The 72,089-nt window shown below is 37.7% G+C and overlaps 2 protein-coding genes across 2 annotated transcripts; one reads left to right on the forward strand and one right to left on the reverse strand.

Annotated features, from left to right (window-relative positions):
• Nucleotides 1–8,436: 8,436 nt before the first annotated feature.
• Nucleotides 8,437–23,074, forward strand: XKR3 (XK related 3). Its single transcript, XM_066358044.1, is given in 3 exon segments — nucleotides 8,437–8,789; nucleotides 17,360–17,613; nucleotides 22,383–23,074. Coding segments are annotated over 3 exon segments (1,299 nt in total).
• A 44,897-nt stretch (nucleotides 23,075–67,971) lies between these two features.
• LOC136386922 (sex-determining region Y protein-like) lies at nucleotides 67,972–68,550 on the reverse strand. The gene has a single exon (XM_066358039.1). It carries the CDS (start codon nucleotides 68,548–68,550, stop codon nucleotides 67,972–67,974), a length of 579 nt encoding a protein of 192 aa, XP_066214136.1.
• Nucleotides 68,551–72,089: the final 3,539 nt, after the last annotated feature.

The raw sequence follows: 72,089 nt of genomic DNA on the forward strand, positions 1-72,089 counted from the left end.
GAGTTTTTCCTTTAGGGAAGTTTTCAGCTATAACTTTTTCAAACAGGTTCTCTATTTCTTGTTCTCTTTCTTCTCTTTCAGGAACCTCTATGATGCAGATGTTGTTTCTCAATGTTGTCACAGAGCTCTCCTAGAGTTTCCTCTGACTTTTTGAGCCTCCTTTCTTTTTGCTGCTCTGCTTCTGTGCTTTTATTTATCTTGTCCCCTAATTCGCTAATTGAGTCCTCAGCTTCATGCAGCCTACTGTTAATTCCTTCTAGTGTGTGGTCTTCAGTTCTGATATTGTATTTGTCATTTCTGACTGACTCTTTTTTATGGGTAGTGGGTGTGGCTTTCCCCTTACCCTCAGTTGTCATTGTGTCCAGACTTTTTTTCAGCCCTCAGATGGGTGTGGCCACAAAAGTCCAGTGTGTGTGGCCTCTAGATTCAGTGGTTTGGTCCTCTGGCTGGCGCCTGCTGCAGCTCTTGCCACCTCAGGTGCACTTCTGCGACCACCATGGGTGCACCTCTTCTGCCACTGCGGGTGCTCGGGCACAGCCACCTCTGCTGCCGCTGCAGGGACATGAACTCTGCCACCACAGGCACGCAGACACAGCCACTGCTTCTGTGGCCGGTACCAGGCCTGCCCGCCCTCTGACAAGTACTCAAGCAGGGGCAGTGTAGCCCAGACCTCAGCATCAAAACCTGTGTCCCTGATGTGCCCTCTGCTTCAGAATGACTCTTTCCTCTGACTGAAACAGGAGAGCCTCCGGTGTGCATGGTAATTGCTTCCCTTTGTTGGTTTTGTTTTTCCCAGGAAAATCACCACTTTAGTACTGAGAAATGACTCAGAACCAGGGTGGCCTTTCCCCACAGTGTCTCTCCCTTGGCTTTCGAGTTTAAACTCTCGTTTCCCAACTCCAGTCCTCACAGCTCTCCCCACACCATAGCCTCAAGTAAATGTCTGTAAATAAGGTGTTCTTTACGGTCCTTTAAGATGGCACCTGGGTCCGAGGGTTCAGTCTGTTTCTTAAAAACAGTAATCTGGCTCTTTTCTCAGCTAAATACTGTCCTTATGCCTCTTCTAGTCTCTGGGGCTCTAGGCTGAGGCCTTGAACCTGGCGCTGAAGATCCACACTTATCAGGGCAACCCACCCATTCATTGTAAGAGTCCCACTGGGTGGCTGCTCGCTCCTGAGTGTGGCAGCATTTCTGCATCTCCACCCTTTCTACCAGTCCCTGTGTGGCTTCATTGGTGATCCTTGGTTATAGATTCCTCCTAGTTTAGTCCAAAGTTAGTTTCTCAAGATCATTGTTCTTAAGTTGTATTCCAATTTGGTTCTGGGTGATGGCAGTTGGAACATCTTCCTACTCCATCACCATCGTTTTCTACAGTGAGAGCTTTTCAGATTTAGTTTTCTACTTACAAGTATCTAGAAATGGTGATCTCTAGCATCTGGGAACTGCTTACCATGTCCCAAAAGACCAGGGGACCAGATTCAGAGGACCACTGTCCTTCAGTGAATGTATTTTATCTTTCCACCTTCCCTGTTTTTAACCTACTCCTCTTTTAATCCATTCAGAGCACTGATTTTTTAGGTGTGCATGTGAGCCTTGCTGGGGTCCCTTGACTGCTTCATAGTTATTCAATTTCTTAAAATTTTAAGGGAGAAATCAGTATTACTCACACTAATATATCACTGACATCATTCACTTTTAAATATTTTTAATTTGCATGGAATATTGTTTTCATCCCTTCACTTTTAGTTCATATGTATCTTTTGTTTTAAATAGTTCTCTTGTAGACATTATTCATGTGTTATTTTGTCGGTGTTGTTGTTCAGATCTCCTCTGTATTTTGGTTGGAGCACTTGCTTTATTTAAATAATGGGTATTATTGATATGTTCTTATTTATTGCCATTTTATTCTTTAAACATATAATTCTATTTGTATAGATGTGTTTTATTTTATTATAGCACACCTTTAACTTTTTTTGCTTCTAAAATTGTGTGACAGTTTTTTCACATGGTTAAGGATGTTTGCAGGTATAAATCCTTCAAATAGATTCTTTATGCTTTATTTCTTGCATTCTTCAAGTTCCTCTCTTATGCAGATGTTATTTTGCTTGATGTGGTCACAGAAGTCTTTTTGACTTTTGTCTGCCTCCTGTAATAATTTTGTGTGTTTTTTTGTTTTGCTTTGTTTAGTTTTGTTTGTTTTTTTGCTTCTTGTTTTATGCTTATCTTTATAGTGTTTTATAAATCACAGTTATAATCTTGCAACTGATGATTCCTTCTGGTGTACCATTTTTCATGAAATATGTTGGCCGTGTGTGTATGTGTGTGTGTGTGTGTGTGTGTGTGTATGGTTTCAATGTCTTTTTAATTTTTTAAAAGTGAGAGGAAGTAAGATAGTGAAGCAGTTTCCTTCATATGTCTCATCTGAGATATACCTGGCAAACATGTCTGGGGTCAATGCATGAATTAACTGAGTTTTTTTTACAGCCTGAGGCTGAGTAAACAAGAAAGCTATTCCCCGCACCCATAGCCATGACTCAAATCAAACCTGTCACCAGCTGTGAGAGGGAAGGTAGGAGTGGGAGGGAAGCAGATGATCATTTTTCTTATGTGCCCTGACTGGAAAAAAAAAAAACACCCAGGATTTTATGCAGTAGGCCATGATCTATCCACGGAACAAACTAATCAGGACCACAATGTTTTTGATTATCATGACTAGTCTAGCCTACAAGGTATCTTCCCCCAAATCTCCAAAACATTGGTATATAAAAACACAAGCACTTCGGCCCTGGCCGGTAGGCTCAGTGGTGGAGCGTCGGCCTGGCGTGAAGAATTCCCAGGTTCGATTCCTGGCCAGGGCACACAGGAGAGGCGCCCACCTGCTTCTCCACCCCTCCCCTCTCTTCCTCTCTGTCTCTCTCTTCCCCTCCCACAGGCAGCCAGGCTCCATTGGAGCAAAGATGGCCCGGGTGCTGGGAATGGCTCCTTGGCCTCTGCCTCAGGCGCTGGAGTGGCTCTGGTTGCGACAGAGCGACGCCCCGGAGGGGCAGAGCATCGCCCCTTGGTGGGTAGAGCGTCGCCCCCTGGTGGGTGCCTGCAGGAGTCTGTCTTACTGTCTCTCCCTGTTTCCAGCTTCAGAAAAAAACAAAACAAAACAAAAAACCCCAAACAAAACGCAAGCACTTCTATATTCACCACATACAGCATACTCAAAGAGGCCAACATCTGGAGACAACCAAAGTATTCTTTGCTAGATAATTGGAGAAAAAATATTTTTGTGTACAAAATAGAATACTATATATACACAATAGAATATATACACAATAGAATACTACTCAGCATTTAGAAATAGTGCCATATTGCCATTTTCGACAACATAGATGGACCTTGAGAACATTACACTAAGTGAAATAAGTAAAACAGAAAAATGATAAGAATTATATAATTTCACATAGGTGAGATATTGAACTGAAACTAATGAACATAGATAAAAGTAAAGTAGTAACTGGGAGCCGTTGTTGTGGTTAAGGGTTGGTGACAGGGAAGTAAAAAGGAATAAATATACAGTGATGGAAAATTATTTGATATGACTGATGAATACACACAAAATCAACAGATTAAATGCTGTATAAACGTTTACCTAAAACTTATGTACTGTTATTGATTAATGTCACCTAGCTAACTAATCTTAAAAACAAAATAAAAAATAAAATGGTGAAAGTTTATATGTAATCAAATTTAACAATCTAGAATAAATAAGTATGTTTCTGGAATTATCCAAGCTTTTTAGAATGAATCACAAAAAAGTGGAAAACTTAAATAGACAAATAAGCAGAGAGGAAAGAGAAACAGCTATGAAAAATTTACCCAAAAATAAAAGTCCAAGGCATGAAGGCTACACTAGTGATTTCCACCAAACAGAAAAGATTTGGTTCCTATCCTTCTGAAAGTCTTTCAAAAATTACAAGATGAAGAAATACTCCCTAATAAATTGTGTAAGCCCAAAATAACTTGACACCCAAACCTGGCAAAGGCAACACACAGAAAAGCTTTCATAGACTAAGACTCTCTCTAATGAATACAGATTCAAAAATCCTAAACAAAATACTAGAAAATAAAATACAACAATACATTTAAAAAATAACACACCACTATTAATTAAGATTTAATCCAGAAGCACAAGGATGGTTTAACATATGTGTATCAATCAACAAAACACACTGCCTGAACAAAACAAAAAAAGTCACAAGAGCCTATCAATAGATGCATAAAAGACAATTTTATAAGTCATAACATCCATTATTATTTGCACCACTCGATAAAATGAGTACCGAAAAAAGTACCTCAACATAATAAAGGCCTTATGTGAAAAAACACCACCTAATATCATACAAAATGATGAGTAAAATGAAGGCATTTCCTCTAAAATCAGGAATGAGACAAGGTTGCACACTCTAAACTCTCTTTTTCAGCATAGTTTTGAAAGTTTTAGCCAAAGCAATCGGGAAAGAGAAAGAAATAAAAGGTTTTCATATCAGAAAAAAAGAGTATAAGTATCACTTTTTGGAGATGACATGATTCGGTATATATTAAATCCAAAAGATTCTACCACAACATTATTACAAACAATAAATCAATACTCTGAAGTCAGAGTAATAAAGTCAATACACAAATGCTTACTGTTTTTCTAAACACCAATAACAAAATTTCAAAGAAATAACCTAAAAATATTTTTTACAATTGCAGCAACATAAACATAAAACATTTAGGATTAAACTTAACAAAGCAGGTGAAGGACCTTAATAGTGAAAACAATAAAGCATTATTAAAATATGTCATTTGTTTCCCATTCCTCACACCGTACATGCCTTGTTGTAAAGAAAATAACTAGTTGGACACCACATGGAGTGCACCAAGTGGCCTAGAAGAGACTGCCACACAGTCCTCCATACAGGTTCCATGACATGGCCACAACCCCAGTCTTTATGAGTATTTATTGATGCACACAAATAGAAGTAGAGATGAGAATGAGGAAATCAGGAAGCAAAGATAAGAATAAGGAAATCAGGAAGGGAAACATTTTTAGAGCAGACAAAAGAGCAAGTTAGTAGCTCAAAAGTTTGCACCTAGTGCTTCATCAAAATTGCTAATTCTCACCCTATTGTGCTGCTTTGAGCACAGTGTTGCCTTCAGTACTTCTGTCAATAAGGCCATGGTGGCATTTGCCTCATGGATCTGAACTCTGTCCCTTTTCTATGTTCTTACTTATGGCCTCTATAAAAGAAATAAAAAAGAGACAATGATATAAAAACTATATCATGTTCCTAAGTTAAAAAAATCAACAGTTGTAAATTGGCCATATTACCTAAGGAATATACAAGTTTAATGCAACCCCCATTAAAATTCCAATCTCATTTTTTTTAAAAAGAATTAGAATAAATAATATCCAGATTGGTTTAAAACCATAAAATTAATTAAAATAGCCCAAGCAATGCTGAAAAATAAGAATAGAGCTGGAAGTATTACACTCCCTGACTTCAAATTATACAAGAACCACAATAATCAAAATAGCATGATATTGTCAGAAAAACAGACACAATGACCAATAAAGCACAATCAAGAGCACAGAAATAAGATCACACACATGAACACACACAAGTGCGCATGCACACACACACACACACACACACACACACACACACACACAGAGAGAGAAAAATAACATTACACAAAGGACCCATGCTCTTTTTGGTGACTGTAACTCTATAGTACAATTTGAACTCAGGTCATGTTATACCTCAGGCTTCATTCTTCATTCTCAGTTAAAAAATGACATTGGCATTCTTTTGCTTTTAAGAAAAAGGGGAGGAGATAGCGAAGCAGACTCGCGTATGCACCCTGATTAAAATCCACCCGCAAATACACACTGGGGCTGATGCTTGAGTGCTGAGCAATTTTTAGTGTCTGAGGTTAATGCACTTTAATTGAAGTATAACATCTCCAAGCTTACACCAACTGAGCCACTGCCTGTGGGAAAAGAAGAGGGAAAAAAGGGGGAGAGAGAGGAAGGAGTGAATCAAATGGTCAATTTTCCTGTGTGCCCTGACCAAAAATCAAACCAGAGGTGTCCATAAACGAGGCCAACAGACTATCTGCCATGTCACTGCCAGGGCCTACCATGAAATTTCCTTGGAGATTGCATTAAATTTGTATATCGCTTTGGGTAATATGGCTATTTTAATTATGTTGATTCTTCCAATCCATGAGGATGGAATATGTTTCTAATTTATTGTGTCTTTTCAATTTTTTTCTTTTTAGTTTATTGTTTGAAGTTTCATTGTTGACATATAGAAAAACAATAAACCCTTGTATATTGATGGTGTATAGTGAACCTTTACTGTCTTGGTTTATTGTTTCTAGTAGGTTTTTGGTGGACTGTCTGGGATTTTTTATATATGGACCATGTCACCTTCCAAACCTAATATCTTTACTCCTTGGTACGGTACCTTATGTTTCTTTCTCGTGCCTGATTGCTCTGGCTAAAACTCCTAAAACTATGTTGAGTAAGAGTGGAGAAACAAGTAGTTTTGTCTTGCTCCTAATTTTATGATATTAGCTGATAATTTTTCATATCTAGCTTTTATTATGTGAGGTATCTTATTTCTATTCCCACTTTATTCAGTGTTTTAAACATAAATGGATGTTATATCTTATCAAATATCTTTTCTGTATGTACTGATAGAATTATGAGTTTTCTTCTTTTCTCTGTTGTTGTGGTATACTATGTTTATCAGTTTATGTATTTTGAACCATTCTGGTGTGCTGGAAGAAATCCAACTTGATCAGGGTGTATTTTTTTAATGTATTGTTTTATTAGATTTTCTAGTATTTTATTTAGGATATTTGTATCTGTATTCATTAGAAATATTGGTATGTAGTTTTCTTTTTAGTTATCTTTCCCATGTTTTGGCATCAGGATTAATCTTGCAAAATATGATAGGGAGTACTGTGTTCTCTTTGAAGTGTTTTGAAAAATTTTGAGAAGGATATGTACAAAACCTCTCTGTAATGTTTGGTAGAACTTACTAGTTTAGCCATGTGTCCATGGTGGGTATTTTTGTTTGTTTGTTTGTTTGTTTGTTATGAGCGGGTTGGTTTTGGATGGTTCTTTTATTTCCTTTCCTCTTATAAGTTTTGTTTTAGCTTTTCACATTTTTATGACTCATCTTAGAAGAATATAGAGTTCTAGGAACTATCCAGTTTTTTCTATATTATTAAATTTGGTGATATAACATGCACTCTACACAGGGGCCTGTCTATAATCCAAAGCACTCTTTTGGCACTATAAACTGTTATCTTGACTTTTTTTCTCTATTCTTTATTATGCTGTCTGAACTTCTGTGGATATTCTACAACTACTAATTTGTAGTGCTTAATATCTTCACCTTCTTCACCTAGCTGTACCACCCTTTTGCCTTCTGACAATTATCTGTCTTTTTTTGGTAGTTAATTTGTTTTTATATTTTTCTTGCCTATTCATTTCAATCACCATATTCCAAGTACAAGTAAGGTAATATATTACTTGTCTTACTTTTATTGTCTTAGTGTACTTAGTATAATACTCTTCAGGTTCATCCATTTTTAAATTTTACATCCCTTTAGTATTCCATTGTGTAAATGTATCACAGCATTTTTATCTACTTATCTTTTAATGGACATTTGGGTTACTTCCTAATGTTGGCTACATTGAATTATGCTGCAGGTAAACCTAGGGAGCACATATTTTATAAAATAGTGTTTTAGATATTTTAGTATAGATTCCCAAATTAAATCACAAGGTCACAAAGCATTTTCATTTTTAATTTTAGAAAAACGGCCATACTGTTTTCTATAGTAAGAACATCAATCCAGATCTCAACAAGCTGTGCACAAGAATTCCCTTCTCTCCACATTCTCATTGACACTCATTTGTTTATTTATTTATTTATTAACTGGCATAACTTTAATTGACAAAATTATACAGGACTCAAGTATACAACTCAACAAATCATCAAATCATCGGCACGCTGCCTTGTGCATTCACTACTACTATGTATATATGTGTGTGTGTATATATATATTTTTTTCTGGCCAATCTCTTTTCCTTTTTAAATCCAACTTCTAAGAACCCTCTGCTATGATGACTGACAGTCTACTTTTTGTACTTAGGCTTCTGATACTATCTTGCCTACTTTGACTTTTAAATTGTTCTAAAATAACAATTGCTTATAAAAAGAATTTCTACAGAACACAATCAATTAAATACTGTATTTTAATATCCCCTAAACCAGAGGTAGAATTTTATTATACTTAATGGACTATATTTACCTGGATAGCATTTCTGTGAATATTCAATTGCATAATGGAATAATAACCTTTGCTGTATTCCTTTAGGGAAAAATGGTTTTGATGACTGAAACTTCAAAATTGAAGACAGTGTTTGGAGAGCTTGATGAAGAAAGCAGAGGTGAAACGCCATCTTTAAAAAAAGAAACAGTTGTTAACAAAATAAAATTTTCCTTTACCATTCTCTTTTCAACTATTCTCTACTGTGGTGAGGCTGCCTCTGCTTTGTATATGTTTGATATTTATCGAAAGAATAATGATATATTCTGGATGTCATTTACCATTGGCTTTATTATTGTGGGATCAGTTTTGGATCAAGTTACCCTTATGTTTTTCCACCAAGACTTACCTAGAAATGAGGCTGTTCTACTTTTGGGGCATTTTTTGTTATTAGGACCTATAGTGAGGTAAGTGCTATTAAATGTATTTTATTTATTCACTGTTTCATTAGCTACGAAACAAAATATAAACAAACATCAATTTTAAAACTATAGTAGTTGATAGTTTTAAAAATACAAAGAGAAGCTGAAAATATTGCTTTTAAAAATATATATCATATACCAGTTTTGTTTTGTTTTTAATGAGAGGTGGGGAGGCAGAGAGACAAATGCTCAAATGTGCCCAGACCGGGGTCGTTCCAGCAAGCTCCCTGCGGGGTGATTCTCTGCCCATCTGCAGCGGTTGCACTGTTGCTCAGCAACTGAGCTATCTTAGTACCCATGGTGAGGCCATGAAGCCATCCTCAGTGCATTGGTTCAACTTGCTTCAAGTGAGCCATGGGTGTGACAGGGGAAAAGAGATCTAGAGAAAGAGAAGTGAGAGAGGGAGGGGTACAGAAGCAGATGTTTGCTTCCTCTATGTGCCCCAATGAGGAATCAAACCTCAGAAATCTATGCACCTCCAAATACTCTCCCCCACGAACAACTTCAATTATAACATAAGCCTCAGTTTTATTTACCACCTATGTGTGAAATCATATAGTTCTTATCTCTCTGTGATTTACTTATTTCATAGTATATTGCTTTCAAGTTTCAACTATGTTGTTCTAATGCCATTATTTTTTATGGATGAGTAGTATTCCAATGCGCATATATATATGTTATTAATGTATTTTATTTATTCACTGTTTCATATATATATATATATATATATATATATATATTACAACTTGCATATTTAATCTTCTATTGAGGGGCACTTTGGTTGTTTTCATGTCTGTCCACAGTGAATAATGCTGTGATGAACACAAAGATACACGTGTCTTTAAATACAGACATTTTCAAATTTGGATGGTAGATTCTTAAAATAGGAGTTGCTGGGTCATATGGCAATTTTATTTTTAATTTTTAGAGAAAACACTACAGAGGTAAGGCAGGGACAGACTCCTCATTGTACCCAGCAGGAATCCACCCAGCAAGCCCAATAGGTGATGATTCCTTTCCCATCTGGGCATTGCTGTGTTGCTCAGCACCCAAGACCTTCTTAGCAGTTGAGCCATGGGACCATCCTTTGAGCCAACATGCTCCAATTGAGACATGACTGCAGGAGCAGAAGAGAAAGAGAGAGAAAGGTAGAGAAAATGAGGAGAATGGAAAAGGGCACTTCTCCTGTATGCCCTGACCAGGACTTGAACCCAGGACATCCACATACCGGGCTGACATTCTAATACTGAGCCAGCCAGCCAGGATCCATACTTTCTTCAATAATGGTTGTACTAATTTGCATTTCCACCCTCTGTGAATTAGGTTTATCTTTTATCCACATCCTCTCCAACAGTTGTTATTATCTGTCTTGAAAATATCCAATCTAAGTGTGAAGTGGTGTTTTATTATAATTTTGATTTGCATTTCTCAAATAGCTAGTAAATATGAGCATCTTTTTACATACCCATTGACCATTTTTTGTCCTCTTTGGAGAAGTATCACTTCAAGTTCCCTCCCCATTTTATAATTGGATGGTTTGCTTGATGTTGCTGAGCTTTGTGAGCTTTTCTTTATATACTTTGGAAATTAATTTCTTGTCAGAGCTGTGGTTTGCAAATATCTCCTATGTAGTTGGCTGCGTTATTTGTCTTGTGTCAGTTTCTTTAGCTGTGCAGAAGGTATTTAGTTTAATATCACACCATTTATTTATTTTTGCCATTACTTCCCTTGCCTCTAGGGTCAAAATCATAAATTGTTCTCTATAATCAAGGTCCATGAGTTTAGTTCCAAAGTTTTCTTCTCTGTGATTTATTGTTTCAAGTCTTACCTTTAGGTCTTTGATCGATTTTAAATTAATTTTGCGTAGGGGGACTAACCTATATTTGAGTTTCCTTCTTTACTATATCGCTTTCCAATTTTCCCAGTACAAATTGTTAAAGAGGCTTTCTTTTCTCCATTGGATGTTTTGGCTCCTTTGACAAAAATGATTTGTCTATATACATATGTGGGTTTTTTTTCTAAGCTCTCGAGTCTGTTTCTCCTCCACGACTATGCTATTTTTATTACTGTGGCTCTAAATATAATTTGAGGTCAGATAAAAAATATCTCTGGCTTAAATCTTTTTCCTTAGGATTACTTTAGCTATACAGATATTTATGGATCCATATAAACCTGGTGAGTTTTTGTCAATTTCTTTAAAAATGACATTGGGATTTAAAGGTCATTGCATTACATTTATATACTGCTTTGAGTAATATGTCCATTTTTACTGTGTTGATTCTTTTAATCCAGGAACATGTAATATATTTTTATTTCATTGTGTCTGAATCATTCATTGTCTTTTAATAATGTTCTTTAGTTTTCAATATATAGGACTTTCCATTCTTTGTTAAGTTTACTCCTAGGTAAGTTTCTCAAATGTATAAGCAATAACATTTTTTGACTTTGTTTTCTGAAAGTTCACCATTAACATATAAAAGAGCAATAGAATTTTGTGTAAGGATTTCTATTTTGTTAATATGTTGTGGAGGGTTATTGTTTCTATTTTTTTTTTTTGGTGGGGTTTTTGGGGTTTTCTATATAAAGAATACTGTCTTTAGCAATAAATGATAGTTTTACTTATTATTTTCTGATATAGATGTTTTATATATATTTTTCTGGCCTGATGGCTGAGACTAAACTTTTCAGAACAATGTTGAATAAGAGTGGAGAAGGCAGTCTTGTCTTTTTCTTTTTCTTTTAGAGGAAAAGACCTAATTTGTTCACCATTTAATATATTAGGTGATGGCTAGTCATCTATGGTCTTTATCATTTTGCGGTGCTTTTCTTCCATTCTGATTTTGTTGAGTATTTTTATCACAAAGGGATGCTTTACTTTATCAAATGCCTTTTATGCATCTATTGATAAGATTATATGATATTTTCTTTGTTTTGTTGACATGGTGTATTACATTGATAGATTTACATATGTTGACTTATCCTTGTGCCTCTGGCACAAATCCTACTAGATCATATTGTGTTATTTTTTAACGTGTTGTTTTATTTGATTTGCTAGTTTTTGTTTAGGATTTTTGCATCTGTATTTATTAAAGATATTGGTCTATAGTTTTCTCTTTCCGCATTATCCTTGTCAGGTTTAGGTATGATGGTTATGTTAGCCTTATAAAATTGGTAAGAAGTATTAGCTCTTCTTTGATTCTTTGGAAGAGTTTAAAAAGTTAAAAAGTACCAATAAGTTTTTAAATATTATGTAGAATTCATTAGTAAAGCTATCTGGTCCTGAACTTTCAACTTTGGTGAGGTTTTTGTAGTTCTTTCTACTTCCTCCTTGCTTATAGCTCAATGTATGTTTTCCACTTGTTTGTGAATCAGTCTAGATAGATTGTATAGTTCTAAGAATATATTTATTTCCTCCAGGCTGTTTAATGTGGTGGCATATCACCTTTTATAGATAGTATTCTAATATAATTCTTTGCATAACTATGATGTCCATGGTATTGTCTCCTCTAACATTTTCAATGTTTTTATGAGTTCTTTTTCTTTGTTTATTGAGTGGTTTGTCAATTTTATTGATTCTTTATATTGTTATATTAATTATATTGGTATATTAAGTTTTTTGATGCATTTTTCTTTTTCATTTTATTTCTGCTCTCACTTTTACTATTTTCTTTCTTGTGAGTTTTGATTGCCTTTGTTCTTTTTTTTCTAGTTTTTAAAGTTGTAATGTTAGTTGTCTCTTCTGTTGTTTCTTGAGATAAGCCTGTAATGACATAAACTTTTCTCTTACGACTGCTTCCTCTGTGCCTAGAAATTATGATATATTGTGTTGTCCTTTTTTTTTGTTTGTATATATGTTTTGATCCCACTTTTATTTCTTTTTAGACCTCATCATTTTTTGAAGTATATTCTTTAATTTCTACTATTTTATAGGTTTCTTTACTTATTTTTACAGCTAAGTTCTAATTTCAAAACCTTGTGATTAATCTTCCTGAATTTGTTAATGTTAATTTTATGGTCTAACATATATCCTATTTTTGAGAATGTTTTATGCACACTAAAGAAGAATGTATAAATTGATGTTTTGAGATAAAATATTTTATAAATGTCTATTATGTCCATTTGGTCCAGAATATCATTTTAGGCCAATATTTCTTTATTGATATCCTTTTTAGATGTTCTATCTAAAGCAGACTTTTTGTGTTGAAATCTCCTAGTATAATTGTATTTGTCTGCTTGTATTTTTTGATTGGTTAGTAAATGTCATATATCTAGGTGCTCCCTGATTCTGTGCTTATATATATATATTAAGAACTGTTATGTCTTCCTGATATATCAATAATTTCTCCTTTATAATTATGCAATCTCCAATTTTTGGTTCTAGTTACCTTTGTGTTCTTGAAGTCAGCATGGTCAGATATAAATATCTCTACACCTACTTTTCTTTGAATATTGTTTGTTTGAAGAATCAGTCTTCAAACTTTCTCATTGAAACTGCTTTGCCCTAGAACCTTAAATGTGCCTCTTGAAGGCAGCAAATGTTTGTGTTTGGCATTTTTATTCAATCTGCTACTCATTGACTCTTTATTGGTGAGTTTAGTCCATTTACATTTAGAAATTATTGACACTGAAGTATTTACTATAGCTATTTTCTGTTTGTATTCTGGTAGCTCTGTGTTTTGTTTTATTCTTTACTTTTTGGTTTCTGTATTTTGTTTTTGTTTGGTTTTATTCCATACTTTTTAAAATTTTTTTTATTTTTATTTTTTACAGAGACAGAGTGAGAGTCAGAGGGATAGACAGGGACAGACAGACAGGAATGGAGACAGATGAGAAGCATTAATCATTAGTTTTTCATTGTGCATTGTGACTTCTTAGTTATTCATTGATTGCTTTCTCATATGTGCCTTGACTGTGGGCCTTCAGCAGACTGAGTAACCCCTTGCTGGAGCCAGTGACCCTGGGTTCAAGCTGGTGAGCTTTTTGCTCAAACCAGATTAGCCCTCGCTCAAGCTGGCGACCGCGGGGTCTCGAACCTGGGTCCTTCCACATCCCAGTCCAACGCTCTATCTACTGCACCACTGCCTGGTCAGGCTCTACATGTTTTTAAATTAAATTTTTATTTATTTGTTTCTAGACAGATAGCAGAAAGGAGAGAGAAGGCAAAGGAGCATAAAGCATCAACTTGCATATGTACCTTGACTAAGGAAACCCAGGCTATTTTTTTTTTTTTTTTTTTTTGGTATTTTATCAAAGTGAGAAGCAGGGAGGTCAGAGACAGCTTCCCACGTGTGCCTGACTGGGATTCTCTAAAAAGCCCACTAGGGGGTGATGCTCTGCCCATCTGGGACATGGCTGCATTGCTATCGAATCCATTCTAGGTTTTGAGGCAGAGACCATGGAACCATCCTCTTTGTACAAGTCAACTTTGCCCCAATGGTGCCTTGGCTGTGGAAAGGGAAGAGAGAGATAGAGAGAAAGAAGAAGGAGAAAGGTGGAGAAACAGATGGGCGCTTCTCCTGTGTACCCTGTCTGGGAATCAATCCTGGAATTTCCACATGCCAGGCTGACATTCTACCACTGAGACAACTGGCCAGGGACAAGCCCAGGTATTTGAACTGGTGTAATCTCACTGTTCCAGGTTGATTCTTTATTCACTGCACCACTACAAGTCAGGCAATTTTCCATTCTTATTGCCATCGTTTCTGCTTTTTTTAAGCTGTGTGTTTCATTAGTGGCTTTATTTCAGTTAGTTATGATTTTGTTAAAATAAAATATTCCCAGGTAGAAGAGATCTTTGTCTTACACATTCTTCTGAACCCTGTCCTCCTTTACAGATCTTTATTCTCTCTCTTTTATGTTATTTTTGTCACAAATTATCCTTATTTTTATTGTGACCTTATTGAAGGTTTTAATTAAAAATTTTATTTTTTCCTTTGTATCTGGTCAAATAACACCTTGTGTATTTCTCGAAGTGCATGTTTTCTGGTGATAAATTCCCTCAGTTTCTATAGGTATATAAAAGTTTTAATTTCAAAAAAAAAAAAAAAAAAAAAGCCTGACCTGTGGTGATGTAGAGGATAGAGCGTCGACCTGGAATGCTGAGTTCACCAGTTCAAAACCCTGGGCTTGCCTGGTCAAGGCACATATGGGAGTTGTTGCTTCCTGCTCCCCCCTCCCCTTCTCTCTCTCTCTTCTCTCTCATTTTAAATAAAAAAATTTAAAAAGTTTTTATTTCTTCTTTATATTTGTCAGCTAACATTAATGGATATAATATTCTTCACTGATAATTCTTTCTTTCAATACTTTGAAAGTTTGGGTTCATTCTCTACCGTTTTTTAAGTTTCAGCCGAAAATTCTGTTGATAACCAAATGGGCATTCATTTATGTGTTCTGTTTTTCTTTTCCCTAGCTGCCTTGAGGGTTCTTTCTTCATTACTGATTTTTGACAATTTTATTATAATGTGCCTTGGAGTAGGTCTGTTTGGGTTGCAGTAACTCAGCTTTCTCCTTTCTTCTTGGTTCTGAGACTCTTACCCTTTCCATAGGCTTGGGAAATTTTAACCAGTTATTTGTTTGAATAGGCTCTTCATTATCTTTTCCCTCTCTTTTTCTTCTCATATATTTATTATTCTTATATTGCTCTTTCTAATGCAGATAGACAATTCTTGTAGAGCTCTCTCAGTTTTTTCATTTATGAGTCTCTCTCCTCTTCTCTCTGTAGCATTTCTACTTGCCTCTTTGAAGTCATTACTTCTTTCCTCAATTGAGCTTGTTCTATTAGCTCAGTCTTTAATTCCTGTGTTGAGTACTTCATCTCTATTTGTGAAGTTTCAATTACTTTGGTTAGATATTTTATTGTTCATTAATTTGTTTTCTGAGCTTATTATGATGCCTAATGTTGCCTTCTCATAATTTATGAGGATTTTCAGAATATTAATTTGAAATTTTCTATCATTTAACTCCAAAGTTTTTATTTTATCAAGTTTTGTTTTTGTTTCCAAGACTTTTTCATTTCCTTTCTGCAGTAGATCTTGTCTTACATAGCCATGACACTCAATTTCTTTCTTGATGGCATTTGAGATTGCTATTTTTAAGAACCCTAACAAAAAACTACTTAATAATTAAAAGGAATATACAATAAAATATATAATCCTTAAAAAATTATGGCAAATAAAGAAAAATTACTGGAAAAATTATAGAAAGCAAAAAAATTATAAATAAAACACTGAAAAAGAATAAAAACTATAATAGTTTAAAAAAGAAAATTCAAAAATGAAAAAGAGGAAAATGTAGAAAAAATAAAAGAAGAAAAATGAAAAATATAAATAAATTTCAGTTTTAAGATTTTTCTTTAGTAAGTGTCACTTTTTTTTACAACTTTTAGCTCTGTGAATTTCTTGGGCTGTCTGCTCAGATGTTGCTGTCACAATGATGTAGTCTTGTTGGTGGGTAGAACATGTTGTGAGGGCTTTCTGGCATTAGCCTTCAGGCTTTAGTTTTACAGCTTCAACTCTCTGGCTGTATAGCTCTAAAAATGGTGACCTCAATATTTCAGGTGCTCCTTTCTGCATCTCAGTAGACTTGGAGACTGGATGTGGAGCATCTCTGTTCTTTTGGGGAGAGAAAGACTTTGAAGAGTTAGCTGTGGGCTTTGTCTCTGCCACTCTGATTACCATGAGTTGAAGGAGGTAGAATCTGGGAGGCTAAATAGTTGGAATTTATTTTTCTCTGTCTCTGCCATATGTGGTTTGCATCCAGACCGTGGGAACACTGGCCATGGCCCCGTGCTTTGGCCTCTCTGGTTTATCTCTACCCATCTTTCTCACTGCTCCTCCCAGCAGACTGAGGCCCAGTTACTGCAAGTTTCCATCTCTGTACACTTCAGACAGAATCCAGACAATCTGAGCTTCCCTTCTTCTTGTAGTTCACCAGAGAAAAAAATAACTCACTCAGGTTTGCCTCTTCTTCTCTCCAAAGCTTACTACTAATGCTTCTATCTTTTATATGCCTTTTCACCCTACCTCATTTTTATTATATTTGGTGCACGGAATTTTCAGGCACACATATGAACCTAGGTGGTATTTCTTTGCTGTATTATAGTTGTTAAATTTGTTAAAATTTCAAGGGAGAGATCAGGGATATCACTTATGCCACCACACTCTGACCTCATTTCTCCAGGAAAATTAATGTAACATGAATTATTTAAGAATATAAATGTATAGAAAATATTATAATATTATAGACCAAACTTAAAATAGTAGTTAGCTTTGAGAATACTGATTATCTTGTATGTTAACAAAGAAATGTGTAACTTATTATTAAAATTTTATAGATATGGATTTAAGTAATATATCTTAAGTTAACATTAGAGACACATAAAGACAATTAAAGTAAATGGTAAAATAACCTAAATAAATGATTAATCTAGTATTTGTTAATTATAGTTAGTAACATAATTTTAAATTTTACATATTCATGTAATAACAACATTTCACATGTTTCTACACATCTATCATTAAGAAATATTTATATTGGGTGTTACTTTATTCTAACAGGTGTATCCAGATGATTATAAATTACTACAGAGTGCTGAATATGCTTAAACAGGAAGAGAAAGAGACTCAAGTTGACATCAAACAAAAAAATATGATGATAGAAAGGGAGATTGTTTTTTCAACTCATGATACTTTTATGCAGTGCAAGGCTTTCAAGTGCATGGCAATCATTCAGGCCTTTCTTGGTTCTGTTCCACAGTTGATGCTTCAGTTATATATCACTTTCACTATAAGAGAATGGCCTTTGGAGAGAGGTAAGTTTGTTGTTTTAAGCAGAAAAATTAGCCCTGGCTGGCAGGCTCCCCAGTGAAGCCTTGACCCAGCATGTTGAAGTCTCAGGTTTGATCCTGGTCAGGACACACACAAGAAGTGGCCACCTACTTCTCCACCTCTACCCCTCATTTTCCCTCTGGCATCCATGGCTCAAATGGTTTGAGCAAAGTGGGACTGGGGCATTGAAGAGGGCTCCATGACTTCACCTCAGGCATTAAAATAGCTCAGTTGCCAAGCAATGAACTAGCGACCTCAGATGAGCAGAAGAACATCAACCGTAGATGGAGGTTGCCAGGTGGACTCTGGCTTTAGGATTCAGGGCAAAAATGGGAGTCTGCCTCCCTGCCTCCCACTTAAGTAAAAGAAATAAAGCTGAAAGTCCAAACTAAACAGACAATTAGGCCATGAAAATTTTTGAGACTAACTTGAGAAGTTTATTTCTAAAACGTGATTGTATGAAATTTCTGTAAAGTTGATCATCTGTAAATTTAAAAAGAAAAGTATAAGGATGTATATGATCTAGAGAAAATAATATAAACACATATGGCATCGATTTATTTTGGTTGATATGTTAGCTATTATGTAGATTAATATAATTTTTCTCTAAAATTTATGCTTTCTAAAAGTAACAATTCTAACAATGAGAATATTAAAATACAACAGTGTATTTATTTATAAAATTCTGTAAAAAATGATTTTTGTCTTGATTATTATTGCAATAATAAAGATCTATATAAGGATAAGATGAAATTCTCCTATACCAGTCGATTGAACTGTGTCAATTCTCTATTAACTTCATTGAACTTTAATTACGTAAGATTACATAAAATGCAGCACTGGGCAAACTGTGTTAAGTGTACATTCTGTCTGTGCAGTCATTATTAAAAATTTTTAAATTTTAACTTTTAAAATTTAGTTTATTAAGGTGAGATTGGTTAATAATATTATGTAGGTTCAAGTGTACGCTTTTGTGATGCATGATCTGTGTATCTTTTTATGCTTACCACCTAAAGTAAAATTATCTTCTGTCATATATTTGACTCCCTTTATGGTTTACTACCTCAAAATCTCTTCTCTTTGGCAACCTTAATACTGTTCTTTGTGTCTATAAGTTGCCATTTCTTTTTCCTGTTTGTTCAGTTGTTGCTTCAATTTTTTCTCCACATATAAGTAAAACTATATATTTCTTGCTGTTTCCATCTGGCTTATTTTGCTTAGTATAATACCTTCAAGGTCCATCAAGAAAATAGAAACAAAACTTACTGCTCTTGGTCTTAGAAAAGGTATTATGAATTTGATTCAAAAGGCAAGGGAATTAAAGCAAAAGTAAATGAATTGGACTTTATGCAAGAGATAAGAAACTGACAACAAAACCAAATAGTAACCAATATATTGGAAGAATATTTGCAAACCATAGATCCAACAAAGACAATATCCAAAAATATAGAAAGAACTAATACAGCTCAACACAAAAGAAAGAACCCATTCTTTTTAAAAAGGCAAAAGATCTGAAGACGCTTCTTCCAAGAAAAGTACAAATGACCTATGTTTATATGAAAAGATGCTTCACTTTACTAGCTATTATAAAAATGCAAATCAAACTACACTGCACTACAACTTTGTACCTGTTAAATAGTTAGAAAGTATTTTATATAAAATTAATAAGTTATATATGCTTTTAGGTATATTACTCTAATTACTTAGCTAGCTAGTTGAATAGAAGGTCTAGATAAAATGATTGTATATAAGTATACAGATTGATTAACTACACAAATAAAACAAAATCAAGACTTTTATTTAGAGTCTAAAAAGGAAATGCACAAAGAACATTTTAGAAGTGAATTAGAATTAGTAACTTTTTATTTTTTAATTGTCAGTTATTAATACAAACTTGAATAAAATATAATTGGAAAAGAATAATTTATAGTACATTATTATAAAAGTGACATTTGACATTGTCAGGTGTCATATTTGTGAATATATAGAGAATATTTATATTTATACAAATTATTAACTACTTAATTTTTAAAATAAAATCTGGACAGCAAAATAGGAACAGTTTTGTAACAATAATAATGAGGAAAAACTTTACCTCTCATAGTTAAAGTCCATCTTCAGACTAAAAATTATTTCTCAGAGAAAACGGTGACATGAGGACATTAAAACTGGAATTAAACCAATTCTATTTTTATGTATTTTACATCTTCATTATGTATTCTAAAACAGTGGTCCCCAACCTTTTATGGGCCACGGACTGGTTTAATGTCAGAAAATATTTTCACGGACCGGCCTTTAGGGTGGGATGGCTAACTGTATCACGTGACTGAGACAAGCATCAAGAGTGAATCTTAGAGGGATGTAACAGAGGGAATCTGGTCACGTTTTAAAAATAAAACATCATTCAGACTTAAATATAAATAAAATGGAAATAACGTAAGTAATTTATTCTTTCTCTGAAGACCGGGTGTTGGGGACCACTGTTCTAAAACATTATATTTAATTTTCAATGGCAAAAATCAATGATGGATAAATACCTAATACTATGCAACCACTACAAAGGGTGAGATAATTTTTTAATTTATATGTTTAAATGGAATGACATATAATGATAGCTAGTGACTAACTCTTTGAAAGAAAATAGAGTACATGTAAGTTAAATGTATTAGAATGAGTTCCTATTTGTGAACTTTTTTGGAATTTGCCTTCTGATTATCTTTCACGTTATTCTTGAAAACTCCACCTCAAAGTTACACTAGCTTCATACTTTGTAAATAGCACAGTTGCACAAGTTGAATCTCTACACATTGCATCTGCATTCATGTATACATTCCTTTACCAGCTAAATAATATTGGGCTAAGTTATTTTTTTATTTTTTTCCAATTATAGCTGGCATTCCATATTATATAAATTTCAGGTGTACAGCATAGTGGTTAGACATTTATGTAACTTACAAAGTAATCCCTCTGAGACATCAAATACCCAACTCAAAATATACATAGTTATTACAACATTATTGACTATAATTTTCTTGCTGTACCTTACATCCCCATGACTATGATTATTTTGTGTTGCCATTGGTTCATAAAATTATATATATTGGTTTAAATTGTATAATTTTATGATATTTATCTGTAATTTTCATCATGTACCTACCATCCAAAGTCAGTTATCCTTCCTATCATTCAATTTTTAAATTTTAGTTATTTTTATGTTTTTATGCTAGTTTAGGCAGACACACAGAGATAGAAGCATTCATTTGTTGTTCCACTTTAGTTGTGCATTCATTGGTCACTTCCTTTATGTGCCCTGACCGGGATCAAAACTGCAACCATAGAGTGCACTCACTGGCCAAGATCACATTAAAATTTTCAACAGTTTATTTTCGACCAACCTTGTTTTATTTAAATAATGTTAGGATACTTACTGTCTTTCAAGTTTCATGTTGAAAATTCTTCAAAGTATAAATGCAGTGTTATTCTATTTTCTAAATACTGTATAATTTGAATTTTAATTTCTTTTTTAATTCATGTCAGTAATGTGTATTTGTATTTTCTGTTCTAATTAATTATGTTTTTAGGATGTTTTCAGAGAAACCTGTGTGAATTACTATTTTATATATTGATATGACATGTATATATTTTTTAAAAGTTTAATGTTACTTTCAACTGAATTTAGTATAAAATTATTTAAAGAAACTTCAATTTTTATATAATTATATTTATATCAGTATTAAAATTAATTATATATGGAAAATTTTGTTTCTCATGGTATTTTTAATAAATGTATAGATCTAAATTTCCATATTATTGACTTCTCTAATATCTCTTATCATTTAGTTAGCAAAACCTTTCAGCTTAACCTCTAGAAATTTTTTAAAACTTTTAACCTGATAACTGATTTTTTTCTTTCCTTCTAACACCTTGGTCTAAAGCACATACTACGTATTAGGCTTGTATTTTGAATCTTTCTTTTATACTAAGTCTTTTGTACTGAACAATCATGTGCTTGGTGAATCAGACAATGTGATTCCCATTTCTTAACCCTCCTAATAGCATTCCACTTTGACTCAATTTGAACTGCCCTCTATCTCACACCTTATAGGGTCAGGTGAAGTCTATCTCTCTAATCAAATCTGGGTTAGTCGTGTGTGTTTATTATTTTACAAGGAGTGAATTTCATTAAAGTGAATATGTTTATTGTATTTCTGATTATAGAAAAATACTAAGTATTTTTCCCATGCCTGACCAGTGGTAACACAAAGAATAGAAAGTAGACCCAGAATATTGAGATCACTCATTGGAAACCCTGAGGTTGCCATTTTGAGCATGGTCTCAGTTGGCTTGGGCATGGACATGCCAGAGTGAGTGAAGGGCTGCCAGATTGAGCACAAGTTCACTGACACACTCTCAAGTTTGCTGCCTTAAGCCCAAAGTCATTGCCTTGAACAAGGGGTCACTAGCTCAGCTTGAATCCCTTGTTCAAGGCACATATGAAAAGCAATCAGGAACAACTTAAGAAAAAGAACTATGAGTTAATGTTTCTTATCTCTTTCTTCCCTTTTTCTCTTTCTGTTCCTCTCAAATCAATCAATGAATGAATCAATATTTTTTTACTTTTTTAAAAACTAAATATGTTTCTAACCTGTAAAAAAGTGGTAGAGAGCATTTTACCTTAAAACAACAAGTTTAAAATAGAATATTGTTATTGATTTAAATAATTCTCTAACCTATTAATATTTATTTTTAATAGCATTGCTGATGATCTTTTCCATACTGTCAGTTACTTATGGAGTTATTCATTGCAATATGCTGGCCATCCAGATCAAGTGTGAAAATACCAACCTTAAACTACAGCCAGTAGAATTTATCTGCATTGTGATCTGGCGTTGTTTGGAGATTACCTCACGAGTAGTGACTCTGGTACTTTTTATCACAGCTCTGAAACTGAAGAGCATACCCTTTTTATTAATCACATTTTCCATATCATTGTTGGCACCATGGCTGGAATTTTGGACAAGTGGACATCACCTTCCTAGCAACACTAAAAGAAAATTTGGTCCAGTGTGTACAGTACTGATGCTTATCATAATCACTATGCTATATGCTGTAATCAACTTCTACTGCTGGTCAGCAGTGAAACTGCAATTGTCAAATGAGGAATTAATTGATAAGAAACAGAAGTGGGGTCATAGAATCCTACACTACAGCATTCGGTTATTAGAAAATGTGATCATGATCTTGATATTTAGATTTATTGGTGGGAAATCTTTATTGAATTGTTGTGACTCACTAATTGCCATGCAGCTCATCATAACTTACTTATTATCTATTGGTTTTATGTTTCTCTTCTATCAGTATTTGCAGCCAGAGAGGTCAGTCAAAACATCATCAGAACATACAGAAAATCAGCCTGAACCAATGTGATCTCAACAAAAATTATAAAAAAAATTCAATTCAAATAATAAAAATAAGCAACTGAAAATTAACTATCATTTTTTTTAGAAAGACTGGGTGTCTCTTTTATTTAATAAAAAATTGGTTTTCATTAGAAAATAGATTTACAGTTTAAAAATGCACAAACATACCAAAATTGATTACATTAACATACACCAATTGCTAAGAAAACAAACTACATTTTCTTTTGTTTAAAGTATAAGACTGCAAGCAGTTGGTAATAAAATTGATTTTTCTTCTGTGTATCAACAATAGTTTGAACCATTATAACTGCTGTTTAGATTATAATTGCTTTGTTTTCCAGTTAGAAGTCAGGGGTGTAACTACAGCTTAATTCTTTTTTCTTTGTATATTCACTACTCAGGGTGTTTTCTGTTTTTATGTAAATCTGAGAATGTTTTTATCTATTCCTTTAAAAATATCATGAGGATATTAATAGAAATTTTATTAATTCTGCATATCTCTCTCTAAGTATTTTGGACATTTTTAACTGTGCTAATTTTTTCGGTTCATGAACCCATAACACATTACCATTTCATTCTGTCATTTTTCATCTCTTTTAATAATGCTTTGTAGTTTTCAGTGTATATGGCCTATACAAAATGTGTTAAGTTCATCCCAGTGTAATTTATCTTTGCTCTTGCAAAAAAAATGTTTTTATAATTAATTTTTCTAAAAATCTTTATCTATGTGCAGAAATGCAATGAATTTTTTAATAGATTTTGTATTTTGCAATTTTACAGTCTTTGTATATGGTGTCTAATAAATTTTGGTGAAGGATTTTCTGTATAAAAATCATATCATCTGCAAAGAGTGATACTTTCTCTTCTCCATTTCCAGTTTGAAAGCCTCTTATTTCTTTCTATTGCTTGATTGCTTAAGCTAGGTCATCCAGCACTGTTGGAGAGGGGTAAAATTGGACATCATTTTCTTGTTCCTTATGTGAAGAAAATGCTTCTATACTTATGTTTGAGGTTCTTATTGGTTGAGGATTTGTCATATATTGCCTTTAGTAAGTTTAACTTCTTTCCTTTACAGTGATTTATAAAATGATGTAATTAAAAATAGATGTGTTTTATAAAATTTTCCGCATATGTTGATAATATTTTTTTATTTTTCAGCTTATATATTTTTATTCAGAAAATTAAGTTTAACAGGGTAACATTGATCAATAAGTGTACATGGTTTCAGGTAAACATTTAAATAGCAGTTGAACTCTTAATTAGGTTGTATACTGTATACCCTTCACACAAAATCAAATCATTTTTTTTTCACCTTACATTTATTCTTCTTTACATTCTTTTCCCACTTTCTCCTCCACATTCCCATGTAGCCCTTGCCTGGTAAACATTCCAATTTTATCTACATCCATAAGTCTCGGTATTTTATCTCACCTATGTAAAAAAAAATCATACAGTTCTAAACCCTCTAAAAGTTACTAATTTCACTCAGTACAATGTTCTCAAGGTCCATCCATGTTGTTGAAAATGGCACAGTGTCATTTCTTGTGGCTGAGTAGTATTCCATTGTTAAGTTGTTCCACGTGTTCTTTATTTAATTTTCTGTCAAAAGGTACTTTGGCTGTTTTCATATCCTCGTCATAGGTGAAAAATGCTGCAATAAACAAAGGGCGCATGTGTTTTATGTACCAATGTTTTAAGTTTTGGGGGTTGATACCCAGTAGAGGGATTGCTGGGTTAGACAGTACTTCTTAATTTTTTGAGGGACCACCATACTTTCTTTCTTAATGGTTATCCTAATTTGCATTCCCACCAGTAGTGAATGAGGGTTTGGTTTCTTTTCCTCCACATTCTCTCCAACACCTGTTATTACCTGTCTTAATGATAATAGCCAATAAAATAGGTATGAGGTGATATCTTATTGTAGATTTTATTTGCATTTCTCTAGTAGATAGTGAAGATGAACATCTTTTTACGTACCGATTGGCCATTTGTATTTCTTCTTGAGAGAAGTGTCTGTTCAGGTCCTCTTCCCATTTTTAACTGGATTGTTTGCATATTTGTTGTTCAGCTTTGGGATCTCTTTATATATTTTGAATATTAACCCCTTATAGGAGCTGTTGCTTGCAAATATCATCTCTCATTTACTCCGCTACTTATTTGTCTCATTGTTATTTTCTTTGTGCTGTGCAGGAGCTTTTTAGTTTAATATAGTCCCATTTATTTATTTTTGCCTCTACTTCCCTTGCTTTTGAAGTCAAATTTATAAACCGTTTGCTATGGCCAGGTGCATCAGTGTAGTGCCTATGTTTTCTTCTATGTGGTTGATTGTTTCAGCTCTTATGTTTAGGGTTTTTAATTCATTTTGATTGAATTTTTTTGCAGGGGGACAACTAGAATCAAATTCCATTTTTTTGCAAGTGGCTTTTGATTTTCCCAGCACCATAAATTGAGGAGGCTCTTTTCTCAGTGATGTGTTTTTGGCACTTTTGTCAAAGATGACTTATCCAAACATTGGAGGTTTTATTTCTGGGCTCTCAATTCTGTTCCATTGATCTGTCTCTTTTTCTGAAAATGCCAGGCTGTGTTGTTGTTGTTCTTTGTTTGTAGCTTGAGGGAAGAACTGGCAGAGACAAACTCCCACATGTGCCCTGACTGGGACCCACCTGAAAAGTCTCCTATGGGGTGAAGTTCTGCTCATCTGGGGTGTTGCTCAATTGACCAGCAACCAAGCTATTCTTAGGTGAAGGTCATAGGAGGCATCCTCGGTACTTGGGGCCAACTTGCTCTAATTGAGGCATGGCTGAAGTAGGGGAAAGGTGGGAAAATAGACTACACACACACAGGGTGATACAAGAAGAGGAGGGTCGGAGAAGCAGTTGCTCACTTCTCCTGTGTGCCCTTACCAGGAATCGTACCTGGGACATTCACACATCAGGCCATGCTCTACCGCTGAGCCAACTGGTCAGGAACACCATGCTGATTTGATTTCTGTGGGTAGTTAGTATAATTTGGAGTCAGGTAGTGTGGTTCCACTGGCTTTACATTTTTTTTCCTCAGGATTAGTTTGACTATTTGAGGGGTTTTTTTGTTTTGTTTTTGTTTTTTTTTTTTTTGTATTTTTCTGAAGCTGGAAACAGGGAGAGACAATCAGACAGACTCCCGCATGCACCCAACCGGGATCCACCAGGCACACCCACCAGGGGGCGACGCTCTGCCCACCAGGGGGCGATGCTCTGCCCCCCCCCCCCCCCGTGTGTCGCTCTGTTGCGACCAGAGCCACTCTAGCGCCTGGGGCAGAGGCCAAGGAGCCATCCCCAGCACCCGGGCCATCTTTGCTCCAATGGAGCCTCGCTGCAGGAGGGGAAGAGAGAGACAGAGAGCAAGGAGATGGGGGAGGGGTGGAGAAGCAGATGGGCACCTCTCCTGTGTGCCCTGGCCAGGAATCGAACCAGGGACTCGTGCATGCCAGGCCAACACTCTATCACTGAGCAAACCAGCCAGAGCTATTTGAGGTTTTTTATGATTCCATACAAACCTAAAAATGTTTTGTTATATTTCTCTAAGAAATGACTTTCGGGTTTTGATAAAAGAGTTACTAAATTTCTATATTGCTTTGAGTAATAAGGCCAGTTTAACTATGTTGATTCTTTTAATTTATGAACATGAAATATTTTTCTATTTTATTGTGTCTTGTTTAATTTCTTTCAATAATGTTTTGTAGTTTTCAGTATGTATTCCCTACACATTCTTTGTTAAGTTTATTCCTGGTATTTTTTGTTATTATAATTGTAAAAAATTGTTCTTTTTTAGTTTGTTTTCTGAAGCTTTATTGTTGATGCATTTTAAAAAGCAATAGACTTTTGTATATAGATTTTTTATTCTGTGACTTTACTGTACTGGTTTATTGTTTTAATAGTTTTGGGGATTTTCTATATACAGGATCATTTCATCTGCAAAATGTGATACTTTTTCTTCTCATTTTCTACTATGGATGTCTTTTATTTCTTTCTTCTGCTTTATTTCACTGACAAATTTACCAAAACTATGGTAAAGAAGAGTAAAGAGGGTGGGCAGCCTGGTTTTGTTTCTGATTTTAGAGGAAAAGTCTTCGTTATATTTTTCTTTTTATTATATTACTTTTTTTTAATAAATAAATTTTTATTTTAATGGGGTGACATCAATAAATCAGGGTATAGATATATAAAAAATCATTTCCAGGTTACCTTGTCATTCAGTTCTGCTGCATACCCATCACCAAAAGAGAGATCATCCTTCGTCACTCTCTATCCAGTTTTTTTTTGGTACCCCTTCCCCTTCCCTTCCCCCTCTCCCTCCTTCCCTCACCCCACCCCCCATAACCACCACACTCCTGTCCATGTCTCTTAATCTCGCTTTTATGTCCCACCAATATATGGAATCCTGCAGTTCTTGTTTTTTTCTGATTCGCTTATTTCACTCTGCATAATGTTATCAAGATTCCACCATTCTGCTGTAAGTGATCCGATGTCATCATTTCTTCTAGCTGAATAGTACACTGTGGTGTATATGTGCCCCATCTTCTTTATCCAGTCTTCTATTTTTTTTTACAGTGATTAAAAGCCTTTAAGCAAACTCTTGGCCAATACAGCAAGAATCCATAAAAGAGTAGTGTCCTTAACGTGTTCACCAAGTCCACGTTGGCCCCATCACCATGCAAAATCCCTGAGAAATGCAACCCAGCCACAGTTCAGTCTATTAGGAGCTGTCACAGAGAGCAGGAGTCCAGGAAAAGTCCACACAGGAAAAGTCCGCATGGCACTGGAATTGTTGTCACCATTCTATACTTTGCAGCTCATGTCCAAGTCCCAATGACAGCTGCTTCTAGCTGGTAATGATTCAGGTAGACTGGAAAAGCCATTTGCAGCATGTGTGGATATGGGGTTTCTGTTCAACCTGCCTGGAGAGTTGAGACCAGGTTGCTTTTCCCTGGAGCTCTGCGACTGTGGCATGGTAAAGAGAACCTTGGGATACACTAAGCTGGGTGGTGAAGGTAAATTCATAATAGAAGTTGGCAAAAGGGGGAAGGAGAGATCTACATTAGGAGTAGGTCTCAGCCTGAAATATGAGTAGGGCGTTGAGGTAGGAGAGATAAAGGAAACACTATATATTAAGCAAAGCATCAGAAAATAGGACTATCAACACCCACAACAGAGATCTTTGAGTGAAGAATAAAAAACCTGACTATTCAGGCAAAACATAGTTAAGTGGCCCCTGTGCAAATGAGATCAGTTTACCTGCTTCTTGGAAGAAATACCCTAGGCTTGTTCACAGTGTTGTAGATGGGGCCTACGGCCCTGGGCACCTTCAGACTTCAGTGGCAAACCCCAGCTTTCTGGGCAAGGTTAGGTCATAGGTGGCTGGAGCAGGGCTGGAAGAGACTAAACCCTCCCTTAGAGGAGCGAGGGGGAAGACCCCCTTCCAGTGTCCCTGTTTCCTCACAGCGGAGGCATGTAAGCCTGGCAGGCTTTAGCTCAATGACCTTCCTTTCCACTATTGAAGCAGAACCCAGATGGCATCCTATGAGACCCCTTTGGGGCGTTGGAGCCTTTAAGGGTGTATCCTAAAAGCTGGTAGTTCCCCTGATCTCTATTGGGCTTTTTCTGCCTCTAAGTATCTCAAAAGCCATGCTCAGAAGATCTCGCTGAGGGGTTTGAGGATCCCCATTTGCCTATATAAATCTTTTCCATATATCTGGAGCTATTTGGAAAAAGACAAAACAGTGTTATTAGCTGGATCTAATAAAGAAGGTAGTAGTTTGCAGGTGAAAAAGATTTGGTGTCTCCTGTTCATCAGCCTTCAAAAAAAATGTAATTTTTTTTTTTAAGTAAAAAGCATGATATGGTAGACCCGTAGGAGTCATTGGTCTCGTGTGCAGGATTCCCGGGTTCGATTCCTGGTCAGAGCACACAAGAGAAGTGTCCATCTACCTCTCCACCCCTCCCTCTCTCCCTCCCCTCCTGCCTCTCCATCTCTCCCTTCCCCTCCCACAGCCAAGGCTCCACCGGTGCAAAGCCAACCCAGGCACTAAGGATGGCCCCATGGCCTCTGCCCCAGTCACTAGAATGGCTCTGGTTGTAACAGAGCTACACCCCAGATGGGCATAGCATCCCCCCTGGTAGGCATGCCAGGTGCATCCCGGTCAGGCGCATGCAGACTTGCCTCCCCATTTCCATCCTCAGAAAAATACAAAAAATAAATAAGTAAAAGAAAAAAATACAATGACAACAACAACAAAAAAAAGAAAATAGGAAAAAAGTAAGGGAAAAAAAAGGGCATTCCCTTGTGTTAAAGCTCCAGGGAGCATGGAGTGAGCTTGAGTATGTCCTATGAAACATGGGGCTCTATGTTGATATAGAAGTCTTTGAAGAAGGAGGAACTGCTGAAATAGTTCATCAACATTTGTCCCTAAGACAGCAGTCTTTATAGTGGAAACACCGTAAGTAAATATTTGCTGTCTGTCTATAGATTAAAGGGGGAATATGGCAAATGCTGAAAAGCCATGCTCTTTGTGCACCTCCCCTCCCCCAACCCCCTCCCTCTCCTCCCCCCACCCTGTACCCTGAACACTGTTGTCCATGTCTCTGAGTCTCATTTTTATGTCCCACCTATGTATGGAATCATATAGTTCTTAGTTTTTTCTGATTTACTTCTTTTGCTCAGTATAATGTTATCAAGGCCCATCCATGTTGTTGTAACAGATCCTATGTCATCATTTCTTATGGCTGAGTAGTATTCCATAGTATATATATACCAAAGCTTTTTAATCCACTCGTCCTCTGATGGACACTTGGGCTGTTTCTAGATCTTTGCTATTGTGAACAATGCTGCCATAAACATGGGGGTGCATTTCTTCTTTTCAAACAGTGCTATGGTGTTCTTGGGGTATATTCTTAACAGTGGTATAGCTGGGTCAAAAGGCAGTTCGATTTTTAATTTCTTGAGGAATCTCCATACTGTTTTCCACAGTGGCTGCACCAGTCTGCATTCCCACCAGCAGTGCAGGAGTGTTCCCTTTTCTCCACATCCTCGCCAGCACTTAATCTGTGTTGTTTTATTGATGAGCACCATTCTGACTGGTGTGAGGTGATATCTCATTGTGGTTTTAATTTGCATTTCTCTAATCATTAGTGATGTTGAACATTTTTTTATATGCCTATTTGTCATCTGTGTGTCCTCTTTGGAGAAGTGTCTATTCATTTCTTTTGCCCATTTTTGGATTGGATTGTTTCTCTTCCTGGTATTAAGTTTTCAAGTGCTTTATAAATTTTGGTTATTAACCCCTTATCAGACGCAATGTCAAATATATTCTCCCATTGTGTAGTTTCTCTTTTTATTCTGTTCTTATTGTCTTTAGCTGTGCAGAAGCTTTTTAGTTTGATAAAGTCCATTTGTTTATCCTGTCTTTTATTTCACTTGCCTGTGGAGACAAATCAGCAAATATATTGCTTCGAGAGATGTCAGAGAACTTACTGTCTATGTTTTCTTCTAAGATGCTTATCGTTTCACGGCTTACATTTAAGTCTTTTATCCATTTTGAGTTTATTTTTGTGAGTGGTGTAAGTTGGTAGTCTAGTTTCATTTTTTTGCAGGTAGCTGTCCAATTTTTCCAACACCATTTGTTGAAGAGGCTGTCTTTACTCCATTGTATTTCCTTTCCTCCTTTTTCAAATATCAGTTATCCATAGAGCTGTGGCTTTATTTCTGAGTTCTCTGTTCTGTTCCATTGATCTATGTGCCTGTTCTTATGCAAGTACCATGCTCTTTTGAGTACAATGGCCTTATAATATAATTTGATATTTGGAAGTGTGATACCTCCCGCTTTATTCTTCCTTTTCAAGATTGCTGAGGCTATTCGTGTTCTCTTTTGTTTCCATATAAATTTTTGGAATATGTGTTCTAAATCTTTGAAGTAATTCATCGGTATTTTAATCGGTATTGCATTAAATTTATAAATTGCTTTGGGTAATATAGACATTTTAATGACGTTTATTCTTCCTAACCATGGGCACGGTATATGCCTCCACTTGTTCGTATCTTCCCTGATTTCTTTTATCAATGTTTTATAATTTTCCGATTCCAAGTCTTTAATCTCCTTGGTTAGATTTATTCCTAGGTACTTTATATTTTTGGTTGCAATGGTAAAGGGGATTGATTTCTTGATTTCTCTTTCTTTTTTTTTTTTTTTAAATAAATTTTTATTTTAATGGGGTGACATCAATAAATCAGGGTACATACCTTCAAAGAAAACATTTCCAGGTTATCTTGTCATTTAGTTCTGTTGCATACCCATCACCCGAAGCGAGATCATCCTGCGCCACCCTCCATCCAGTTCTCTCTGTACCCCTCCCCCTCCCCCTCTCCCTCCTTCCCTCCCCCCACCTCCCCATAGCCACCACACTCCTGTCCATGCCTCTTAGTCTCGCTTTTATGTCCCACCAATGTATGGAATCCTGCAGTTCCTGTTTTTTTCTGATTCCCTTATTTCACCCCGCACAATGCTACCAAGACTCCACCATTCCTCTATAAGTGATCCAATGTCACCATTTCTCCTAGCTGAATAGTATACCATGGTGTATATGTACCCCATCTTCTTCATCCAGTCCTCTATTTTTTTTTACAGTGATTAAAAGCCTTTAAGCAAACTCTTGGCCAATACAGCGAGAATCCCTAAAAGAGTAGTGTCCTTAACATGTTCCCCAAGTCCAAGATGGCCCCATCACCATGCCAAATCCCTGAAAAATGCAACCCAACCACAGTTCAGTCTGTTAGGAGCTGTCACAGGGAGCAGGAGTCCAGGAAAGTTCCACACAGGGAAAGTCCGCATGGCACTGGAATTGTTGTCACCATTCTATATTTTGCAGCTCATGTCCAAGTCCCAATGACCGCTGCTTCTAGCTGGTAATGATTCAGGTAGACTGGAAAAAGCCATTTGCAGCATGCGTGGATATGAAGCTTCTGTTCTCCTCTGCCTGGAGAGTTGAGAACAGGTAGCTTTTTCCTGGAGCTCTGTGACTGTGGCCTGGTAAAGAGAACCTTGGGATACACTAAGCTGGGTGGCAAAGGTAAATTCATAATACAAGTTGGCTAAAGGAGGAAAGAGAGCTCTAAATTAGGAGTAGGTCCCAGCCTGAAATATGAGTGGGGCATTGAGGTAGGAGGGATAAAGGAAACACTATATATTAAGCAAAGCAGCAGAAAATAGGACTATCAACACCCACAACAGAGATCTTTGAGGGAAGAATAAAAAACCTGACTATTCAGGCAAAACATAGTTAAGTAGCCCTTGTGCGAATGAGATCAGTTTACCTACTTCTTGGAAGAAATACCCTAGGCTCGTCCACAGTATTGTAGATGGGGCCGACGGCCCTGGGCACCTTCAGCCTTCAGTGGCAAACCCCAGCTTTCTGGGCAAGGTTAGGTCATAGGTGGCTGGAGCAGGACTGGAAGAGACTGAACCCTCCCTTAGAGGAGCGAGGGGGAAGACCCCCTTCCAGTGTCCCTGTTTCCTCGCAGCAGAGGCGTGTAAGCCTGGCAGGCTTTAGCTCAATGACCTTCCTTTCCACTATTGAAGCAGGACCCAGATGGCATCCTATGAGACCCCTTTGGGGCGTTGGAGCCTTTAAGGGTGTATCCTAAAAGCTGGTAGTTCCCCTGATCTCTATTGGGCTTTTTCTGCCTCTAGGTATCTTAAAAGCCATTCTCAGAAGATCTCGCTGAGGGGTTTGAGGATCCCCATCTGCCTATATAAATCTTTTCCATATATCTGGAGCTGTTTGGAAAAAAGACAGAACAGTGTTATTAGCTAGATCTAATAAAGAGGGTAGTAGTTTGCAGGCGAAAAAGATTTGGTGTCTCCTGCTCATCAGCATTCAAAAGAAATGTAAATTTTTTTTTTTTTTTTAAAGTAAAAAGCATGATATAGTAGACCCATCGGAGTCATTGACCTGGTGTGCAGGATTCCCGGGTTCGATTCCTGGCCAGAGCACACAGGAGAAGTGCCCATCTACCTCTCCACTCCTCCCTCTCTCCTTCCTCTTCATTTCTCTCCTCCCGCCCACTGCCAAGGCTCCACTGGAGCAAATCCACCCTGGGCACTAAGGATGGCCCCACGGCCTCCGCCCCAGTTGCTAGAATGGCTCGGGTTATAACAGAGCAACACCCCAGATGGGCAGAGCATTCCCCCCAGTAGGCATGCCAGATGGATCCCAGTCAGGCGCATGCAGGAGCCTGTCCGACTGCCTCCCCATCCCCATCCTCAGAAATATACAAAAAATAAATAAATAAAAGAAAAAATACTAAAAAAAAAAAAAAAGGGAGGGGGCATTCCCTTGTGCTAAAGCTCCAGGGAGCATGGAGTGAGCTTGAGTATGTCCTATGAAACATGGAGCTCTATGTTTACATATAAGTCTTTGAAGAAGGAGGAACTGCTGAAGTAGTTTATCAGCATTTGTCCCTAAGACAGCAGTCTTTATAGTGGGAACACCATACGTAAATATTTGCTGTCTGTCTATAGATTAAGGGGGGAATATGGCAAATGCTGAAAAGTCATGATCTTTGTGACCCTCTCCTCCCCCCACCCCCTCCCTCTCCTACCCCCACCCTGTAACCCCAACACTGTTGTTCATGTCTCTGAGTCTCATCTTTATGTCCCACCTATGTATGAAAACATATAGTTCTTAGTTTTTTCTGATTTACTTCTTTCACTCAGTATAATGTTATCAAGGCCCATCCATGTTGTTGTAAAAGATCCTATGTCATCATTTCTTATGGCTGAGTAGTATTCCATAGTATATATATATACCAAAGCTTTTTAATCCACTCGTCCTCTGATGGACACTTGGGCTGTTTCCAAATCTTTGCTATTGTGAACAATGCTGCCATAAACATGGGGGTGCATTTCTTCTTTTCAAACAGTGCTATAGTGTTCTTGGGGTATATTCCTAACAGTGGTATAGCTGGGTCAAGAGGCAGTTCGATTTTTAATTTCTTGAGGAATCTCCATACTGTTTTCCATAGTGGCTGCACCAGTCTGCATTCCCACCAGCAGTGCAGGAGGGTTCCCTTTTCTCCACATCCTCGCCAGCACTTATTCTGTGTTGTTTTATTGATGAGCGCCATTCTGACTGGTGTGAGGTGATATCTCATTGTGGTTTTAATTTGCATTTCTCTAATGATTAGTGATGTTGAACATTTTTTCATATGCCTATTGGCCATCTGTGTGTCCTCTCTGGAGAAGTGTCTATTCATTTCTTTTGCCCATTTTTGGATTGGATTGTTTGTCTTCCTGGTATTAAGTTTTACAAGTTCTTTATAAATTTTGGTTATTAACCCCTTGTCCGACGCTATGTCAAATATGTTCTCCCATTGTGTAGTTTGTCTTTTTATTCTGTTCTTATTGTCTTTAGCTGTGCAGAAGCTTTTTAGTTTGATAAAGTCCCATTTGTTTATCCTGTCTTTTATTTCACTTGCCTGTGGAGACAAATCAGCAAATATATTGCTGCGAGAGATGTCAGAGAGCTTACTGCCTATGTTTTCTTCTAATATGCTTATGGTTTCACGGCTTACATTCAAGTCTTTTATCCATTTTGAGTTTATTTTTGTGAGTGGTGTAAGTTGGTGGTCTAGTTTCATTTTTTTGCAGGTAGCTGTCCAGTTTTCCCAACACCATTTGTTGAAGAGGCTGTCTTTACTCCATTGTATTGTCTTACCTCCTTTGTCAAATATCAGTTGTCCATAGAGCTGTGGGTTTATTTCTGAGTTCTCTGTTCTGTTCCATTGATCTATGTGCCTGTTCTTATGCCAGTACCATGCTGTTTTGAGTACAATGGCCTTATAATATAACTTGATATCTGGAAGTGTGATACCTCCCGCTTTTTTCTTCCTTTTCAGGATTGCTGAGGTTATTCGTGTTCTTTTTTGGTTCCATATAAATTTTTGGAATATGTGTTCAATGACTTTGAAGTAAGTCATTGGTATTTTCATTGGTATTGCATTGAATTTATAAATTGCTTTGGGTAATATAGACATTTTAATGATGTTTATTCTTCCTAACCATGAGCACGGTATATGCCTCCACTTATTCGTATCTTCCCTGATTTCTTTTATCAATGTTTTATAATTTTCCGAGTACAAGTCTTTAATCTCCTTAGTTAGATTTATTCCTAGGTACTTTATTTTTTTGGTTGCAATGGTAAAGGGGATTGATTCCCTGATTTCTCTTTCTGACAGTTCATTATTAGTGTATAAAAATGCCTCTGATTTCTGAGTATTGATTTTATATCCTGCCACCTTGCCAAATTCTTTGATCAGGTCTAGTAGTTTTTTGACTGAGACTTTAGGGTTTTCTATATACAATATCATGTCATCTGCAAATAATGATAGTTTTACTTCTTCTTTTCCAATTTGGATGCCTTTTATTTCTTTTTCTTGTCTGATTGCTGTGGCGAGGACTTCCAGAACTATGTTGAATAAGAGTGGTGAAAGGGGGCACCCCTGCCTTGTTCCTGATCTTAAGGCGATTGCTTTTAATTTTTGCCCATTGAGTATGATGTTGGCTGTGGGTTTGTCATAGATGGCCTTTATCATGTTGAGGTATGTTCCCTGTATTCCCACTTTGCTGAGAGTTTTGATCATGAATGGGTGCTGGACTTTATCAAATGCCTTTTCTGCATCTATTGAAATTATCATGTGGTTTTTCTCCTTTCTTTTGTTTATGTGATGAATCACATTGATTGATTTGCGAATATTGTACCAGCCTTGCCTCCCAAGAATAAATCCTACTTGATCATTGTGTATGATATTTTCCATATATTGCTGGATCCAGTTTGCTAATATTTTGTTGAGGATTTTTGCATCTAAGTTCATCAGGGATATTGGCCTATAATTTTCTTTTTTTGTGTTGTCTTTGCCTGGTTTTGGAATCAGAATTATGCTTGCCTCATAAAAGGAGTTTGGGAGTCTTCCTTCCTCTTGAATTTTTTGAAATAGCTTGAGAAGGATAGGAGTTAGTTCTTTTTTGAATATTTGGTAGAATTCACCTGTGAAGCCATCAGGCCCAGGACTTTTCTTTTTTGGGAGTTTTTTGATAGCTGTTTCAATCTCATTTGTTGTAATTGGTCTGTTTAGGTTTTCTGATTCTTCCAGATTGATTTTTGGAAGATTATATGATTCAAGGAATTTGTCCATTTCATCTAGGTTGTCTAGTTTTTTGGCGTACAGTTCTTCATAGTATTTTCTCACAATATTTTGTATTTCTGTTGTGTCAGTTGTTATTTCTCCACTCTCGTTTCTAATTTTATTTATTTGAGTCCTCTCTCTTTTTTTCTTGGTGAGTCTTGTTAAAGGTTCATCGATCTTGTTTACCTTTTCAAAGAACCAGCTCCTGGTTTCATTGATCCTCTGTATTGTTTCTTTAGCCTCTATGTCATTTATTTCTGCTCTGATCTTTATTATTTCCTTCCTTCTACTAGCTCTGGGCTTTACTTGCTGTTCTTTTTCTAGTTCTTTTAGATGCAGGGTTAAGTTGTTTATTTGAGCTTTTTCTAGCTTCTTGAGGTATGCCTGTAATGCTATAAACTTCCCTCTCAGGACTGCTTTTGCTGTGTCCCATAAATTTTGAGTTGATGTATGCTCATTATCGTTTGTTTCTAGGAATTTTTTAATTTCTTCTTTGATCTCAATGTTAACCCATTCATTGTTTAATATTGTGCTATTTAGTTTCCAAGTGTTTGAATGTTTTTCAATTTTTCTATTGTGGTTGATTTCTAGTTTGATGCCATTGTGATCAGAGAAAGTGCTCGATATGATTTCAATCTTCTTAAATTTGTTGAGCCCGCTTTTGTGCCCTAACATGTGGTCTATTCTAGAGAATGTACCATGAGCGCTTGAAAAGAATGTATATTCTGCTGCTTTAGGATGAAAGGTTCTGAAGATATCTATTAGATCAACTCGATCTAATATGTCCTTTAAGTCTGCTGTTTCTTTGTTAATTTTCTTTCCTGAGGATCTATCTAATGATGTTAATGGGGTATTGAAATCTCCTACTATTCTGACAGTTCATTATTAGTGTATAAAAATGCCTCTGATTTCTGAGTATTGATTTTATATCCTGCCACCTTGCAGAATTCATTTATCAGGTCTAGTAGTTTTTTGACTGAGACTTTAGGGTTTTCTATATACAATATCATATCATCTGCAAAGAATGATAGTTTTACTTCTTCTTTTCCAATTCGGATGCCTTTTATTTCTTTTTCTTGTCTTTTTGCTGTTGCTAGGACTTCCAGAACTATGTTGAATAAGAGTGGTGAAAGGGGGCACCCCTGCCTTGTTCCTGATCTTAAGGGGATTGCTTTTAATTTTTGCCCATTGAGTATGATGTTGGCTGTGGGTTTGTCATAGATGGCCTTTATCATGTTGAGGTATGTTCCCTGTATTTCCACTTTGCTGAGAGTTTTGATCATGAATGGGTGCTGGACTTTATCAAATGCTTTTTCTGCATCTATTGAAATTATCATGTGGTTTTTCTCCTTTCTTTTGTTTATGTGATGAATCACATTGATTGATTTGCGAATATTGTACCAGCCTTGCCTCCCCAGAATAAATTCCACTTGATCATAACTTATGATTTTTTCCATATATTGCTGGATCCGGTTTGCCAATATTTTGTTGAGAATTTTTGCATGTATGTTCATGAGGGAGATTGGTCTATAATTTTCTTTTTTTTGTGTTGTCTTTGCCTGGTTTTAAATCAGAATTATGCTCGCCTCATAAAAGGAGTTTGGAAGTCTTCCTTCCTCTTGAATTTTTTGAAATAGCTTGAGAAGGATAGGAGTTAGTCCTTTGAATATTTTGTAGAATTCACTTGTGAAGCCATCAGGCCCTGGACTTTTCTTTTTCGGGAGTTTTTTGATAGCTGTTTGAATCTCATTTGTTGTAATTGGTCTGTTTAGGTTTCCCGATTCTTCCAGATTGATTTTTGGAAGATTGTATGATTCAAAAAATTTGTCCATTTTATCTAGGTTGTCTAGTTTTTTGGCGTACAGTTCTTCATAGTATTTTCTTACAATATTTTTATTTCTGTGGTGTCAGTTGTTATTTCTCCACTCTCGATTCTAATTTTATTTATTTGAGTCCTCTCTCTTTTTTTCTTGGTGAGTCTCGTTACAAGTTCATTGATCTTGTTTACCTTTTCAAAGAACCAGCTCCTGGTTTCATTGATCCTCTGTATTGTTTCCTTAGCCTCTACGTCATTTATTTCTGCTCTGATCATTATTATTTCCAACCCTCTACTACATTTGGGCTTTACTTGCTGTTCTTTTTCTAGTTCTTTTAGATGCAGGGTTAAGCTGTTTATATGAGCTTTTTCTAGCTTCCTGAGGTATGCCTGTAATGCTATAAACTTTCCTCTCAGCACTGCTTTTGCTGTGTCCCATAAATTTTGATTTGATGTATGCTTATTATCGTTTGTTTCTAGGAATTTTTTAATTTCTTCTTTGATCTCAATGTTAACCCATTCATTGTTTAATATTGTGCTATTTAGTTTCCAAGTGTTTGAATGTTTTTCAATTTTTCTATTGTGGTTGATTTCTAGTTTGATGCCATTGTGATCAGAGAAAGTGCTCGATATGATTTCAATCTTCTTAAATTTGTTGAGCCCGCTTTTGTGCCCTAACATGTGGTCTATTCTAGAGAATGTACCATGAGCGCTTGAAAAGAATGTATATTCTGCTGCTTTAGGATGAAAGGTTCTGAAGATATCTATTAGATCGAGTTGATCTAATATGTCCTTTAAGTCTGCTGTTTCTTTGTTAATTTTCTTTCCTGAGGATCTATCTAATGATGTTAATGGGGTATTGAAATCTCCTACTATTCTGACAGTTCATTATTAGTGTATAAAAATGCCTCTGATTTCTGAGTATTGATTTTATATCCTGCCACCTTGCAGAATTCATTTATCAGGTCTAGTAGTTTTTTGACTGAGACTTTAGGGTTTTCTATATACAATATCATATCATCTGCAAAGAATGATAGTTTTACTTCTTCTTTTCCAATTCGGATGCCTTTTATTTCTTTTTCTTGTCTTTTTGCTGTTGCTAGGACTTCCAGAACTATGTTGAATAAGAGTGGTGAAAGGGGGCACCCCTGCCTTGTTCCTGATCTTAAGGGGATTGCTTTTAATTTTTGCCCATTGAGTATGATGTTGGCTGTGGGTTTGTCATAGATGGCCTTTATCATGTTGAGGTATGTTCCCTGTATTTCCACTTTGCTGAGAGTTTTGATCATGAATGGGTGCTGGACTTTATCAAATGCTTTTTCTGCATCTATTGAAATTATCATGTGGTTTTTCTCCTTTCTTTTGTTTATGTGATGAATCACATTGATTGATTTGCGAATATTGTACCAGCCTTGCCTCCCCAGAATAAATTCCACTTGATCATAACTTATGATTTTTTCCATATATTGCTGGATCCGGTTTGCTAATATTTTGTTGAGAATTTTTGCATGTATGTTCATCAGGGATATTGGCCTATAATTTTCTTTTTTTTGTGTTGTCTTTGCCTGGTTTTAAATCAGAATTATGCTCGCCTCATAAAAGGAGTTTGGAAGTCTTCCTTCCTCTTGAATTTTTTGAAATAGCTTGAGAAGGATAGGAGTTAGTCCTTTGAATATTTTGTAGAATTCACTTGTGAAGCCATCAGGCCCTGGACTTTTCTTTTTCGGGAGTTTTTTGATAGCTGTTTGAATCTCATTTGTTGTAATTGGTCTGTTTAGGTTTCCCGATTCTTCCAGATTGATTTTTGGAAGATTGTATGATTCAAAAAATTTGTCCATTTTATCTAGGTTGTCTAGTTTTTTGGCGTACAGTTCTTCATAGTATTTTCTTACAATATTTTTATTTCTGTGGTGTCAGTTGTTATTTCTCCACTCTCGATTCTAATTTTATTTATTTGAGTCCTCTCTCTTTTTTTCTTGGTGAGTCTCGTTACAAGTTCATTGATCTTGTTTACCTTTTCAAAGAACCAGCTCCTGGTTTCATTGATCCTCTGTATTGTTTCCTTAGCCTCTACGTCATTTATTTCTGCTCTGATCATTATTATTTCCAACCCTCTACTACATTTGGGCTTTACTTGCTGTTCTTTTTCTAGTTCTTTTAGATGCAGGGTTAAGCTGTTTATATGAGCTTTTTCTAGCTTCCTGAGGTATGCCTGTAATGCTATAAACTTTCCTCTCAGCACTGCTTTTGCTGTGTCCCATAAATTTTGATTTGATGTATGCTTATTATCGTTTGTTTCTAGGAATTTTTTTATTTCTTCTTTGATCACAACGTTTTTAACCCATTCATTATTTAATAATGTGCTATTTAGTTTCCAAGTGTTTGAATGATTTTCAATTTTTCTATTGAGGTTGATTTCTAGTTTGATGCCATTGTGATCAGAGAAAGTGCTCGATATGATTTCAATCTTCTTAAATTTGTTGAGACCGATTTTGTGCCCTAAGATGTGGTCTATTCTAGAGAATGTACCATGAGCGCTTGAAAAGAATGTATATTCTGCTGTTTTAGGGTGAAAGGTTCTGAAGATATCTATTAAATCGAGTTGATCTAATATGTCCTTTAAGTCTGCTGTTTCTGTGTTGATTTTCTTTCTTGAGGATCTATCTAATGATGTTAATGGGGTATTGAAATCCCCTACTATTATAATATTGCTGTTGATCTCACCCTTTAAGTCCATCAAAGTCTGCTTTACATATTTAGGTGCTCCTATATTATATGCATAGATATTTATAATGGTTATATCTTTATTTTGGATTGATCCCTTTATCATTATGTAGTGACCTTCTTTATCTCTAACTATGGTCTTTGTTTTAAAGTTCATTTTGTCTGATATAAGTAATGCTAACCCAGCTTTTTTTTCATTTCCATTTGCATGAAATTTTTTTTCCATTTTTTTATTTTCAGTCTGTGTGCATCTTTTGATTTAAGGTGTGTCTCTTGTAGACAGCATATGTATGGGTCCTGTTTTCTTATCCATGCAGCTACCCTATGTCTCTTGATTGGATCACTTAATCCATTAACATTTAAGGTTATTACTGATATGTACTTGATTATTGCCATTCTTTTTCTTTGAAACTGTATTCCTCTTTTGCTATATTCTTTTTTTCCTTTGATCTGTTTACAACAGGTCTCTTAGCATTTCTTGCAGCCTTGGTTTGGTTGCAGTGAATTCCTTGAGTTTTTTTTTTTTTTTGTCTGTAAAGCTTTTTATTTCTCCTTCAAATTTAAATGATAGCCTTGCTGGGTAAAGTAGTCTTGGTTGTAGGTTCTTGTTCTGCATTACTTTGAATATTTCTTGCCATTGCCTTCTGGCCTCAAGTGTTTCTGTTGAGAAGTCAGAAGTCATCCTAATGGGGGCTCCTTTGTAAGTGATAGTCTTTTTTTCTCTAGCAGCTTTTAATATTTTCTCTTTATCACTTAATTTTGGTATTTTAACTATGATGTGTCTTGGTGTTGGTTTCTTAGGGTTTCTCCTAATGGAGTTCTCTCTGCTTTCTGAACATGTGTAATGTTTTCCTTCCTTAATTGGGGGAAGTTTTCCACTATAATATGTTTGAACAAAGCCTCTATCCCTTGTTCTTTCTCTTCTTCTTCAGGAACACCTATGATGTGGATGTTATTTCTCTTCATGTTGTCACAGAGCTCTCTTAGAGTTTCCTCAGACTTTTTGAGTCTCTTTTCTTTTTTCTGCTCTGCTTCCGTGCCTTTATTTATCATGTCCTCTAACTCGCTGATTCGATTCTTTGCTTCATCCATCCTGCTTTTAGTTCCTTCCATTGTGTTCTTTATTTCAGATATTGTATTTGTCATTTCTGACTGATTCTTTATTATTTCAATGTCCTTTTTTTTTTATATTTGTTATCTCTTTATTTAGGTTTTTGTAATGGCCATCTATGGTTGTTCTGATATCTTTGAGAATCCTAACAATTGTTATTTTGAACTCTGCATCTGGTACTTTGGTTATATCTGATTCACTTACGTCGTTTTCTGGGGATTTCTCTTGGTTTATTTGTATTGTATTTCTCTGCCTCCGCATTTCTCTTCGCGAGAGTGGCTGTGATCATGTGCTCGGGTGCACAAGCATTGGTGGCCTAGGCCTTTGCCCCACCCCTGTGTGTGACGTTATGCTCAGTCCTGAGGGCCGTGGTGAGTACCTTTGCTCAGCTGCGGGTCTCCGCCTGTTTCCGGGCTTTTGCCCTGCCCTTGCAGGAGGAGCCCACTCAAGGATCGGCTGCTAGCCTTGGCTCTACCACCGGGCAGGACTGCTTCCCCAAGCTCAGCTCAGTAGTGGAACTCCGCCTCTACTGGTCTTTTGGCTCGACCTCCGCAGAAGGAACCAGCTACCAAGTCAGACCACAAGCTTAGGTTGCATGACTTGGCAAGGCTGTGCTCCTCTGCCCTTGCTCAGTGGCTGGTCTCCACCCTTTCTGTGGTTCCTGCTCTTTTCCCCGCAGGCTGGATTACAGGCTGCCTGCAGCTGAGCTTGACCACTTTTACACGCCCCCTTCTCCCCAGATGGGCAAGATTGAGCTCACATCTACTGCACCCAGGAATTCTCGTACCTGTCTCTTGTTAGTAGGCTTGGGGATGTGCAAGACCATCTGAATTCGCTGGCTGGACAATGTCCTTTGCCCTCCCTATAAGTTATATCTTAAATAACTTACAGTTTTCGTCACAATCTGGGCCTTCTTGGCAGAGACTCAATATCCTGTTCACCTGAGACCTTGAAGCAGGTGCAAGGTAGCTTCCTCACACTCTAATTCGTCCTTGGAAGCTATGAGAATGTCATCCACATACTGAAGCAGTACAATCGACGGATGGGTATAGCAGAAAGCCTGCAGATCTTTGCTGAGGGCTTCATTAAAAATGGTGGGGGAATTCTTAAACCTTTGTGGTAGTCTGATCCAAGTGAATTGCCCCACCAGTCCATTATCTGGGTCATTTCATTCAAAGGCAAAGATCTCTTGGCTCTGAGGTGCCAGGAGAATACAAAAGAAGGCATTCTTCAAATCCAGGACAGAATAATAGGTATGGGTTGGGGGCAGTGGTCTCATTAAGGTATATGGATTGGCACCGTGGGATGAATAGTCTCTACCTGTGCATTCACCTCCTGCAAGTCCTGGACTGGATGATAGTCTTGGCTCCCTGGTTTCTGGACAGGAAGCAGTGAGGTTTTTTAGGCTGATTGGCACCTTCGAAGGATGCCTGCCTCCAGCAGGTGTTGCAAGTGCCGAGCAATTCCCTCTCTAGCTTGGGCTGGGCCTAGGTACTGCCTGATCCTAACTGGTCTATCAGTGCTATGCAGTTGCACCAGGACAGGCGGTTGGTGAGCATCCAATCCTGGGAGGTTGGTTTCCGCCCAAACCTCAGGAACCCGGACACGCAGGGTATCTGGAACCCCTTCCTCGGCCTCCTTACCTTCTAGGATGGGGGCAAGTAAGTGTTCTTCAGACAGTGCGACAGTTACTTCCATGCTGAACTCTGCCTCTTTGTTCCCCATAGGGCTTTCCTCCCGTTGGAAGGTTTTGGTGCCCTGAAGTTTCTGCAATAAGTCCCTTCCAAGCAGTGGGTAAGGGCATCTTGAATGACTAGGAAAGAATGGGTGATGGTGCCTTGACCTAAGTCAGTAATTCTTGCAGTGACCCATGGGTAGGCTTCTGCTTTGCCCATTGCCTCTATTATCTTAGCAGTCGCCTTCTGCATGTGGCCCTGTGGTTTCTTTAGGACTGAGTACATGGCTCCCGTGTCGACTAGGATGTCGATTGGCTTTCTTTCGACTGTTAAGGTGACCATGGGCTCCTGGGAGCTGACAGAAATGGAGCCTTGGCTGTGTCAGTTTAAGGTTTGGAGCAAGACCTTCGGGCCCTGTCTTGGCCCTTGGCTGTCAGCCTTCAACCTTGGACACTCTCTTTTCCAGTGTCCTTTCTCCTAACAATAGGCACGTTGATCTTTGGCTATCCATCATCCTTAGCCCTTCCTCTTTCCCCTTTACCTTTTGGAGGAGGTTTCTGGGCAACAATCAGAATTTTGGCAACTTACTTCACCCTGCCAACCTCCTGATCATCCCTATTGATGTACACCTTCTGGGCTATCTCTAAAAGCTTGCTTCTATTTTCTCCTTCAAATCCCTCAATCTTCTGAAGCTTTTTCCTAATATCTGAAGCAGCCTGAGTCACAAAGGCTATATTTACTAGTCTCCTGTTCTCTTCCACCTCAGGATTTAGAGGGGTATATACTCTATAAGCCTCTATGTGTCTTTCTCAAAAGGCTGCTGGGGATTTCTCTCTCCCCTGGATGACCTCACTTCCTTGCTAAAGTTGATTGGCTTTCTTGCTGCTGCCTTGAGCCCCCTCAACAGAGCCTGGTGATACTGTAGGAGTGTGTCCTTTCCCCTAGCGGTAATAGGGTCCCAGGTAGGAGGTTGAGATTGGAGAACATCTTCTATTTCCCTTCTTCCCTCCTGTGTTTCCCTTTCTTCTCCTAATACTGCCTTAGCAGCTTCTCTCATTATTCTATCCCTTTCTTCAGAAGTGAAGAGGGTTTGTAAAATCTGCTGACAATCATCCCATGTTGGCTGATGGGTCCTAAAAATGGTCTAAAGAAGAGATATTAGTCCCTGAGGTTTCTTGGAAAATGGGAGATTCTGATGTTTCCAATAGTATAGATCACTAGTGGAAAAAGGGACATAGATGAAGTGAGGAGGTGCCCATGGGCCAGCATCTGGTGCCAGTGGCACCTCTCAGAAAGGCAAAATGGCTGTGCCTTCTGGAGAAGGAGGCAAAATGGTTGCACCTCCCAGAGAAGGAGGCAAAATAGCTGTATCTACCCACACATCCATATACAGGTATTGGTCTGGGTGGAGAGCCCTATTGAACGTGGCTCTAACAGCAAATAAAGTTGGAAGGTCAAAAGTGCCCTCTGGGCCATGGCTGGTTGGCTCAGTGGTAGAGTGTCAGCCTGGCGTGCTAAAATCCTGGGTTTGATTCCCAGCCAGGGCACACAGGAGAAGCGCACATCTGCTTCTCCACCCCTCCCCCTCTCCTTCTTCTCTGTCTCTCTCTTCCCCTCCCGCAGCCAAGGCTCCACTGGAGCAAAGATTTCCCGGGTGCTGGGGATGGCTCCTAGGTCTCTGCCCCAGGCACTAGAGTGGCTCCGGTTGTAACAGAGTGATGCGCCGGAGGGGAGAGCGTCACCCCCTGGTAGGCGTGCCGGGTGGATCCAAGTCGGGCGCATGCGGGAGTCTGTCTGACTGTCTCTCCCCATTTCCGGCTTCAGAAAAATACAGAAAAAAAAAGTGCCCTCTGTGGGCATCCTACATTACATGTATGCCATTCCAGCTGGCTCAAGGTCTGGAGGAAACCTGGACTCAGCTGCGGATCTCCGTACCCCTGAGCCCTCTTCTGGAAATCAGAAAAATTCTTCAACAGGCACTCGAGCAGGGATCCCGGCACAGACTCCTGTTGTCCCAACCTAGATGACTCAGGAATAATGAGAAAGGGTAGGATACAGGCAACACACACTATTAACACAAGGAACACACTTGTCTCTCTCACACTCAACTCAATCATTTGAACTCAGACAAAATGCAGCGCATCACAAAAAGGATTCCTAATATGAATGATCACTCCTACAGTTAACAAATTGAAATATCCAAATTCCAGAGAGTGGCGTCCCACTTCTGAAAGCCCTGGGTAGGTTACTGGCAGCATCCTGCCTCCTACCTCAGGATTGTGTGCTCCAGAGCCCAAAAGCCAAACCAAATGAGGATCCTCAGTGAATACTTACTCAGCTCGAGCTGTCCTTCTGGTCTCCGACCCAAAACTCCGCCAACAAAGAATCCCAGGTGAGCCCCCAAAATGTTGCATCCACCCCATACAAGAACAAACATTGGAGACTTTCAGGAGTTTAGATGTTACTTTATTGGCCAGTTTAACATGCGCAGGGGTGAACTCCCAAGATGTCCAGAGTCACCGTGCTGACAAGGAGCTACAAACAGGAGTCGTGCCTGGCGCTTACAGCTAGGTCCTTATATATCCTAAGTGAGCAAGCATTATTCAGAAGCAGGTGTGGCAGTTAGCTATTCACTAGGGAGGTCACAAACAGCATAGCAACAGGTGCCAGCATAGCAACAGGGGCCAGGTTTAGCTTAGTGGCAAATTTCAAACATAAACTTCTGATAAGGGTCTCTGACCTTCTTTCTTCTCAGCCTCACAGGGGCCCCATCAGCACTTCTTATTCCTGCTAGCACTCCATGTTCCTGCTCTTTTAATAGTTACACTTCTGGCAGCCACAGCACAGCTCCCTGAATCTAACAGCTGCCACCTTCTGCTCCACAGACATTGCAGCTCCGGCCCCGGCCTCCTGCCACTGCTGGCTCTCCACAACGTCCTGGGCAAGCTGCCACTCACAAACCTGTGATTCCTTCTCCAGTGGCTGCTCCATTTCCAGGTGAATCTCATGGACCTGTTTAAACTCCTCCGTGCTTGCTCCAGCTCCAGGATCAGCAATTCTTTCTCCCACGTAGTGAAACAGCTGAGTCAAAAGGCAGTTCGATTTCTAATATTTGAGGGATCTCCATACTATTTTCCACATTGGCTGCAGCAGTCTGCATTCCCTCTAGCATTGCAGGAGATGATGTAGAATATTTTATCATATGCCCATTGGCCATCTGTATATCCTCTTTGGAGAAGTGTCTTTTGAGTTCTTTTGCAATTTTTTTTTGTGTGTGGGTGTGTGTGGGTGTGGGTTTTTTTCTTTGTTTGTTTGGGTTTTTTTTGTATTTTTTCTGAAGTTGGAAATGGGGAGGCAGTCAGACAGAGTTTTGCATGCGCCTGACCAAGACTCACCCAGCATACCCACCAGGGGTTGATGCTCTGCCCATTTGGGGCATTGCTCTTTTGCAATTTTTGATTAGATTGTTTACTGCACTGGTGTTGAGTTCTACAAGTTCTTTATAGATTCTGGTTATTAATGCCTTATCAGACGTGGTAGCAATTGTTCTCCCATTTATTTTTTAATTTTTCTGAATTTTGAAATGGGGAGGCAGTCAGACAGACTCCCGCGTGCACCTGACCAGGATTCACCCAGCATGCCCACCAGTGGGTGATGCTCTTCCCATCTGGGTCTTTGCTCTGTTGCAACCAGGGCCATTCTAGAGCCTGAGGCAGAGGCATGGATCCATCCACAGCGTCTGTGACAACTTTGCTCCAATGGAGCCTTGGCTGCGGGGGTGGGGGGGAGTGAGAGAGAGAGAAAAAGGAGAGGGGGAGGAGTGGAGAAGCAGATGGGTGCTTCTCCTGTGTAGCCTGGCCAGGAATCGAACCCAGGACCCCTGCATGCCAGGCTGATGCTCTATCACTGAGCAAACTGGCCAGGGTGAATGTTCTCCCATTTTGAGGTTTGTCTTTTATTCTGTTCTTTGTTTTGCTCTGCAAATCTTTCTAGTTTGATAGAGTCCCATCTGTTCATCCTGTCCTTTTTTTCCCATGCCTGTGCCGTTAAGTCAGCTAATATATTGCTATGAGAGATGTCGAAAAGCATACCCCTAGCTTTTCTTCCAAGATGATTATGGTTTCACAACTTACATTCAAGTATTTTATCCATTTTAAGTTTATTTTTGTGAATGGTATACTTTGGTGGTCTGGCATCATTTTTCATTGTACTTGTACAATTTTCCAGCACCCTTTGTTAAGAAGACTGTCTGTGATGTATGGTATGCTCTTACATTCTTTGTCAAATATGCATTGACCATAAAGTTGCAAGTTAATTCCTGTATTTTCTGTTGTATTTCGTTAATCTGTATGCCTGTTATTGTGCCAGTACCAAGCTGTTTTAAGCACAATGACCTTGTAGTATAACTTGATATAAAGAAGTATGATTATCTTGGCTATAATCTTCTTTCCAAGGTTGCTGAAGCAATTCGTGCTCTTTTTTTTTCCATATAAATTTTTGGAATATTTGTTCTATATCTTTGAAGTATGACACTGGCATTTTAATAGAAATTGTGTAGAACTTATAGATTGCTTTTGATTGTATAGACATTATAATAATGCTTATTCTTCCTATCCTTGAACATGGTATATGGTTCCACTTGTTTGTGCTTTTCTTTTTTATTTTTCAATTTTATTTTTATTTTTTTATAATGGAGCGACATCAATAAATCAGGATACACACATTCAAAGATAACAAATCCAGGTTATCTTGTCGTTCAATTATGTTGCATACACATCACCCAAAGTCAGATTGTCCTCTGTCACCTTCTATCTAGTTTTCTTTGTGCCCCTCCACCTTCCCCTCCCCCTTTCCCTATCCCTCTCCCCTCTCCCCCCCGTAACCACCACACTCTTATCAATGTCTCTTAGTTTCACTTTTATGTCCCACCTACGTATGGAATAATGTAGTTCCTGGTTTTTTCTGATTTACTTATTTCACTTTGTATAATGTTATCAAAATCCCACCATTTTGCTGTAAATGATCTGATGTCATCATTTCTAATGGCTGAGTAGTATTCTATAGTGTATATGTGCCACATCTTCTTTATCCAGTCATCTATTGATGGGCTTTTGGGTTGTTTCCATGTTCTGGGCACTGTGAACAATGCTGCAATGAACATGGGGCTGCATGTGTTTTTACGTATCAATGTTTCTGAGTTCTGGGGGTATATACCCAGTAGAGGGATTGCTGGGTCATAAGATAGTTCTATTTTCAGTTTTTTTGAGAAAACACCATACTTTCTTCCATAATGGTTGTACTACTTTACATTCCCACCAACAGTGTATGATGGTTCCTTTTTCTCCACAGCCTCTCCAACACTTGCTATTACCTCTCTTCTTAATAATACCCAATCAAACAGGAATGAGGTGATATCTCATTGCAGTTTTGATTTGCATTTCTCTAATAACTAAAGAAGATGAGCATCTTTTCATATATCTGTTGGCCATTTGTATTTCTTCCTGCGAGAAGTGTCTATTCATGTCCTCTTTCCATTTTTTTATTGGATTGTTTGTTTGTTTGTTGTTCAGTTTCATGAGTTTTTTTGTATATTTTGGATATTAGGCCCTTATCTGAGCTGTTGTTTGAAAATATCATTTGGCATTTAGTTGGATTTAGGTTTATTTTGTTATCAGTTTCTCTTGTTGAGCAAAAACTTTTTAGTCTGATGTAGTCCCATTCATTAATTTTTGCTTTCACTTCTGTTGCCTGTGGAGTCAAATTCATAAAATGCTCTTTAAAACCCAGGTCCATGAGTTGAGTACCTATGTCTTCTTCTATGTACTTAATCTTTTCAGGTCTTATATTTAGATCTTTGATCCATTTTGAGTAATTTTAGTACAGGGGGACAAACTGTAGTCCAGTTTTATTCTTTTGCATGTGGCTTTCCAGTTTTCCCAGCACCATTTATTGAAGAGGCTTTCTTTTCTCCCTTGTGTGTTGTTGGCCCCTTTATCAAAAATTATTTGACTATATATATGTGGTTTTATTTCTGGACTATCTATTCTGTTCCATTGGTCTGAGTGTCTATTTTTCTGCAAATACCATGCTGTTTTGATTGTCATGGCCCAATAATGTAGTTTGAAGTCAGGTATTGTAATGCCCCCAGCTTCATTGCTTTTCCTTAGGATTGCTTTGGCTATTCAGGGTTTTTTATAGTTCCATATAAATCTGATGATTTTTTGCTCTATTTCTTTAAAAAATGTCATTGGAATTTTGATGGGAATTGCATTAAATTTGTATATTGCTTTGGATAATATGGCCATCTTGATTATATTTATTCTTCCTAACCAAGAACAAGGTATATTCTTCCATCTCATTATGTCTTTTTTCATTTCCCTTAACAATGGCTTACAGTTTTCATTATATAAGTCCTTTACATTCTCTGTTACGTTTATTCCTAAGTATTTTTTTTTTGTTGCAATCATGAAGGGGATTATTCTTTTCAGTTCATTCTCAGTTGTTTCATTGTTGGCATATATAAAGGCTATTGACTTCTGTATGTTAATTTTGTATCCTGTGACTTTACTGTATTGGTTTATTGTTTCTAGTAGTCTTTTTGTGGATTCTCTTGGGTTTTCAATGTATAGGATCATATCATCTGCAAAAAGTGATACCTTTAACTCTTCTTTTCCAATATGGATGCCTTTTATTTCTTTGTCTTGTCTGATTGCTCTGGCCAGAACTTCTAGCACCATGTTAAATAAGAGTGTACAGACTGGACAACACTGTATTGTTCCTGATTTAAGGGGGAAAGCCTTCAGATTAGTGCCATTTAATATGATGTTAGCTGATGGTTTATCATATATGGCCTTTATCGTGTTGAGATATTTTCCTTCTATACCCATTTTGTTGAGAGTCTTAAACATAAAATTGTGTTGTATTTTATCGCAAGACTTTTCTGCATTTAGTGATAAGATCATGTGGTTTTTGTTCTTTGTTTTGTTGATATGGTGTATTACGTTAACCATTTTACATATGTTGAACCATCCTTAAGATTCTGGGATGAATCCCATTTAATCATGATGTATTATTTTTTTAATATGTTGTTGTATTCGATTTGCTAGTATTTTGTTTAGTATTTTAGCATCTGTATTCATTAGAGATATTGGTCTGTAGTTTTCTTTTTTTCTGCCATCCTTGCCTGGTTTTGGTATGAGGCAAATGTCTTTGTCTTCTTCTATGTAATTTATTGTTTCAGATCTTATATTTAGGTCTTTGATCCATTTTGAATTAATTTTAGTACACGGGGACAGGCTGTAGTCAAGTTTCATTCTTTTGCATGTGGCTTTCCAGTTTTCCCAACAACATTTGTTGAAGAGGCTTTCTTTTCTCCATTTTGTGTTGTTAGCCCCCTTATCAAAGATTATTTGACCATATATATGTGGTTTTATTTCTGGGCTTTCTATTCTGTTCCATTGGTCTGAGTGTCTATTTTTCTGCCAATACCATACAGTTTTGATTATTGTGGCCTTATAATATAGTTTAAAGTCAGGTATTATAATGCCCCCAGCTTCATCCTTTTTCCTTAGGATTGCTTTGGCTATTCAGGGTTTTTTATATTTCCATATAAATCTTATGATTTTTTTTTTTTTTTTATAGTTCCATATAAATCTTATGATTTGCTAGTATTTTCTTTAGTATTTTGGCACCTGTATTCATTAGAGATATTGGTCTGTAGTTTTCTTTCTTTGTGCCATTCTTGCCTGGTTTTGGTATGAGGGTTATGTTGGCCTCATAAAATGTGTTTGGAAGTATTGCTTCTTCTTCAATTTTTTGGAAGACTTTGAGTAGAATCGCAACCAAGTCTTCTTTGAATGTTTGATAGAATTCACTAGTATAACCGTCTGGGACTGGACTTTTATTTTTGGGGAGGTTTTTAATAGTTTTTTCTATTTCTTCCCTGCTGATTGGTCTGTTTAGTCTTTCTGCTTCTTCATGACTCAGTTTAGGAAGGTTGTATTGTTATAGGAATTTATCCATTTCTTCTAGATTGTTGTATTTGGTGGCATATAGTTTTTCATAGTATTCTACAATAATTCTTTGTATATCTATGATGTTTGTGGTGATTTCTCCTCTTTCATTTTGGATTTTATTTATTTGAGTCCTGTGTCTTTTTTCCTTGGTGAGTCTTGCCAAGGGTTTGTCAATTTTGTTGATCTTTTCAAAGAACCAGCTCCTTGTTTTATTGATTTTTTTATAGTTTTTCTGTTCCCTATTTCTTTTATTTCTGCTCTGATTTTTATTATCTTGTTTCTTCGGCTGGTTTTGGGTTGTCTTTGTTCTTCTTTTTCTAGCTCCTTAAGGTGTGAAGTTAAGTGGTTTACTTCGGCTCTCTCTTGTTTGTTCATATAGGCCTGAAGTGATATGAACTTTCCTCTTATTACGGCTTTTGCTGCATCTCAGAGATTCTGATATGTCGTACTTTCATTTTCATTTGTCTGTATATATCTTTTGATCTCTGTGCTTATTTCTTCTTTGACCCATTCATTTTTTAGAAGTATGTTGTTTATTTTTCACAATTTTGTGGGTTTTTCCCCCTCTTTTTACAGTTGAATTCTATTTTCAAGGCTTTATGATCATTGAATATGCTTGGTACAATTTCAATTTTTCTAAATTTGCTGATATTGTCTTTGTGGCCCAACATATGGTCAATTCTTGAGAATGTTCCATGTACACTAGAGAAAAATGTATACTCTGTCGCTTTGGGATGAAGTGTCCTGTAGATGTCTATCATATCCAGGTGTTCTAGTATTTCATTTAAGGCCACTATATCTTTATTGATTCTCTGTTTGGATGACTAATCTAGAGCCGTCAGTGGTGTATTGAGGTCTCAAAATATAATTGTATTTTTGTCAGTTTTTGTTTTAAGGTCAATAAATAGCTGTCTGATATATTTTGGTGCTCCTTGGTTTGGTGCATATATATTAAGGATTGTTATGTTCTCTTGATTCAGTGTCCCCTTAATCATTATGAAAAGACCATTTTTGTCTCTGAGTACTTTTTCTGTCTTGTAGTCAGCATTATCAGATATGAGTATTGCTACACTTGCTTTTTTGGGTGTTGTTTGCTTGGAGTATTTTTTTCCAGCCTTTCACTTTGAGTTTGTTTTTATCCTTGTTGCTTAGATGAGTTTCTTGTAGGCAGCATACAGTTGGATTTTCTTTTTTAATCCATTCTGCTACTCTGTGTCTTTTTATTGGTAAGTTTAATCCATTTATATTTAGTGTAATTTTTGACACTTATGGGTTCCCTATTGCCATTTTATAAATTGCTTTCTGTTAGTTTTGTATCTTGTTTGATTCTTCTCTTTTATTTTTATATTGTTTGTTTTTGTTTGTTTGTATTCCATACTTCTTTCTTCTGTTGCTACCTTTTTTAAGTCAAGTGTTTTTGTGGTGGTTTTTTCAAGGGTGGTTACCATTAAGTAATGAAAATGGTACCTACCATATTCATTGTAGTACCCTTTCTTATGAGTATTTCTGCGCTCCATCGTCCTTTGCTACTGTTAATCTTCATCTTTTCTCCCCTTTTTTTTTCTTTTGTTGTCACAGTTTAAGTTTGGTTTTATTGTTTTTTTGGTGGAGCTGTTACTTGTGGTTTTGTTTTCTTTTGTTCTTTGAATCTGGTTGGAAAACCCCCTTCAGTATTTCCTGGAGTGGGGGCTTTCTGATGATAAATTCTCTCATCTTTTCTGTATTTGTGAATGTTTTTATATCTCCTTCGTACTTGAAGGATAGCTTTGATGGGTATAGTATTCTTGGCTGAAAGTTTCTCTCTTTCAGGGCTTTGAATATTGTGGTCCACTCTCTTCTAGCTTGTAGAGTTTCTGCTGAGAACTCTGATGATAATCTAATAGGTCTTCCTTTATATGTTGTATTCTTCTTTACCCTGGCTGCCTTGAGAATTTTTTCTTTCTCATTGGTTTGTGTCATCTTCATTATGATGTGACTTGGAGTGGGTTTTTTTGGGGTTAAGAAAACTCGGTGTTCTGTTTCCTTTTTGAATTTGAGGCTTTAGTTCTTTCCACAGGCTTTATAGTGTCTAATTGTTAGATTGTGCACCTGAAACAAATATAATATTGTATGAAAACTGAAATTAAAAAATAAAAATGGCTTGACCTGTGGTGATGCAGTGGATAAAATGTCAACCTGGAAAGCTGAGGTTGCCAGTTCAAAACCCTTCCCTTGTTTGGTCTAAGGCACATATGGGATTTTTAGCTTCCTGCTCCTTCCTCCTTTCTCTCTCTCTCTCTGTCTCTCTTTTTCTCTCTCTTTTTCATACACACACACAGTATCTCTCTCTTCTCTAAAATGAATAAATAAAAAAGATTAAATTAAAAAAATAAAAATGTATTTTAAACAAGTGAAAATACAATCCAGAGTTGGGATAATATAGCTTCTATATCTGGTAAACAACCAGTTTAGAGACAAGAAAAGACAAAATGGCGCTGGAGTAGGCAGACGTACCAATATCTACCTCCCAGAACCAAAGTGGAATACAAACTAATTTTAAGAACTATCATCTGGAAAAACCAACTTTAGACTAAACTAAGAGCACTCTTCAACCAAGGAACACTGAAGAAGCCACACCGAGACTGGTAGGAAAAGCGGAAACGCGGAGAGGGCTGTCCAGCTCCCCGGAGTGAACGGCAGCAGGGAGAGACTCGCCTGGCGGGAAGTGAGTTTAGCAGAAGGGGAAGGGTCCTGATCCCCAGGAACAAAGCCCCAGCCTGCAGCCCCAGAGCCCAGAAGAGGCATAAGGACAGTATTTAGCTGGATATAAGTCAGGATTCTGTTTGTGAGAAAGAGTCTTATTTCTCAGACCCAGGATCCTTCTTAAAGGAACTGCGCAGAATATCTCTCTCACAAACACACACCCAGGGCTCACGGGGACAGAGGGAGAGAGGAGAAGACCAGGGTAACAGAAAGAGAGTATAATATAGGAGGCACAGGGAGAAATATTTTGGAAGATAGCCACCCTAACCCCTGGGACGAGTCACTCCCCAAAGCTGAAGTGAATATTTCCCCTGGAAACAGCAATACCAGCAAAGGGATTCAGGAGAGCAGCTAAACAAGCTCCCCCACAGCACTCAGAGCAGAGTTGCATAGAAGGAGGGAGTTTTGGGTCTACAGCAGTGAGTCATAGGGTCCGAGCAGCAACTCCTTCACCCATGTGGCTGAGGGCTCGCCGGAGGGCCGGTGGCAGCGGGAGACAAAAGCATGGTTCTGCTGGCAGCGGCGGAAGCCAGCTGGCCACCACTGGGCTCAGGTGTGAGCTCAATCTTGCCCGGCTGGGAGAAGGGGTTGTGCAAAAATGGTCAAACTCAGCTGCCAGCAGCCTGTAATTCAGCCTGTGGGAGAAGGGCAGGAACCCCGGTAAGGGTGGAGACAAGCCCTGAGGCAAGGGCAGAGGAGCACAGCCTTGCCCTGCCCATGCAACCCAGGCTTGCAGTCTGACTTGGTAGCCGGCTCCTCCCACAGGGGTGGAGCCAAAAGTCCAGAAGAGGCAGAGTACTGCTACTGAGCTGAGCTTAGGCACGCATTCATGCCCGGTGGTAGAGCCAAGGCTAGCAGCCGTTCCTCAAGCAGGCTCCTCCTGCAAGGGCAGGGCAAAAGCCCAGAAACAGGCAGAGACCCGAAGCTGAGCAAAGGTGCTCGCTAATGCCCTCAGGACCGAGCATAACGTCACACACGGGGGCGGGGCAAAGGCCAAGGCCACCAACCCTTGTGCACCCGATCATGTGATCACAGCCATTCTTGTGAAGATAAAATGCGGAGGCAGAGAAATACAGCACAAATAAACCAAGATAAATCCCCAGAAAAGGACCTAAGTGAATCAGATATAACCAAATTACCAGATGAAGAGTTTAAAATAACGATTGTTAGGATGCTCAAAGATATCAGAGCAACCATAGATGACCATTATGAAAACCTAAATAAAGAGATAACAAATATAAAAAAGGACATTGAAATAATAAAAAAGAATCAGTCAGAAATGACAAATACAATATCTGAAATAAAGAACACAATGGAAGGAACTAAAAGCAGGATGGATGAAGCAGAGAATCGAATCAGTGAGTTAGAGGACACAATAAATAAAGGCATGGAAGCAGAGCAGAAAAAAGAAAAGAGACTCAAAAAGTCTGAGGAAACTCTAAGAGAGCTCAGTGACAACATGAAGAGAAACAACATCCACATCATAGGGGTTCCTGAAGAAGAGAAAGAACAAGGTATAGAGACTTTGTTCAAACAAATCATAGCAGAAAACTTCCCCCAATTAAGGCAGGAAAACATTTCATATGTTCAGGAAGCACAGAGAACTCCATTAAGGAGAAACCCAAAGACACCAACACCAAGACACATCATAATTAAAATAACAAAGCTAAGTGATAAAGAGAAAATATTAAAAGCTGCTGGAGAAAAAAAGACTATCACCTACAAAGGAGCCCCCATAAGGATGACTTCTGACTTCTCAACAGAAACACTTGAGGTCAGAAGGAAATGGCAAGAAATATTCAAAGTAATGCAGAACAAGAACCTACAACCAAGACTACTTTATCCAGCAAGGCTATCATTTAAAATTGAAGGAGAAATAAAAAGCTTTATAAACAAACAAAAAAAAAACTCAAGGAATTCACTGCAACCAAAGCAAGGCTGCAAGAAATGCTAAGAGACCTGTTGTAAACAGATCAAAGGAAAAAAATATACAACAAAAGAGGAATACAGTTTTAAAGAAAAAAAATGGCAATAAACAATTACATATCAGTAATAACCTTAAATGTTAATGGATTAAATGATTCGATCAAGAGACATAGGGTTGCTGCGTGGATAAGAAAACAGGACCCATACATATGCTGTCTACAGTAGACACACCTTAAATCAAAAGATGCACACAGACTGAAGATAAAAGGATGTAAAAAAATATTTCATGCAAATGGAAATAAAAAAAAGCTGGGGTAGCAATACTTATATCAGACAAAATGGACTTTAAAACAAAGACCATAGTTAGAGATAAAGAAGGTCACTACATAATGATAAAGGGAGCAATCCAAAGGAAAGATATAACCGTTATAAATATCTACGCACCTAATATAGGAGCACCTAAATATATAAAGCAGACTTTGATGGACTTAAAGGGCGAGATCAACAGCAGCAATACTATAATCGTAGGGGATTTCAATACCCCTTTAACATCATTATATAGATCCCCAAGAAAAAATATTAACAAAGAAACAGCAGACTTAAAGGACATATTAGATCAACTCAATTTAATAGATATCTTCATAACCTTTCACCCTAAAACAGCAGCATATACATTCTTTTCAAGTGCTCATGGTACATTCTCTAGAATAGACCACATATTTGGGTGACACAAAAGCAGTGCAAATTTAAGATGATTGAAATCTTATCAAGCACTTTCTCTGATCACAATGGCATTAAACTAGAAATCAACCACAATAGAAAAATTGAAAAACATTTAAACACTTGGAAATTAAATAGCATGTTATTAAATAACGAATGGGTTAACATTGAGATCAAATAAGAAATTAAAAAATTCCTAGAAACAAATGATAATGAGAATAAATCAACTCAAAATTTATGGGACACAGCAAAAGCAGTCCTGAGAGGGAAGTTTTTAGCATTACAGGCATACCTCAAGAAGCTAGAAAAAGCTCAAATAAACAAATTAACCCTGCATCTAAAAGAACTAGAAAAAGAACAGCAAGTAAAGCCCAGAGCTAGTAGAAGGAAGGAAATAATAAAGATCAGAGCAGAAATAAATGACATAGATGCTAAAGAAACAATACAGAGGATCAATGAAACCAGGAGCTGGTTCCTAGAGACTATATAAGTGTAAGGTCGGTGAATACAGGGCTGGTCACGTGGGAACTTAGGCTCCGGGAACTTTGGCTAGGACCGCCCACAGTCAAGTGCGCCCAAAAGAAACTTCCTAGGACTTCTTGGAAACAAAGGCGGTTGACTGTCAGCCAGTAAGATTTCTCTACATCATATTAGTCCGACTGCCCTAGAGGGACTCTTTTTTAAATATACCCGCGTGGTCTCTCCATGCGTGATTTTTTCCTGACCTCCATCTTGCATGCCAGTGAGTCTCGTCCGGGGAATGCTTTGTACTGAATAAAGCCTTTTGAACTTACCAAACTAGGTGGCTCTGAGACCTGTTCCTTCCTTCTCGGCAGGGAAAAATACCTTACATTTTGGTGCCGAAAACCCGGGAGGAGTCAGAAGTCTGCAAGGACCACTCCTTTCCCCTTCACTCTGAGAAAGAACCAGGACCTCCGACCTCCCACCCACTTCAGCACACGGTGTGGTAAGTTCCCTACCTCTAACCTCCGCCTGCCTCAGTTCTCTCCTCTGAGAATCCCTGTCCAAAACCGCAGCTGCGTCAGGGACTTCTCTTCTGTCAGAGTGCATTTGCTTTAGAGATGTCCGGAGCATTTCCACTCTACCTTTTCCATCCGTGGCCGGACTGTGAGTTTTTAGGATGCTAATACTCAGGTCTGACCACTCCAAGAACTGAGGGTGATTATGGGGACAAAGGGATCCAAATCTGACTGTAAAACACCCCTGGGGTGCCTGATCCAGAATCTCTCAAACATTGATTGTTCCCTGAAAGAGAAGAAACTGATCTTCTGTAGCATAGCCTGGCCACAATACCCGCTGAATAACCAGACCAGGTGGCCTCAGGAAGGGACTTTCGATATTAACATCCTTACTGATTTACGGAATTATTGTCAGGAGGCTGGGAAGTGGTCAGAAATTCCTTATATTCAGGAGTTTTGGCATCTGCATTCTCATCTTAAACTCTGTGCCGGTTGCTCTACACCGCACATCCTTTTGGCCAGAGAAACCTCAGCTAAACCATCCACTCCAGATTTCTCCTCCTTTTCTGACTCCCCTGAGGAACTCTCTTCCCCTCCTGCAAGACTCCCTTGGCTCTCTCAGTCCCATCGGGCTCCTCCCCCCTCTTCGCTAGATCCCGCTTCCCCACCTGCAAATGATGCGCTCTCTCTCTCCTCTTACAACCTGCTTAACTCCTAATACCAGCCACCTATTCTTACCTGGGCTGCCCATATCCTACCTAAATCTTCTAATTATCAGCGTATAACTCATATTTGTCTCACTTTTTTAAAAAATTCTTACAGATTGCACCAATGAAGTTCCTCAACACATGGCCAAACAGATGTTCCTCCTGGACACCCCTCAAAACCACCACCTTCCGATCTCCCCCTCCCCACAATGCCCCTATTCAGCAGGAATTAGCCAGACGAATAAGCAGTGCCCCTTACTAACAAAAAAAGATTGGAATGTAAGGTTGGTGGATAGAGGGCTGGTCACGTGGGAACTTAGGCTCCGGGAACTTTGGCTAGGACAGCCCACAGTCAAGCGCGCCAAAAAGAAACTTCCTAGGACTGCTTGGAAACAAAGGCAATTGACTGTCAGCCAGTAAGATTTCTCTACGTAATATTAGCCCGACTTCCCTAAAGGGACTCTTTCTTAAATATACCCACGAGGTCTCTCCATGCGTGATTTTTTCCTGACTTCCCTCTTGCACGCCAGTGAGTCTTGTCTGGGGAATGCTTTGTACTGAATAAAGCCTTTTGAACTTACCACACTTGGTGGCTCCGAGACCTGTTCCTTCCTTCTCGGCGGGGAAAAATACCTTACAATAAGAAACTAATGCAACAATATAAAGACAAGCAACCCAATTAAAACAGAAAGAAAGGACTGCAAATAACAAATGGCCAAGGGCTCATCAATCAAGATGCTCCACACCTCTTGATTATCATTAGAAAAATGCAAATCAAAACCACAGTGAGATACCACTATTTCCTGCTTGCATGGCAACAATTTAACAAAAGAGGGCAGGGCAGGGTGTTGAGGTGGGAAGTAAGTACTAGCAGAATGTGGCAAAACTGGAACACTCACCCAACCTGGTGGGAAGGTAAAGGTGCAGCTACTGTAGAAGGCAGTTTGGCAGTTGCTCAAAATGACAAAATACCCAGCAAGATAACTTCTAGGTATACCCTTCCAGTGTGCAAGCCAAACACATGAATAAAGATAAGGAATTAATTTTTACACTCAATTGTGTCATTTTTTGCAGTTACTACAGTACACTGTACAGTACAGTATATTTATGTTCTTTTCCTTTCTCTGTGGCTTAGTTGAGTATTTATGTTCTAGATTACAATTTTACAACTGTATTAGGATAGGGACATGACTTAGGCTAGGTTTTGTTAGACTTACACCAAAATTTGGATTACGTCACTGTCATAGAAACGGGACTGTGTCATAACCCGAGGATCCCCTGTACCTGCATGTTATCGGGGGTGTTGTGATGTAGAAGAAAACAGACAGGCTAGATTAATGTAAGCATTGACCTGTATTAGAGAAAAAATACCTCCCGAGGACACGACTACTCCCCATGAACTGTTTTTTGTTAGAATGTTTTAATTTAAAACCATCTTGAGTGGTTACTTTAGGTCTCTGAGTTTGCGATCCCATCATGCGGGCTTTCCTGGAGCTTGTCACATGCAGTTTGTGGCCGCCTTTTATTTTTTTCATCCATAAGAGTAAGTTTATTAAAGCTGGGGAGTGAAACAGGACAGCGCATAGGGTAGAAGAGAAGAAGCAGTAGGGGATGGCATAGAGAGGCTGCCTTGGTTTTCTAAAGACCTATGAGGAAGAAATGAGCCTGCAGCAGGAAGCCACGAAAAAAAGGGAGACTTGGAGACAGGTTTAGGGGTTTATCCTGAAATTAGCTGCTGCTGCCCATGGCTCACCTGGTTGCAAGTCCCCTGATAATTGTTACAGTTTAAGGGATCCATGCCTGTGAAGAAGAAAAAGGGGAATGGAAAGGGGAAAGGTAGGGGCATGCTCCAGAGAGGCAGGCACAGTCGGTCCTTTGGGTTGAGCATTTTTAAAGACTGGTACTTTGGAAGAGAATTTTAATAAAATATTTATCATCTTTTACAGGTGTGCGCAAAATTTTCCCCTCTTTCCCAGGGCCATGGTCACCACTGAATGGCCAGTTTCAGGGAAGGGGGACATCCAGCATGGCAGCTAATCCCAGGATCACCCACCTGGGCCTGCACAAAACCACAACTGAGGCCTAAATATTATCTGTAGGGAGGTGACCCTCTGCATCCAACTGTAAACCAGTCAGCCTGTTTGTTCAGCTATTTGTCTAAGTTTCCTTATAGTACTTGTGGAGAAATTTTCCTAGCTTTTTACTATCCTGCCTCAACTACACACACTCACTTTGTGGTTAAAATTTAAGATAAATAATACAAAATTTTGCTGAGCATGTGTGGAAACCTCATACTTTGCTGGTAGAATCATAGAAAGCCTAAAAAATGCTGGTAAATTCTTCTTAGGAGAGGAACAAATTTATTCATACAGGTATCTCATGACTCAGAAATTTTATTCCCAAGTATTACTGGCAAATGTGAACTGAGAACATATGTCCATGGAGAGACTTGAATTTCACATTTATTATATCATAGCACCTTTATTAATAAAATGCTCAAATCCCAAACAATCTAAACAGCCATTAAACAAAAGTTTACATAAAACATGGTAGATTTATACCAACATTAAGCCCAGTGAATGAGACTCATAGCGTATACTGTATGATTGTATAAATATAAAGTTCAAGCTCAGGCAAAACTAATCAGTCATGGTGGAAATTATACCATTGATAAGGGAAATTGACTGCAAAGGAACACAGGAATTTCATTGGTTGAAAAATAATGGAGATATTCTATAATTTAACTGGGATTGTAGTTACTCAGTTATAAGCATTTTCTAAAGCTCCCCAACCTGGAAATTTAAGATCCATTCATGATATTTCTGATAGATTATACCTCACTATTTTCTTTAAGTGACCTAATGTGAAATCATGCTTAAATAAATTAATTAAATATTAGAATCAGCTGTCTAATTAAACAGACATCAGACCTATGCATCTACAGAAAATGAAAGTGTAAAATTTTATGTAGGTGGAGAACATATTACTGGGATCAATGGTTAATAAATGCATATCTACTCAGTGATGGAGATCTATAGTAGTCTTCTGCTAAAATGTTTTCTGGATAATACAATTCTTTGCATGGTAATAATGACTAGTACTGCTGTACTACTGCCTACCTCTGTTCTCAGTGCTCAACCTATTATCTCCTCATTGAGTCTCTGTGTACCTGAAATTATTTACTTTTTACAGCATTCCAGTGAGGTAGGTTTTGTTATTACTCTTATTTGTTATTATTCATTGAAAATTGAGGACCATACATATAAATTGTTCAAGATCAGGTCTAGTAAGTGCCACAGAAGGTAGAAAAAGTCAAATCACACCTAGAGGTCATATTCTTTGTTTGGTCCCTATGCACCTCTGAAATCTTTTTTAAGTGTTGGCATCTTAAAATATAGCAGCATCTATTAGAAAATATAAGAAAGCTTGCTATTATTACTTGCTAGAAACAAAACAAAACAAAGAGAGCTTGCCATGAATACTTGTTGAAACAGATATAACACACACGCTCCCCCCCACACACACACACACACACTAAATTCCTAGCCTGGTTAATGATATATACTCCTCAGAATGCATTTAAATGTTCTCTCCTGATCATGTATAAAAATACCAAAAGAACAGCATTATTTGTTATAATTAAAACCAAAAAGCTCTTCTTTATGGGTTCATAAAAATGTGATGAAATACACAGGGCAATTTTGAAACCGAACAAACAAACTGAATGTCACTGAATTTATATTAAGCCAAAAAAAAAAAAAAAAAGGAGGAAGGCTAAAAATAGTATTTTGTATTTCTATTTATTTGAACTTTTAGAGAAGAAAATTGAATTATGTTGATGAAGGTCAATGCAAATCTTATTTCTGGGTATGTTCAGAGTGAGTGCTCAATTTTTTATTTTTATTTTTAGGGGACACTAGTCATAAAAATTATGCAGATTTCAGATGATCAATTTTATTCTACATTAAGTCCTCTGTTTATTGTCAAGCCAAAGAGAGTTCTTTTTTTAAAACTGTGTATGGTGTTAGATTGGTATAAAAGAATTATTGAATGACAAATTAGTAAGTTTATAGTGTCTAATTGTTGGAGTGTGCACCTGAAACAAATATAATATTGTATGTGTAAAGCTAGCAGACACGGCCACTATCACAGCAGCCCGGCCCATGCAGGTTCGCATTGGATTCAAACAGTCGGTAAAGAAACAACGGAGCCACAAACTGGTGGGCCATAGTCTTTAATTCTAGCTTGCACTGGCGGGCAAGTAAAAACACACACTGGGCTCCAAATCTCAGTCACATTCAGTGCTCACAAAGCCACTGACTTATCCGAGTTTCCTAGAATCAAAGGTTTCTAGCTCACCAGCCTTATTCTCCTCAGTTCCCCATCTCCTTCCTTACCCCATGTAAAGCCAGGAGCCACGACCAGGGCCAGCATCAGAGCAACCACCTGGCCCATGCAGGTTCGCATTGGATTCGGACAGTCGGCAAAGAAACAATGGAGCCAAAAACTGGTGGGCCATAGTCTTTAATCCTAGCTTGCACCCGGCAGGCAAGTAAAAAATACACACTGGGCTCCAAAACCCAGTCACATTCAGTGCTCACAAAGCTACTGACTTATCCGAGTTTCCTAGAATCAAAGGTTTCTAGCTCACCAGTCTTATTCACCTCTGTTCCCCATCTCCTTCCTTATCCCAAATACAAACTCGACACAAACTGGCATCTCACTCAGCACTCCACCATCTTGGCTGCTTCTCCTGGCCTCCTCCACGTGGCCTTTCTCTGCTCTCCTCTGCTCTCTCTTCTAATGATAATCTCAGGAACCAAGTGCCAAGTCCCGTTCTGCCCCCATTTTATAGTGTAGCTTCATAACCTTTAATCCAATATACAAAATAGGGTAGTCTCTAATACAGTCACTTCTCTGAGGCATGATTGGATTGGACCGCCCTATATCAAAAAGGGTAGGAAAGGCTTAATCCCAAAACCAAGCCCCAGGCTACAAGGATTCTGCCTGCCTTTAGCCCACACCAACACACATTAATATCACCTGGGCGACGGCCTCCTCATGTTATCTAACAAAGTGAGCATAATACATTTTATCTGCCCAACATCCCAAATACAAACTCTGTACAAACTGGCATCTCACTCAGCACTCCGCCATCTTGGCTGCTTCTCCTGGCCACATGGCCTCTTTCTGCTCTCCTCTCTGCTCTCTCCTCTAATGATCATCTCAGGAACCAAGAGCGCAAGCTCCTATTCTGCCCCCATTTTATAGTGTAGAAATCCAAACCTTTAATCCAATATACAAAATAGGGAAGTCTCTAATACAAAGTCACTTATCTGGGGCATGATGGGATTGTACCGCCCCACATCAAAAAGGGTGGGAAAGGCTTAATCCCAAAACCAAGCCCCAGGCTACAAGGATCCTGCCTGCCCCCAACACACATTAATATCACCTGGGCAACGGCCTCCACGTGGGAAGCATTATCTTTTACAAAGTGAGCATAATACATTTTATCTGCCCAACAGTATGAAAACTGTAATTAAAAAATATTTAATGGCTTGACCTGTGGTGATGCAGTGGATAAAATGTCAACCTGGAAAGCTGAGGTTGCCAGTTTATAACCCTGCACTTGTTTGGTCTAAGGAACATATGGGATTTTTAGCTTCCTGCTCCTTCCTCCTTTCTCTCTCTCTCTCTCTCCCTCCCTCTCTCTCTCTCTCTCTCTCTTTCTCTCTCTTTTTCACACACACACACACACACACAGTATCTCTCTCTTCTCTAAAATGAATAAATAAAAATGATTAAATTACAAAAATAAAAATGTATTTTAAACAAGTGAAAATACAATCCAGAGTTGGGATAAAATAGCTCCTATATCTGGTAAACAACCAGTTTAGAGACTATATAAGGAACTCTAATGCAACAATATAAAGACAAGCAACCCAATTAAAACAGAAAGAAAGGACTGCAACTAACAAATGGCCAAGGGCTCATCAATCAAGATGCTCCACACCTCTTGATTATCATTAGAAAAATGCAAATCAAAACCACAGTGAGATACCACTATCTCCTGCTTGGATGGCAACAATTTAACAAAAGAGGGCAGAGCAGGGGGTTGAGGTGGGAAGTAAGTACTAGCAGAATGTGGCAAAACTGGAACACTCACCCAACCTGGTGGGAAGGTAAAAGTGCAGCTACTGTAAAAGGCAGTTTGGCAGTTGCTCAAAATGACAAAATACCCAGCAAGATAACTTCTAGGTATACACCTAAAAGAACTTAAAACAGATATCAGACAAAAACCTGTCCACAGGTGTTCTTAGCAGTGTTATTCATAAATGCCAAAAGGTAGAAACAACCTATATATCCAGCACCATCTGATGGCTGGGTAAACAAATGCGCTATAACCATGCAGTTATGTCATTCAGTTATCATTCAGGTATCATTCAGTAATAAAACAAAAGTAGTAACTTGTAAAGCCAGAAGCCAAGGCCAGGGCCACCATCATAGCAGCCTTCTGGCCCATGCAGGTTCGCATTGGATTCGGACAGTCGGTAAAGAAACAGCGGAGCCAAAAACTGGTGGGCCATAGTCTTTAATTCTAGCTTGCACCCGGCGGGCAAGTAAAAATACACACTGGGCTCCAAAATCCAGTCACATTCAGTGCTCACAAAGCTACTGACTTATCCGAGTTTCCTAGAATCAAAGGTTTCTAGCTCACCAGCCTTATTCACCTCTGTTCCTCATCTCCTTCCTTATCCCAGATACAAACTCTACACAAACTGGCATCTCACTCAGCCCTCCGCCATCTTGGCTGCTTCTCCTGGCCTCTTCCACATGGCCTTTCTCTGCTCTCCTCTGCTCTCTCTTCTAAAGGTAATCTCAGGAACCAAGAGAGCAAGCTCCCGCTCCATCCCATTTTATAGTGTAGATTCAAACCCTTAATCCAATATACAAAACAGGGAAGTCTCTAATACAAAGTCACTTCTCTGAGGCATGATTGGATTGTACCACCCCACATCAAACTGGGTGGGAAAGGCTTAACCCCAAAACCAAGCCCCAGGTTACAACGATCCCCAACACACATTAATATCACCTGGTCGACGGCCTCACGTGGGCAGCACCATCTTTAACAAAGTGAGCATAATACATTTTATCTGCCCAACATAACTTATGCATGTTACAACATAGATGAATCTCATAAACATTATGCTTAGTAAAATAATCCACAGAGAAAAGTCAAATATAGTAAAGAATTCACTGATATGAAAATGTCTGGAAGAGGCAATTTCATTAAAACAGAAAGTAAGTAGAACAAGGGTGTCCAGAGGATGAGAAGTGACTGCTCATAGGTGGTAGGTTTCTTTTTGAGCTGATGAAAATGGTCTAGAATTAGATAGTGGTGATGGTTGTACAACCTTGTGCCTATACTAAAAACTCTAAATTGTACACTATGAAATGAAGAATTTTATGGTATATGAATTATGGTTCAATATGGAAAACTATTAAAAAAGAGTTTTTACATATAAAACAAAAATATGTAAAATATAAAAAGTACATAAAACATTTTATATATACTATAGTTTAGGCCAGGGGTCCCCAAACTACGGCCCGTGGGCTGCATGCGGCCCCCTGAAGCCATTTATCCGGCCCCCACTGCACTTCTGGAAAGGGCACCTCTTTCATTGGTGGTCAGTGAGAGGAGCATAGTTCCCATTGAAATACTGGTCAGTTTATTGATTTAAATTTACTTGTTCTTTGTTTTAAATATTGTATTTCTTCCCATTTTGTTTTTTTACTTTAAAATAAAATATGTGCAGTGTGCATAGGGATTTGTTCATAGTTTTTTTATAGTCTGGCCCTCCAGTGGTCTGAGGGACAGTGAACTGGCCCCCTGTGTAAAAAGTTTGGGGACCCTTGGCTTAGGCAGTTGTTTAAGGGTGATTGCAGTACATATTTCTCTTTTTTTTTTTTGGAATATATCTAAAATTAAGCAAAATTGTTTTTGTAACTGATTAGGATGCAAAGTTATAACAGCTTTTTAGCCCTGAACTAGCAAACATGACATTTAGTTCAATATATATATTTATATATATTAGTGTCTGAGTTTCTTTATTTGAAGCATTGTTTTAAAAGGGTTTGAAATATATTCTTTGGAACATTAACTTTGATATCTGTTCTATACTTTAACCATGATTTTATTCTAAACACTGATGCATCTCTTTGTAAACAGCTAGTTTTCCAGTTTAGCATATATACAAATCTTATGATACCTTTGCTTTAAATTTTTATTGACATCCCATCAGATGAACCAGATTAAATCTCTCACCTCCTATACTCCCAACACTGTAATCTAAATGGTTCACATTGTTAACACTTTACTTATATTTTTCCTTTGATACATTTAAACTAGTTTCCAGAAAAAGAGGAAAAAGCATGAGTCTCATTCAGATACAAAAAAAAAAAATGAGCACGAGTTAAATAAAGATTTTATTTTACCTGATGGCTGTTATAATAGATTCAAAGTGACACCAAAGCACGGAGATTTGTGTGAGATTCAAGACTTGAATTACAAAGGGGAGAAAACTTTTTTTCTGCATAGAGGATTTGAGGTAATTAGAAAGTACCAAAGAAAACAGAATTTACTTATCTGTTTGTAAATAAGATGCCACTTAACAGAAATGTGGAATTTAGCCAGAGGCCATTGAACAGACCCTGTAGAAGGGACTGCTTCAGAAGCTATGAGATATTCCGTTTAAGTGCATTTTTTTTTTCTGTAGCACAATTTTGTGCGTGTTTCTCACCAGGATCTTTTTGAGTTACAGTATTTAAAATAGAGGGTGAATGTTGTCCAGCTATGCTGGCGATCATCAGAATATCAATATACATGTATAGGTGTTTAGTGGCCAATCCCTAGAACTAAAATAAGGTATAAAAATTTTGCATTCATTAACAGGAAAACAGATGACCTTGAAGCTCAGTCTCAGTGGTGCTAAGATGCTTTCTTATCAAGTTAGTACTTTCAAGGAGCCATACACACAGGTTGAATTACTACAGAAGTCCTCATTCTTTATATGCTGGACATGTTTGCTCGTCTTATTTTTAAATTATGTTACAGGCAAAATAATAGTAAAATTGAGATAAATGGGAGCTTTGTAACCGAGAGCAAGGAAATCAATATTGAGAGTAAACATGAGAAGGTCCCAGCTGTTAAGTTATGGTAGAAGGGGATCCTCTGTGCAGCCAGTTACCCGATTGTCTGGCAGGCTTGTTGAGCTGCTATCCTGCTCCTGTCACACCACCAAGCTGTCTCTGTTCATGCGATGTGAGCGGCTTAGCTGGTCCTGCATTCCTGAGTGTGTGGCCTTAGTAGACACGCCCCTGTATGTGATGGGGTACAACCGGCCGTCCACATGCACCCGGCTGCCTCGTACTGTAGAGGAGTCTGCCGGGAGCGACTTGTCACTTTTCTGTGGCACCTCAGCCTTCCGACGAGGTCGGTATTTATACTCCGGATATTTCTCTCGGTGTTCATCACGCAGTCGCTGTGCCTCCTCGAAAAATGGCCATTTTTTGGCTTCTGTCAGCATTTTCCACTGATAGCCCAGCCTCTTGCTGATCTCTGAGTTTTGTATCTTGGGATTTTCTAGAGCCACCTTGCGCCTTTGGTCTCGAGACCACAGCATGAATGCATTCATGGGTCGTTTGATGCGGCCCTGGCCATTGTCTCTACCATTTCCTCTTGTTTCACACCAATAACTAGAGCTAGTACTTCCCATCCCAAGTAGTGAGGAGTTTTTCCCAAAGGTCAGAATAGTTTGTCGCTGTAGCGCGGGACTGGAATCATCATTGCTGTTTAGTACTCTGAACATAGCAGAAACGTTACACTGTTTATTAACAGTCAAACTGTTAATAAAAGGAGAGGTAACAAAATTAGTAGGTGTTAGCTCTTCTGAAATTTTTCTTACTATTCAAACCTTATTTATAGCAGAGAATTTATCACCGCAACTTTTGCAATAAAGTACCTATGTCTCCGCCCCCCATGCCTCTTCCCCTGAAACACTCCGGAAACTGTCAGCCAAACCCACCCAATCCACCCATTCCCAAGCAGAACTTCTTAATAAATAAGAACACACTGCTTATACAGTACACACCCCACACCTACCCTGGGCACTGAAGGCTCTAAGTCCTGAAGGCAGACTTGAAATGTGTAATAAAGTATTATAGTAATAAAAAAGGAGGGAATTTTCCACATATCATTTGCAAAATGGGAATAACAACCATTGATTGCACGGAACACCGCCTATTGAAATTAAAAATAAAGTCTCATCCATTGAAAACAAATAATGCCAGTATTTCAAAGAAAATAAATAAAATGATTCCTGCATCACACGCAAATATTCTACATAATTAGGTAAATTATGAAATAATATTTGAGACTCCTCACAACTTTATCCCCTCAAGGGATGAGTATGGATTTTATAATTTGTATTTCAGTCATTTTTGAAAAAAAAATTGTGAGTATGTTTATTAAACCTGGGGCCAGTGAAAGAAAGAAGGGCTTAGCATAGAAGAAGCAGCACAAGAGAGCTTTGACATGCATAGCTGCTTTGGCTCTCCAGAAATGTTACAGGAAATAAAAGACCCTACGTGGGGCTGCTTTTCCTCACTGAGAAATAAAAGTCACAGTGGCAGAAGTGAGATGGGGCTGGGGGCGTTGGGGCGATGGACGAAGGAGACTGGGCAGCTGCTGTTGGCTCACTGAAAACTCAGAGATAAAGGGGACTGGAAGACAGGTTTAGAGGATGAGCTGCCACGCTGCTCCCCAAGGTTTTTCTCTCCCATGGTTGCGACTCTACAGGAGACCACTATCGTCTAGGACAGTGTTTCCCAACCTTTTTTGTGCCATGCCCCACCTTAATCTTTCTAAAATTTTTATGTCCCCCCTATGTAACATACATATTTTTAACATTAAAAAATTGATTTCTTCACTTAATAAACATAAATGATAGGTTCTAGAAGAAATCACTATGTAATTGTTAACAAAACACAGTAAGTAAAATTTCAAAACATATAATGAAAAACAGAAATTTAAATTCCAAATAATTTTAATACAGATTTTTCTATGTTAATTTATTATTTTAATTTAGTGTGATCCTTGCGCTTGATGCTTGCTGCACAGAGATTTTATATTTGGTTCCAATTTGGTTAGCTTTAGTCTCAAGTCTCCATGTTGTGTTATATCCAGCCGATTTCTTTTTTTTTTTTACCAGTAAATCATTTACAGCACTAAATCCACATTCAGCTAAAAATGAAGATGGAAACGGTAGCAATAGTTTTCTTGCACATTTGGTTGAATTTGGGTATTTGATTTCTGTTACCTCACAAAGCCATGCCATCACTCCTTTGATATTAAATAAAGCTTAAACTGACTCATCATTTTGCAATTCTGTGAGTTCTTCTTGATACTGCATATTTGATATATCAGACAAATCCACTAACATTGGCTGCATCATCCATGTTGGGAAATCAATTTGTTTTAAATCAGAAAATCTTTCTTTTAAATCAGCTGATAGAATATTCAAATGATTGACAATAACAAGTAAAGCGGTATCAGTTACTTCACATTTTTGGAGCCAATGAAACTGTTTAAAGTTTTTGTTGTTAATATGTTTCTGACATAACTCGATATTGGTAATGAAACCAAATATCTTTGCTTTTGCATCGACAAGAGTTTTTTTTGTTCCTTGAAGTTGCTTATTTAATATATTTAGTTTTTCAAAGATATGGGCTAAATAACTCACAAATGCTTTACCATCTATTGTTAACAGATACTTCATTTTAGGTTTGTCGCTTAAAAAATCACTAAGAGTATCAAACAATTCCATAAATCTTTTCAAACAGTTTCCTTTTGATAGCCATCTTACTTCAGTATGAAGTAAATGTCTCACATGGTCTTCATTTTGTTCTTCACAAAATAGCTTGAAAAGACGCTCACATTTGGCACTAGCTTTAATAGCATTAACACACTTTATTACTGTATGTAATACTTCATTCAGAACAGGCAAGATGTTTTTAGCTACCAAGTTTTCCCTATGAATAACACAATGCACAAGAATCATTTCTGGATTTGCATCTTTCATCAATTTTAAGCAGCCATTTTTCTTGCCCATCATATTGGGAGCACCATCTGCAGCACAAGATGTTATATTTTTCATTGGTATATCATTGACATCTAAGTGGTTTTTTAGCTTATTATATATATCTTTGGAGGTAGTGGTGCTTTCTAATCTTTTACAGAACAACATTTCTTCAGCAAAATGTCCTTTATCAATATAGCTTACATAAGTTATCAATACTGTCTCACTGTCTCTCGAAGTTGATTCATCCATTTGCAAGAAGAATTTTCTTGTTTTCAGCTTTTCAGTAAGTTGTTTTTCAATATCCTCACTCATTTCATCTATTCTTCTGCTAACAGAATTGTTACTGAGTGGCATAGCTTTTACATCTTTGTCATCTTTTTCAAGAACCGTTTTAAGAAATGCTGATATTGATGGTTTTATTAAATTCTCTCCTATAGAGTGATTTTCTCCAGTTTTAGCGATGAATAAAGAAATTTGATAACTAGCCTCAAGAACAAGATTATTAGTTGAAGTATGAGCAGTAAATAGAGACTTTAATGTTGTTCTTTTTTTAAAATTTTTCTTTAAAGTTTTAAAGTAACTCAAATCTGAATTAATATGAGCACTATGTTTCACCTTCAAATGCACCTCAAGATGACCTCGTTTCGTTGATTCATTGGTCAAGCATTGCTGGCATAAAAGACAAAAAGGAATCCACTCATCGTGAACAGTGGGTATGAACCCAAATTTTAAATATTCCTCCGAATATTGACGAGTTTTTTTCTTGCTTGCACCACTCATTTTACTATGGGCTATAATAAAAATAAGATCAATTAAAAACTACTATTAAAATATGTGTTAAAATATCTTCAATGTGCCTGACCTGTGGTGGCGCAGTGGATAAAGCGTCAACCTGGAAATGCTGAGGTTGCCGGTTCAAAACCCTGGGCTTGCCTGGTCAAGGCACATATGGGAGTTGATGCTTCCAGCTCCTCCCCACCTTCTCTTTCTGTCTCTCTCTCCTCTCTTTTTCCCTCTCTGTCTCTCTCTCTCCCTTTCTCTCTCCTCTCTAAAATGAATAAATAAATTTAAAAATATATATATAGTCAATGTGACATAGAGTAAACGTATACTAAAAATTCATATTGATTTAAATGTATATAACACATTTAATACACTACCACCGCAAATCAAAAGGTATCTATATTTTTTCCACTTGACAAAATTTTCTAGAAAGTTATGCTTCTAAAATTAAAATTGTTGTGCATGCACTATTATTGCCCCAATAA

Source organism: Saccopteryx leptura, unplaced genomic scaffold, assembly GCF_036850995.1.
Source record: "Saccopteryx leptura isolate mSacLep1 unplaced genomic scaffold, mSacLep1_pri_phased_curated manual_scaffold_21, whole genome shotgun sequence".
Classification (NCBI taxonomy): Eukaryota; Metazoa; Chordata; class Mammalia; order Chiroptera; family Emballonuridae; genus Saccopteryx; species Saccopteryx leptura.

Coding starts and splice junctions, on each gene's coding strand:
- LOC136386922 (XM_066358039.1), bottom strand. CDS start 68,550: ATGTTCAGAGTACTAAACAGCAATGATGATTCCAGTCCCGCGCTACAG.